This window comes from Lygodium microphyllum, unplaced genomic scaffold, assembly GCF_053477565.2.
Source record: "Lygodium microphyllum isolate KBCC unplaced genomic scaffold, Lygodium_microphyllum_v1.1.10 scaffold_74, whole genome shotgun sequence".
NCBI lineage: Eukaryota > Viridiplantae > Streptophyta > Polypodiopsida > Schizaeales > Lygodiaceae > Lygodium > Lygodium microphyllum.
In genome coordinates this window covers 168,104-240,192 of record NW_028229557.1, presented here as the reverse complement: position 1 = coordinate 240,192, position 72,089 = coordinate 168,104, and the positions used below count along the sequence as shown (strand labels likewise).

Here is a 72,089-nt window from a genome sequence, read left to right as displayed (position 1 = left end):
TGGTGCAAAATGTGCATAATCCAAACCCGTGGCATGGAAGTATTTCATAAGAATAGGAGATGACCCCTGAGTGCAGTCCATCAAACAAAGTGCATCGTGAGGTGCTCCTGAACCCATCATCCCCGTGATGTGCAAGAGTCTCAACAAGAAATCAAACCTTGTTCCACAATGTTTGGCAGCTACTTAGAAAACGCCAACTTCAACCTGTCCAAAAGAATACCAAACTAGACCAAGGCTATCAAGTTTCACACTCAACAGATAAAACAAAATGACAAAAACAAATCCTAAGCTAGACAAACACAAGAAATCCAATTACAAAGTGACAAAACAAACAAACATGCAAACAACTTAGGTAACAAAAAACAAACCTGATTACAATTTGACTAGGGGTTTTTAGTTTTTGCAAAAATGCACTACAAGATATAGACCTTATACCGGCGTTTAAAGCGACGAAAATAAAAACAACAAAATTTGCCCCCGTCGTCGCAAAAAGCGTCGTTATTGACGACGCCATAGAAACATCGCTATTGGCAACGCTATATGCGTCGACACAACCAATAAATTTGCGACGCACATAACGACGTCAATAGCGACGCGAGCAGTAAACTTGCGACGCAAATAGCGATGGTAACAGAGAAAAAAAAATTGTGACAAGACAGCAAGCTGCCCTGCTACATATAGCACTGTGTGCTGTATGAGAGGCATACAAAATAGTTTCTGCACTACTGCATACAAAGCGCTTGCAAACAAAAAGAATGTATACTGAAATTATAAAACTGATACATGAAATAAATACATGATCGCATAAAATGTGATTGGTACAATCATGAAAGAATATCACTAATACATAGAAAATATCTACATAGATCAGGCGACTAAAAACTAAAGGTGTGTGAGCTCCAAGGATCCAAGGGCGAGCTACAAATCCTCGTCCCCCGAAAGCTCGTCTCGCTGCAAAGGAGCATCGAACGGATTCTGCAGAAAAAAAAACAACACATCAATCCACCATACAATAATGCATTCAAATATCTCATGGTAACTACGGACAAGAAAGATGAGTGACTTACAGGGCCGCCGCGTCTATACAATCGGTCGATCAATGCATTGAGACCGTGCCTCTCTGCATATCGAGTCTCAAGGCCTTGTGGATCGCGATTTGTAATGGAGTGCTACAAAGAAAACAAAATGCTAAATGTTAGAAACATGATTGTCAGTACAAATAATATTTCAAAAAAACAAACAAGCAAAACAAAAGAGAAACTTACAAAGTCCTCCAAATATGTCCTGTGGCCGCCACTCCCAAGATGATGGACCACTCCGGCCTCGAGTCGTGCCCTCGCCGCCTCCCACTGTACTGACTCCAACGTCCTGGCGAATCTGTAGCCTCCTCCCTCAGTCGGCGCTAGTCGTCTGCATCTAACCACTCGGGCTTTGCAGCCCCACTCTTGATTGCCTTGCGTGCATGGGATCGTCTATGTGATATGTATGCACGCATGCAATCCATCATCCAGCCCGTAGAGAATCTATCTGCTGCGGCTGGCATCGGAAACTCCTCGTGCAAGGATGCTACTATGTAGTCCTTGCTCCCCTCCGGTATGTTCTTCCAATGATCCAAGACGTTGTGCCGAAAAACTTGTTGGCACAACTCTCTCATGCGAGCCATCACCCTCCTCCCCTCATCATTCATGATTATGGCTCCTGACCGACTATCCACCAGGTATCCATAACCCCTAGGAGTCTGCCTAAGATGGGTCCTCTCCCATCTCCGTCCACGCTCCTCAGCATATCAGGGAGACCCCTCTACATCTGGTGTACCGACGGGGGTAACCTCTCTCGGAGTGGCACTCAAAGGGGTGCCACCAAAAGGGGTGCCACCTACTGATGGCTGCGCAAAAGCCGGAGTAACTGAAGTAGACGTCCCCACAGGTGTGACAAATCCTAGAGGTGACGCAGCTCCAGCTGAACGACGAGACGGAGACACCACATCCATGTCTCCAAGCAGCATCCCCCTGATCCCAATGTAGTCCCTCCCTCTATCCCAAGTCGTGAGCATCGAGATCGTCTGCACGAAGCTGAAGCATCTGATCGCGCTGAAGCAGATCTAGCAAAGCGCCCTGATGAAGAACGAGACAGCTCCTGGTCTGCCATCTCTCTGAATCTCGCGAACTGGTCTGGAGACATGTGTGCCATCATGTCGTGAAACTCCTCATCGCTCATCCCTCGACTCATCCTGAAAATGTCACCTGCACAGATAAAAAATGGTGTTAGAATAATCAATTTAAACTATACAAAGGACAGTAATATAAATCATTTTTTAAAAATCCCTCTTAAAATGCATATCTTATGTACCTTTATGGAAGATCTAAACAACGAATCGAGTAATACAATTCTCCAAGAATGAAGTATCCTATGGTCCCATGTTAATCTCCTGACACAACTCTGCATACACTGGAAGTTTGATAGACATGTTACCACAAAAGAATGAGCCTCATTCTTAAAAAATTCTTGGACTCGTGTATTTCCATCATTATTAGCCGATGCGGGCTAAAAGCTTGCGGCGGCCTCCACCCCTTGTAATATCGACCCCTCTATTTGCATATTATCTTCATCTATGCCTGGAACATCACTTTGATCATATACTCTCGCACTTCGAGGAGTTGAAGGTATAACATACCACAATCGAGGTTGTCGGGGGTTTGGATAGAAGATTACATGTTCACAAATACATACAAAGCGAGTTCAAACCATTGTGACATAAACCATGTCGTATTACAATTAGCAAGCAAATGACTCTATGCACCTGTTCACAATGGGTCGGCAACACAAAGGTGTCGCGCAAATCCGTCCATTTTTTTTCGGAATCTATTTCGAGAAATCCAGATGGACCTCGTCAAACTGTTGCTCTAGCTCCTCCAAGTACCACTTTGAACCACTGCACATCGAATAATATCATGGAGAAGCTACGGTAATCCACCGTAATAATACTTTGCAAGTTCCCAAATACTCCATCTCATCCACAACTGTATTCGGATCCGTTGCTCGTCGCCGGCTCTCTTGCTCAAACCTTGCCATGACACCACAGTCCATTGTGGAGCGCATTTTGTCAATACTCTCCACGCGAAAATACCATCCATGCGACCACGCTGCACTATATATTTTGTATTGTACATTGAAACACTCAAATTAGATGTCGCATATAAAATTTAGATACGACATATTCTAAACCCCTCATCACCTTTGGACTACATCCCCTCGAGAACTCCCACTCCTCCATTGAGACCTCTGTCCCTTCGCTGGATGCTACGGTCAAGGCTCCATGCAACCATCGTATTGACATAAACCGTGACATCTCCTCCATGCCTTCAAGATATCGAATCGGTCGATGACACGTACTGCATCGCAATTCAGCTCGCGCTTCCTCTCGATCTTGCCTTGCAATCTGGTACTTGGCGAGCTACATCTCCATGGAGGCATGGTGCAACATATAAAAGCGATTCACCTTCTCTTCCATTGAGGCATCCATTCTTTTTTCTACCCCATTTCCAACCACCACATCTCCAGTCAGTCTATCATCATCCTTCAACGTCCATAGCATTTCATTGTCTGGTTCCACCATTGGTAGCCATTGTGAGATATGTACTAACGCCTCTAACACCAACCAACCTTCCACCATGCTACCTTCTGGCCGAGCTCGTTGTCGCACAAAGCCTTTCAGGGTTTTCATGAAGCGCTCCAGGAAGAACATCCATCGTGTATGGATAGGTCTAGCAATCTCCACTTCGTCCACAAGATGCACAAGAAGGTGGACTTGTATCGTGAGCATGCTAGTGGGCAAGTATTTCTCAAAAAGACAGACCGTCTCCACTGCTCCCCGCCTCGCGGATTCAATAGAGGATGTCTTAATCTCTTTATGTGAGATCCATTGCACCAAAGTCGACAACTTGTAAATGGCCCCAGGAATTTCTGGAGTAAGGCATCCTGCGATCGCTATCGGTAGGACAAACTGCCACAAATGAGAAAGCATTATGAATAATGGCCAGTTTTTAAATTGCAAAATACCCACGCTAATTACAATCCATTATGTTTACAAATCTGACATATCTTATGCCAATCATGGGATTTTAGCCCTGACAATTGGTCATCTTTAGAAAATGCGGACCTGAGAGAACGCATCATACCCATCGGAGTGCGGATAGACTTGATTACTTGCTTCACAATGCGCTCTTCTTTGGTGGACAAAAACCAAGGAGCACGAGGAAGTTGCGCTCCCCCTTCAGCACTCGACTACGGCCAAAGCGCCTCCATCTTACCTACCTCCTTCAAATCCATTCGTGACCCTATGGTGTCTCTCTTTCCTGTGATGTGGTCCCATAGCAAGCTACCCACATTCTTGAAAATATGCATGGGATCCAACAAGTGGTTGACCTGTAAGTGGGTCCAATATGGCAACTCGTAGAAAACTCAGAACTGTCACATTCCATTTGGATGTGATTCCGGGGTTACTATTTTCAGCTCGTACTAGCTTGCGGCGTTCATATGTGTTGGAGGTCATCCAAGAAAACCTTCCTTGAGTTCATGATCCTCCGGCAAGAAAGCGGCGTGTCCTTGATATACCATCTTCTTCATGGTTCGTGACCTTCGAGAGTCTAACTATGGCCCACACAATGGACATGCATGATAACCTGAGGTAACCAGACCTGTAAGGCGAGCCACGACCTAGTGAATACTTGATTGAATGAGATAAAATATAGATATTACCAGCGAGAACGGAGGTCTGCTCACCTGAGCACTCTCCCAATCCTGAAAAGTCATGCATCATCCACATGAGAATCGCTCGAATGTTGGCTGACTGCCGACCATCGTGCCTGCTCATATCTTGCACAGTGACCCCCTCCTCCCACAGAATCTTCATCGACTAATGGACGAAGATACACGTCCATATTTTTTACTTTGTAGCAGCCCGAGACGAGCAAGCTAAGGATGAGATGTCCTTTCTTCGTAGAAAGCCATGGAGGGATGTTGTAGTTGACAAGCACTATAGGCCACACACTGTAAGAAGTCGAGCGCAAACCGAATGGGTTCACACCATCCATGGCGAGACCAAGCCGAAGATTCCTTGGCTCTCGCGCAAAGCCTAGGAAGGTAGAGTCAATGTGGCTCCATGCGTGCGAATCCGCTGATATTTGTTGAACTCCATCTGTGGACCTATTCTGTACATGCCATGTTGTCAAGCTCGCCATGCCGGACGTGCGAAACATATATGATATTTCAATAACCTGAAAAAAATCATAAAACACCTTGAAAAAGCACAAATGTTTGCAATAATACTGTAAAAAAAAATAATCAATGAAGCCTATGTGCAAGGTACCTGAATAACTCGGTCACACTTGTATCGCTCCAACCGTATTTTGCTTGCACACTTAATAGTGAAAGCAATGTCTTCAACTGAGATACTTGGCACCCATCATAAAATGACATGGATGCTTCCTCTCTAAGCGGGTCAGATGTCTCAACATCCATGGGAATCAATGCATCGATCATTGCCTCCATCTCAGACTCCAAGATTGTAGGTAGGTCGGGAAGGTTGTCTGTCTCCTCTGGCATTGATGGTGTGGATTGGCTCCTGCAATCCATCCATCGCACGTCCACGAACTCTTTTAATTGGCCGCAAAGGGTGCACTCCCCCTTGGGTCGAGACATCACCCCCCTGGATAGAAAATTTGCCAACAAGACCCAATCTTATTGTGTATGGTTTTCAATTAGCTTGCGAGTACAATGCATGATTAATATTAACTTCAAATTACCGTTTCCTGAAAATCCGCAATCGCCTGATCAATGATCTCAGATTGAAACTCGCCAAATCGTCATACGTGTTCTATAGACAATCGACGTTTTCGTCTAATTGCCAACTTGCATGAGAGCAAGGACATGGGACACGCTGATTAAGATACGTCTCACGATCTTGAACAATAAGACCTTCTTCCTTTTCCATCTTATCTACATTACAGCAAACGAGGCTTAAATGGATAGCTTTATGGAGATGTACGTCAAGTTGCAAGTTGACCATAAATCTTGCATTGTATATAGTAGTTGAGAGATTTATTGATGTTATATCTCGGCCTTGTATCATGCTCAAGGATTTGTTTGTCCCGATAGATAATTATTCATTATTGTAAAAAACTTCACTAGAGGGCTTTGAGTATAAGTAATCCATTTATGAGCATCATTGAGGATCTCTTAGTCTAATAATAAATCAGTCTCAACAAAAAGCATCTTAGAAATGTGGTTTTTTTGTCCTAGGATCGCGTATTAAAATTAATGCCATCTATGAAATTTATCAACTATAGTAATAAAATTTATTTCAATCAATTCTACTCATAGTCATAAGACCTGAGAGAAAATATCCTATACTCAATTCAAGGGATTCTTCTTCTATAACAATACTTTTGGGTTCATTTTGATGAAGTACCGTAATGACCATTAGCTAGGGTATCATTTTCTTTTAGTCCTTCCGTTGACTAGTTGGCATGATTTCTAATTTGTTATGCCTATAAAGTTAATACAAAAACAATAAATTATGCATATCACAATTAGATCCCCTACTTGGACATTATGAAGGACATGACCAATTTTAAGCCATCTTAAAGAGTAACCAATGTACGTGGCCCATGGCAAAGCACATTGCATACCATTATTGATAAGTCTATTATCGTGCATCTTAAATCTCCTAATTAGACTTTATAAACGGTATGACTAATTTTTAGCCCCCTTAAGGAGTCGATGTAATGGTACCCATAAAAAAAGTAAAGTGGATACCATTACCATAATCATGGATATGCTATCATTCCAATATATGTTATCTTTCTCTTTCTCTCCCTCTCCCTCCCTCTCTTTCTCTTTCTCTCGTATTTCCTCTCCCTCTCACAATATATCTTAACACTCTCCAAAAGAAAAAGGGAGAGGGAGAGAGAGAATGCGCTCTCCCTCCCTCTCCCTCTCCATCTCGCTCTCTTTCTCTTTCTCTCCCTCTCTCATTTCCTTCCCCTCCCTCTCCCTCTCCCTCTCCCTCTCCCTCTCTTTCTCTCTAATTTTCTCTCCTAAACAAGCAAAAAATAAAGTGATTTAAACATTAAACAAGCAAAAGGGAGAGGGAGAGAGAGAATGCACTCTCCCTCCCTCTCCCTCTCCCTCTCCCTCTCTTTCTCTTTCTCTCACTCTCTCATTTCCTTCCCCTCCCTCTCCCTCTCCCTCTCTTTCTCTTCTTGTCTTTCTCTCTCATTTCCTCTCCTAAACAAGCAAAAAATAAAGTGATTTAAACACTAAACAAGCAAAAGGGAGAGGGAGAGAGAGAATGCATTCTCCCTCCCTCTCCCTCTCCCTCTCTTTCTCTTTCTCTCCCTCTCTCATTTCCTCCCCCTCCCTCTCCCTCTCCCTCTCCCTCTCCCTCTCTTTCTCTTTCTCTTTCTCTCCCTCTCCCTCTCCCTCTCTCTCCCTCTCCCTCTCCCTCTCTTTCTCTCTTAATCTCTCATTTCCTCTCCTAAACAAGCAAAAAAGAAAGTGATTTAAACATTAAACAAGCAAAAGGGAGAGGGAGAGAGAGAATGCACTCTCCCTCCCTCTCCCTCTCCCTCTCCCTCTCTTTCTCTTTCTCTCCCTCTCTCTCCCTCTCCCTCTCTTTCTCTCTCATTTCCTCTCCTAAACAAGCAAAAGAGAAAGTGATTTAAACCTTAAACAAGCAAAAGAAAGAGAGAGGGAGACTCACCGATGAGATATGGCGAGCATGGGGCGGCTCCTCTTTGCGATGAAGGCTCCTCCTCTCCTTCGCGAATAACGGCGGCGGCGGCGGCGGCGGCAAGTCTTCTTCCTCTCCTTCTCTCACGACGGTCACTCTCTCCCTCGCTCTCGCTCTCAAAACTCACAAGCCGCAAATGCGAAATGAAAACCACACTCGGTTTCGGCCGCTTTTTCCTTGTGGAGCGTTGCTAAATGCGATGCAAATAGTGACGCCAATAGCGACGCCGCTATCTGCCGTCGCTAATCGTCGTCGCTACTAGCTTAAATCCTTGTAGTGATGCTTGAAATATTTAGTCCTCCCCCTAGTCTACAAGCATTTATGTGCAGCATTGCTTTCATAGAGTGTTGCTAGATCTATTATCCATTTAGTTTCCTCATTTTTTTGTTGAAATTGTTGTTCTGACCACTCCTCTATTTTTATTGTCATTAACCTTGATATATACTTCTTTAATCTATATTCATTTATCCTTTGTTTATTTGCCTTCCCATCCAAATTTTCTAATGCATAAGTCCCATTTTTAAAAACTTCAGAAACGCTAAATGGTCCTTCTCACTTTGTTTGGAATTTCTTTTGGAAAGTATGATCCAATTTACTATTGTATCTCAAAACTAAATCCCATTTTTTTATATTTTTATTTTCTAACTAATCCCTTGTAGATTTTTTTCTTGACTTCTCTCATATTGACCACACACTTCTTGTATGTTTAATTGTGCTTCTTGTAATTGCATCAACCTTTCTGCAAATAATTTCTTTCCTCACCTTCAATCAGCTTTTCAGACATCCTTAAAGCTGGTATTTCTACCTCTAGGTAGTAAGGCTTCCCTTCCATAACCAAGTTTAAAAGGAGAAAAACCTGTACTTTTTTTCCTTGCTAATCTATAAGCCCACAAAGCACTTGGCAACTCAATATCCCATGTTTGAGGACAATCCTTTGTCATTTTAGAAGCATTCTTATTAACTCCCCATTGAATCGCTCGTTGAGACCATTACGTTGAGGATAGTATGGTGAGACAAATATTTTTGTTATTTTCATTTTTCCACAAAGATAATCAATTAATTCTCCCTTAAAACTTGGCTCGAGGGGTTCACTATATATATATTCTATATATAATGTGTGTTCATGGCCTATTTATAAATATCCTAATATGTGAATTTTTCTTGAATAAAACACAACCCTTTTCTATTCAATATGTAAGTAATCTCTTTATATGACACCCTTCTGTATGTAAAAAATGTATAAAAATTGTGTTTTAAAAACCCCTTATTTTTAACTCACTTTATATATACATATATTCAAAAGTGACCCCCCCCCCTCGAGAAACCTGGTCCTTTATCTGACACAATCTCTAGTGGTGTTCCAAATTTACAACACATATCTTCATAGATGAATTTTCCCACATCTGTGGTTCTGATTTTTTTTTACAGCTTTAGCTTCTGCTCATATTAAGAAAGATAATCGACTGCTGTCAAAATGTATATCTTTCCTCTTGAAGTATGTGGTAATGGACCAATTGTATCTATTCCCCATTTTTCAAAGATGTCATATGCAAGAATTGTTTTTCTTGTTTCTGGTTTTAATATTCTCTTACTCATTCTTTGAAATTCAGCACACGATTTACACCAGTGATTGACATCCTTCTGAACACTTGGCCACATATATCCTTCAATTAAAATATTTTATAAAGTTATTTTGTAAGAGTAATGTCCCCCACATGCCCCCTCATGATTTGTTTCAAGTATATGATATATTTCTTCTTTCCACGACACTCTTCCCTCAAGATTAAATCCACTCCTTTAGCATAAAGAACATCGCTCACCATTTTATATCTTCCATCTCTTCTAAAAAACCTATATTTTTTGTTTTTTCGAATACTCGAAGGTACTTTTCCTGTTAAGAGAAATTCTTCTTCCGAATCTAGAGCTTCTCTTCCTCTATAAAGAGGAAGATGTACTTTCATTACGAATACTTGACAGATTGCTAATTGGGCTGCATTGTGAGCTTCCTAATTTTTCTTCTATTACACATCCTTCTCAGTTTGGGATTCTTGGTTTTCCAAACTCCGAGTATCTGCTTTACTAATAGTAAAGCATCACCTCTAATTCTCAACCTTCGAATTCCCATTCTTTGACAAAGCATAATAGCTACTTGCAAGGTTGCATACTGAGCTTTGTTGTTACTTGTTGCCTCAAGTTTAACTATTTCTTTTTTTATCAACTTCCCTTGAGGATCATAAACTACTAATCGTCCTGATGATGCTTGGTGTGCCTTACAATATGATCCATCAAAATACATCAAAAATGAATTTTCTATTTCTAGTTTCACTTCTTCTTTATATCCAAATTTTCCTTTTAGTAAGAAAGAGCTTCCTCTATAGGTCAAAAGGTTTGCTATTGTAGCCCTAGTTGAGTCCTCAACCTGGAACTTATACTGAAATTCTTCAAGTTCAACAATCCATTTCACAACTTTTCTTGACAGATTTGAGTTTAACAATCCATTTCACAACTTTTCTTGTCAGAATAGTAAAGGATTTTGGTACTAAATACCTCCAAGCAAATATTACACTTAACATTACGAGTTCAATTTCTATATGTGATACTTCTATTTGCAACTTCAATCGACTTGCGAAATAGATAGGTCTCATATATCTAGAATTCCTTCCTCGTTGCATCAGAATTGCTCCAATAGCATCTTCTCCAACTGAAGGATTTACAAAAATTTCATTTTCCCAATCAGGTGCTTGAACTGATGATGCATGACCCACAGTTTCCTTGACATGTTGAAACACATCCTCAGCCTCTTTAGTCCACTCTAAAGTATCCTTCTTGGCTACCATCTGTAACAGATAGAGTAACTGAGATGCCAAAAGAATGAACCTTGATAGATATCTTACCTTATGAATGAATGTCATAAGTTCCTTAGTATCTGTAGGTAATGATACTAAGGTTACTAGGGATTCCACTTTTTTAGGATTGGGCTCTATTCCATTTTCCGAAACTACATGATCACCAAGAAGTTTCACTTTTGGTTGGGGTATCTTGCATTTTTTTGGATTTAACTGACAACCATAACTATCCAATCTTTCAAATAATTCATCAAGTTTTTCACAATGTTCTAATATTATACTATGAACACAAATATCATCAATGAAATCTCTAACAAACTTCCCTAAGTAATGAGCTAACACTCTATTTATCCTCCCTTGATACCAAGTCGGTCCATTACTGAGTCCAAAAGGTAAAACTCTATAGCAAAAACAACACCATGGTGTTATGAAAGTTGTACCTTTCAAAACCTACAACAACTCAATCTAAAATTTCCATCACAAGCATTGTACCTTTCAAAACCTGCAACAACTGAATCTAAAATTTTATCTATAAAAGGAAGCAGATAATGATCTCTTTTTGTGATGGCATTTAGAGGTTTATAATTTACAAAAATTCTCCAACCTCCAGTTTTCTTTGATGCTATAACTATTGTGCTTACCCATTCTGAATGTTCTACAGGATAAATAAATCATGCTTGCAATAATTCATCTATTTCTTCTTTCAAGATTGACATTTTTTCTAAAGTTAGGGACTTTAATTTTTGACATACTGCTTTGGCATCTTCTTTAAGTTCTATTTTTAGTCGTTCCCCTTTCATTCCTCTGATTTTTGTGTATGAAGTTGCAAAAAGATTTGGATATTTATTGATGAGTGTATGATATTGTTTTCTTTCTCATTTTGTCATATCTTAACTCAACATTTTTTCAAGAAACTCTCTTTTTCCTATGGAAACTTGAGGTCGTTCCATTAATTTTTCTAGTTCCTCTAGTTTCCCTTCTTCATCACTTTCAAGAAATCCATATTTTTTATTTCCTTTAACATTTATAATTTGGACTTTATTTGAAATTTCTTGTGAAAGTTCATCTTCCGAAGACGATTCTTCATCCTTTAATAGGAACAAAAGTCCTTTTTCTTTAGAAGAAAGATTTAAATTAAGATTTTCAATGTTTCTTGATACCCTTGAAATTATTGATGGTCCGATATGAGTTATTAACTTCACTCTATTTCCTAAGGATGTTTTCTTCTTTTTTTTTTCAATTATTATTGATGAAACTTCTAGATCTGAATCACTTTCTGAACCTTCATCCTCAGTTTCATCTTCATCTTTTGTACTATCACTTTCCTCTTCTTCTTCCTTGCTGGTATACCCATTTACTAATTCCTTCCTCGATGACATATCAAACTTCTTTGCTACTCCTCTACGGTCATAAATTGTTATGGTTTCTTTTTCCCAATCTTGTACTCCTCATGTCTTCCTAACCTAGTGTCTACCTAGGATAAGTGAAAATGCTTCTATTACAACTAGCATAACATGACAAGCGATTTTCATTACAACTGCATACACCTTGACTTCAAGATTTTGAATTATTCCTATACATTTCACTTTAGCATGATTTGCAAGCCTAATTCAAAATCTAGATCTTGCAACTATTTGAATTCCAAATTGATCTACACATACTTGGGTAATCACATTGACTTGTGCTCTCCATCTATGTAAGCATTTCTTATGTTCTTGTTTTTATACCAAGCATCAACTACAGGAAAGATATCTAGTAGCTCCTCTATACTCAAAACTCTTATAGTTCCTTTTTTTCTCTTTCCCTTTTGGATTTACTAATTTCTTCCATTGTCCTCTCATCCTAGGGCATAACTCCATCAACTGAGCAAAATATAAATAAGCTTTCCTACCCATCATATCCTTTTTAAGGTCGTAGTCACTCACTCCTTCCCCCAAAGGAATCTCAATAGCATGATAATGTTTTCTAGGTGCTCTCAATTTATTTTCTTCTCTCTTCTCTTTCTTCTCTCCTCTCTTTGTTTTTCTTCCTCTGACCTCACCAATCTTACTAGCTTCAGGTTCATCTCTCTCAACATCTCTTCTTCTTTTAATTACAAGCATTACATCAATAGTTTTACTTCTCTGTTTTTCATTTTCCAAAAGAATACAATTGATGGCACTTTTTCATTTCTCCTCTTCATTCAACCTAGGTTCTTGAGAAGTAGAATCATTTTTTATTTCTATCCCAAAATCATCTTGTTTGTTAGGCAAATTTTGAGGTAAGGGATACATATCCCCTCTTGCTCTAGGTGGATACAGACAGTTTGTACTTATATGACCTATCTCTCCACATGAATAACAAGTTACCATTGGTCTATGAAAATATCCTGTACCATTTTCTCCTCTTTTACCTCTCAATTTTTCTTGATTAGATTGTCCCATCAATCCTCCATTACCTCTTCCTAAGGGTTGACCTCTTAAAGCTCCTAACCTCATGTTTTGCATTTGACCTGATAATTGATCTTCAACTTCTTATGCTAGTTGAGCATTTTTTCTTGCTAAGATTTGATAATTCTATTCGTCCCTTTGCCAAGTTTGGTCTCTATTGTCAATAGATGTTCTAAATTACTCTCTTTTTTATTTTTCTCAAATTTTCTCTCTTTTTCTATGGCAATCATTACCACTTCATCAAAATGTGTTTGTTTTTTAATTTCCAGTTTTGTCCTCACCTCTCTCACCAAATTTTTCACAAAATGTTTAATTTTCAACATTTCTAGGGCTCTCTCTCCGAGGCCTAATGTTACATTCCAACGATCCCAAAGTCTGGTGTACTCCATAGCAAAAAATTCTATGGTGTGGTCTTCTTTTTTCTAGCAAGTTTCTATTTTTCTCCAAAGGTCTTAGGAAGTCTCAGTTTCCTTAAAATGGTTAAGAAACACCTGTTTAGTTGCTTCATATTCCATTGGAATACGAGGATTTGTCATTCTAAGGATCTTTTCATAATCTTCAAACCAATTACAACCTTCATCCAATAGTTGAAATTTAAAATTTGGCGTTTCAAGGATGAGTACTTATTCACTCGAGTGATAATACATCCAAGCTCTAATTTTTTGAGGAATCGTTGAGGATCCTCTCCCTTCTTTCCATAAAATTCAGGTAAAGAACTAGCCATTGGAAATCAATCACAAACAAGAAATCAATCCACAAATCATGCGCAAAGTCAAGTTTTTGGCACTCCTTAGTTGGGGCACGAAATAAAAGATGTTACACGAGCGGTGATCGAGAGCAAGTTTGAGAGCGGAGTTTTGAGCCCGGAATGTGCCTAAAATTTTCCAAAAATTTCAGAATTTAGGGAAAAAATATTTAACATCGAAGGCGACGGCTCCAGCTAGGACGATTTTAAGCACCAAGTGAAAGACGGCTTTTAAAAGGCGCCCGAGTGACACTTGTGGATTTTTGATAATTTTTCTAATTGCAGTGTAGGATGCTAGGAGCTACCAGTTAGTGCGGGATGTCGAGATGGACACACAAGATTTTTCAGAGGTTGAAATTGAGCCCGGACGTGGAAGAGGCCAAAAATGGGCCAAGTTTTAAAAGGGTGGACAAATTGACGACCAAAGGGGGGGTGCCCTTTGGGACTTTTGACCCCGCTCCCTCATTTTGATGAAAAAAAAGTGAAGAAAACATGGATATGGTGTGAGTAGCAGGCAGCCGAAAAATGCGCCATCCCCCTCCCCCCCCCAATCATGATTGGAGACTGAAAGTACCCCATGCAACCGATAATGGCCATCAACTTCTTCCTCTTTCCTGATTCTATCGCCTATCCTAACGTGAGATATGGCTGTCTGGATGAAGATATCAGAATCTAGTCTTTCTCTCTCCTCCCTCTCTCTTCCTTCTATGGGTTGTTCATGTGCACCATCTTGAAGGAGGAATCGGGAGGGAGATTGAAGGAAATGGTGATGGAGATTGATAGAGATGCTAAAGATTGATGTGCAGCATTGGATTGAGAGCAATGGAGATGCCGTACGCTGGTTATGCAGTCATTTAAGGCGTCTCGGGCTTCGTAAAAACACGGTATGGCCATTTTTATGAAAAAAAATGAAGTTTTTTTATAGTTTATGATGATAATGATATTCTTATTGGATTTTAATTCCTGATAACTCGAAATGCGGTTTTTTAGCGGTAAAATGGTAGTTTTTCCGTTTCGGGTGGATGAACTATGTTCCCATGGGGGGGAAATGGAAGATAAATTGAATGTTAGTATGCTGAAGTGATTGGAACAAGAAAAATCAGAAAATAGTATATTTTATTGCCAAATAAATCAAGAAAATAAAAAAAATAAGGGAAAAAATAAAAATACGTCTCACAAAAATTAAAAAAATATATAATGATTGTTTGTGGATGTATGGTAGTGGCAAAGCATGAGGTTTAGCCTCAGTTTGCCCTATCTCTTTGTCAAAGTTTGTGATTTATCGCTTTTCATATATCAAAACATGACAAAATGAACCTCTACATTATGCAACGAAAGCAATACTTAAACGTAGGGGGTTGGGATATTTGAATGGTGTGATTTCCATGATGATTGTTGCTGATTTTCTGATGCATATCATGACATAGAGTTCGTGATATTTTAATTAAGAAAATAGTAGCATGGGTGTTGTCTCAGTGCTATCCTTACATCGCCGCAACGAGTTAGTGAATGAGCATTGGAAAGCCTGGTTGTGCACCACATGTTTCTGATTTAAAATTATGTTTGAGCACTTTAGGATCATTCACTTTTGCATGTGTATGTCAACCATGGTATCAGAATAAAAAGGATTGGATGCATAGTACCTGTTTTCAATGACAATGACCCATACTTGAGTTTGGAAAGGCATCCTAAGCCGTAGGATAGACGTTCATTTCTTGGGGAATTATTTGGAAAGGACACATGGTATCTCCTGGAATACTTTCGAAATAAAAGAGTGGAGTTTGTTCGTTTGTTCTATATGTTGAGCAGCGTATGAAGGGGCTAATCCCTGCGATGTAGGAGAGCTACAATGGGGCCGCGGTGATTCCACCGAGAGGTTGCCTCCCATGTATGTGATTATCGTGGCATTTATGGCCAATGTGTATGGGTTCTCCCTCTATGGAGTTGATAAAAGGGAAACGTTGGACTACAAAACTATAAACGCATAGGTTAGGCTTTAGAGCACAGATAGTCCTTTAGCAGCAGATAGACGCTCCTGGCCCGCGAGGCCGTGTGGGCGTGTTTGCCTGTTAAGAGCATGATATCTAGCTAGTGCCATAGCCAGTGCTGGCCCATTTGAGGTCCCATCAGTGGTGCGTCTGCCGGGAGCTGCCAACAAGTGGTGGTTCTCGAATTTAGGTTTTTTAGGGACCAAAAAGTTGGTTTATGTCCTTTGACAAGGACTGTAAAGCCGAAATACAGAAAAGCAGAACGTGCTGAGAGGGCTAGACGGCGGTTGGAGATTGTAAGTTGCTATTCTCCTCAAAGGAGTAGCCCGATACGCATAAAAGATAGTGGTCTTAGTAATCCAACTGCTGCACATAGTCCTTTAGGTGTAGGAGGAAGCGCAAGTTCTTTCTCTCTTCCACCATGTCAACCCACTTCAAGTGGGGGTGTGATTCCATCAGTCCAAACTCCTATTGTCAATCTGATTGTCGTCATGGCACAACCCATTGCAATTCCTATAGGGACGCCGGATCTGCCAGCTTTAGGAGTACCTTTGCCCATTTTTAATGGGTTAGCCGAAGAAGATGCAGAGTTTCACATTTGTGAATTCCAAATATTAATGTTTAATTACCGCATCCAAGATGAGGGACATCTTATGATGTTCTTTAACATGATGATTTATGCAGCTTTCCAAGGAGAATATGCCCCTGAAAGAGGTGGCCAATACTGGTTGCATGTTATGAATGTAACATGCCAAGACCCCATGAGAATGTGAAAGCCTATGCCAAGAAGCTTAAGGAAGTGTTTCGTAAGTTACAAACTTACATTCCTATTCCACCAACTACCCAATTGCAATACTTCTTGCATGGATTGGATTTGAATATACAGGTACAATTGAGCAATGTGGCTTTGGCTGATATAGACACCGCCATCATGGGGCAGAAGGAGTAGAGTCACAATTACAAACAGCGTACTCCTCTCGAATAAATCTTAATGCGAGACTAGTACCTGGAGGCAATTTACCATTGATGAATGGAAGTCAAGGGATGCCTATGAATAACCCTAATGGGAGAGGAAGCATGGTTCAAAATATACCTTTGCTGCCAGCTCCTCCCAGTGTGACTATGCCTATGGCTAGTCAGTTGGCTCCACCAAATGTTGGAGGCCAAGCTTCAACCCTAATGTTTTTCCTGTGAGTCAACAACCAATGCCCAATCAAATAGTTAGGCCAATGGAACGACGGATAGACGATCAAGGCTATGAGTCGAGTGCCTCTAATGTCCTTGACGAAGTTAAGGATATGATGAAACACTACACCGACATGATTTCTAAACAATATCGGCAAATAGCTATTGAGGTCAATTTCCTGAAGAAGCAGCAGAATCTGATAGGGAGTTGACACCCTGAGAGGGTGGTCTCTCAAGATTCAGCTGTAAGTGGTGTGGCGGACAACATTTCCCTAGAAACTGTCCAAATGTTAAATGTGATATTTGTGGGAAGTCGGGCCACTTAGCCGCTACCTGTTGGAGTAAGATTAGTTTCCTCCAACAAGGGAGTAAACAGCCAGATCCAGTTAATCATAGAGCGCAAGGTAGTAACCTCCAGCAAAATGATGGACCAAGACAAATACTGCAATGGGGAAAGACCACTATAGAGCAGTTGCCACAAGGCAACGGAGTCAGCCTTATCGAGGCTGTACGCATCAATGGCACTGAAACCTCTAACCTGCGAGCCGTGATAAGAGGCCAAAAGACTGAAGAGGGTAATAAAGATAATGCGAAACCGGTCGAGGAAAACCCTAAGCAAGGGGATAAGGGTACCAAGTCCTGAATCTTGGCGTGAAAGGGGGACCTCTAAGGCCTGTTGACAAAAAAGTCGATCCTAAGAAGGATGAGAAAGTGCCAAGAAAGAAGGCAAGAGCTAAAAAAGAAGCACCAAAGCCGGTCCTGAGACTAAAAGAAAGGATGGTTTGGCAAGAAAAGAGAGCTTTGACTACCTATCATGATTTTGATTTAGCAAGTTCTCTTTGCGAAGTCAAACCAGATGTAAACCTCTTACAGTTGATTAAATTATCTCTAGGAGTACGCAAGGAATTCAAGAAGATCCTGCGTATTGGGTATATTGTAGAACCTTTGGGCATAGCACGAGTAGGGGAAGATTAGTTTGATCATGCTGAAAAGAATTGCCCTAGGGTTCCAGCATATGTGGATGGAATATTAGTGAAGCATGCTATTGTAGACACTGGGTTCTCCGTCAATATCATGAGTTCAGATTTGATGGAGAGGTTGGGTCTAGGCATCCAAAAAGATAGCTCCACCCTTCTTAGAATGGGTGATGATAGTCTAAGACAACCAGAAGGTTGCGTTACTAAAGTCCATGTTACAGTTGCAAGTGTGGAATGCTTCTTGGACTTTAGGGTAATAAGATTTGCAGGACGTCCTAGCTACCGAGTCTTGCTAGGCAGGCTTTGGATCTTACGAATAGATTGTCAAGTCGATATACCCGCTAGTCGAGTGGTTCTAGGTAGAGGTGCTAATCGAGTAATAGTCAATGCTTACCCTGAGTCTCCTCAGAGTGAGAGAGCTCCTTTATTCTCTACTGAATTAGAGACAGCAGATGATCCATCTGGTAGTGAGACATCATCCAACGATGAATCTAAAGAGGGGTCAACTACAGAGGATATTTATCAGATAACTCTAAATGAGCCAATAGAGCCGCAAGATAGGATAAGAGACGCGGATGTGATTGAGTTGGACCTTGGCACACCGAATGATTTGCGGCCAATTAAATTAGGTTTCATGCTTAGTTCAACAGAAAGGGAGGACTATGTATCCTTGATTCAAGAATTCCGCAACATCTTTGCTTGGAGTTATGACGAGCTGAGAGGCATTCCTCCCAGCCTAGCTGTTCATACTATCCCTGTAAAAGAAGGCAGTCATCCAGTGCGTCAAAAAGTAGGTGTATGCCTTTTGAATCGAGGGACGGGCTGTTTGAGGAGTTACAAAAGTTACGGAAAGCTGGTTTAATTTTCCCTGTACAGTATAGAGAATGATGTTCACCAATTGTCATCAGGAAGAAGGAAAACAACCAGATGACTATGTGTAGATTTTAGAGAGATGAATAAGCATGCAATTAAGGATTACTACCTGTTGCCATTTATTGACCAGATTTTGGATCAATTAGCGGGTAGGGAAATATACTCGTTTATGGATTGCTTTGTAGGACACAACCAGATGGCAATTGCAGAAGAGGACAAGTTGAAAACGACTTTCATTACTGTCTTTGGTACTTTTGCATACCATGTGATGGCCTTTGGTTTGTGCAATGCACCTAGATCATGGCAACGAACAGCAGATATGACATCTCCCCAGACGAGTTGAAAGTATTTATCGATGACCTGGGGGAAGCCACTGTGAGGGAAAGGATGTTGATTATCTTAAGAAAGTGCTTTGAGTGCTGTAGACAATTTTGTATTGCTCTTAATCCACGAAAGTGTGTCTTTGGAGTGTCTTATGGGCTATTGCTAGGCCATGTGGTCAGTTCAGTAGGGATCGCAACTGACCGTGAAAAGATCAAGGTTATAGTCGCTATGAGTCCACCACGCACTCCGAAAGAGGTACATAGCTTTCTGTCATCGATAGGAAACTATCGGAGGTTTATAAATGCCTTGACAAAAAGGACGTTGCCATGAACGAACTTATTATCCTTTAGGTGTCTATTTGTATGGAGCGACCCTTGTAAGGTAGCTTTCGAGGATGTGAAACATGAGCTAGTAAAAGCACTAGTTTTAAAAGCACCTAAAAGAGGCGAGGTATTTTACATATTTTTAGCAGCCACCATGCATAGTATCAGCTGTTGTTTAGCCCAAATCTAGGAGGAAAAGTGGTATCATCTGATAGCTTTTGCTAGTCGAAAATTGGGCATATCAGAAATTAATTACACCTACATGGAGAAGTTGTGCCTTGCGATGATTTTTGCGATTAAAAAATTCAGGCACTACATACTCTATGAGAAGGTAGTTTTCTACACGAAGATGGAAGGGATTAGATTGCTTATGAACAAGCTACAACCATCTAATCGTTTGGCAAAGTGGTTAATCACTTTGCAGGAGTTTGATCATGAGATTAAGAGTAAGCCACCGAGGTTACAGGGGATTGTGGAATGCCTTGTGGATTTCGGAGAGCCGAAAGAGACTTTGGCTAAAGGAAGTGATATCGAAGAAATAATTAAAATTGATACAGCTTCTATTCCATCTTCGTATGTTGCTATCACACATTATCTATCAATGGGAGAGACTGGAGCTAGTTTATCAAAATCTGAAAAGAGAAAAATCAGACAACAGGCTTTGAAGTTTTCCTTGATCGCAGGAACACTATATCGACAGGGTGTTGATGATATCTATCACTGATGTGTGATGCCTGACGAGGTTCCTTTCATCTTGGAAGAGTGCCATGACTCTACATGTGGAGGGCACTTCGCTGGACGGTTGACGGCACAGAAAGCTTTAAGAGCTGAGTATTGGTGGTCGTCCATCTTCCAAGATTCCTTTGAGTACGTCAAGAGATGTGATACCTGTCAAAGACATGACAACAGAGAGAATAGGAAATGCCCACTTACGCCTATCATGGCTATCCTTCCATTTGAGAAGTGTGGCATTGACTTTGTGGGTTCAATCACCCCGTTGTCTACTACTCAGAAGACATACATTATAGTAGCAACTGATTATTTTACAAAATAGTCAGAAGCGCAGGCGATGAGGCAAAACAATGCAAAAGAGACTACAAGTTTTTTTTTAGAGCAGATTATCTGTCGTTTCGGTCCATGGAAGGAACTAGTGTCGGACCGTGGAACCCACTTTTTAAATAAAGTGCTCAAAAGCCTGGCTGAAGCTTTGCAAATCAAGCATAACAAAACAACCCCCTATAATCCACAAGCAAACGGACAAGTGGAAAGTACTAATAAGCAGCTTGTGGGTATCTTGTCTAAAACAGTCTTTGAGAAGAAACGAGACTGGGACAGGAAGTTGTATTTTGTAGTATGGGTATATAATACAACGTTCAAGAGAGCTACTGGACATACTCCATTTAAATTAGTTTATGGAGAAAGTGTGTGTTACCCCTCGAAATTGAGTTGCCAACCATACGGTTTGCAATTAACCACTCTTTGGGAGATGAGGATGCACTCTTTGAACGTTTCATGACCATAGCCCACTTGGATGAGCTAAAATTGCAGAGCTTATTACACCAGGAGGTAGCTAAACGTCGGATGAAGCAGTTGCACGATCTTAAAGCAAAGAAGCATACCTTTAAAAATGGGCAATTAGTGCTGTACTATGATGCATGCAGGGAGCTGTTTCCAGGGAAGCTGGAACCTAGATGGGATGGCCCCTACAAGATTGTTAGGATAGGGAAAAATAGGTCTATGGCTCTACCAGCTGATCTGCAGGGAGTAGAATTTAAAAATAAGGCTAATCTTAATAAGATTAAACCTTATTATTTCAAAGTATGCTAATACGGAAAAATGCATTGAAGGTCCATGCTGGGGCTCATAAGAGATCTACAAAAGAGCTGAAAGCTGGTTGATGGGGCGGTTAATTCCTTATCTGGAGCACCCATATCTGGAGCAGAGATACCATCATGGGAAACTTATCTGGTGGAGCAAAGGATACAAAGTGATTGAGCAAGAAGACGGAACCTTTGTGTGGGAGATCAAAGTCTTCTACCATCACTGCTTACGAATGTTGACAAGTATCCCTGTTGAGTTTAATGAAGTAGGTGGGATGGAGTCGTCAATTCATCCTCTAAATATGTGAGTGGAGTTTTGAGCCCGGGATGTGCCTAAAATTTTCCGAAAAATCTGGAATTTAGGGAAAAAATATTTAACATCGAAGGCGGCGGCTGCAGCTAGGATGATTTTAAGCATCAAGTGAAAGACAGCTTTTAAAAGGCGCCCGAGCGATACTTGTGGATTTTTGATAATTTTTCTGAATGTAGTGTGGGATGTTGGGAGCTGCCAATTAGTGTGGGATGTCGAGACGGACGCACAAGATTTTTCAGAGGCTGAAACGGAGCCCGAATGCGGAAGAGGCAAAAAATGGGCCAAGATTTGAAAGGGTGGACAAATTGAAGACCAAAGGGGGGTGCCCTTTGGGACTTTTAACCCCCCTCCCTCATTTTGAAGAAAAAAAACATGAAGAAAATGTGGATATGGCGTGAGCAGTAGGCGGCCGAAAAATGCGCCATCCCCCCTCCCCCCCCCAATCATGATTGGAGGCTGAAAGTACCCCATGCAACCGACAATAGCCATCAACTTCTTCCTCTTTCCTGATTCTATCGCCTGTCCTTACTCGAGATATGGCTGTCTGGATGAAGAGATCAGAATCTAGTCTTTCTCTCTCCTCCCTCTCTCTTCCTCTATGGGCTGTTCATGTGCACCATCTTGAAGGAGGAATTGGGAGGCAGATTGAAGGAAATGGTGATGGAGATTAATGGAGATGCTAAAGATTGATATACAACATTGGATTGAGAGCAATGGAGGGCTACTGGTTATGCAGTCATTTAAGGCATCTCGAGTTTTGTAAAAACACGATATGATCATTTTTATGAAGAAAAATGAAGTTTTTTTATAGTTTATGATGATAATGATGGTCTTATTGGATGAAAATTTGTTTGTGTGCTGGTTGCATCATGATTAATTTCTGTTTATCAGAAAATCTTGATTTTGCAATGATTTACGTGTGCTATTTAATTTCTGAAAACCCAAAATGCGGTTTTTTAGCCGTAAAATGATAGTTTTTCCGTTTCCGGTGGGTGAAATGTGTTCCCATGGGGGGAAAGTGGAAGATAAATTGAATGTTAGTATACTGAAGTGATTGGAACAAGAAAAATCAGAAAATAGTATATTTTATTGTCAAATAAATTAAGAAAACGAGAAAATAAGGAAAAAAATAGAAATACGTCTCACAAACATAAGGAAAAAAATAATGATTGTTTGTGGATGTATGGTAGTGGAAAAGCATGAGGTTTAGCCTTAGTTTTCCCTATCTCTTTGTCAAAGTTTGTGATTTATCACTTTTCATACATCAAAACATGACAAAATGAACCTCTACACCTATGCAATGAAAGCAATACCTAAACGTAGGGGGTTGGGATGTTTGAATGGTGTGATTTGCATGCTGATTGTTGTTGATTTTCTTATGCATATCATGGCATAGAGTTTGTGGTATTTTAATTAAGAGGATAGTAGCACGGGTGTTGTCTCGGTACTATCCTTACATCGCCGCAACAAGTTAGTGAATGAGCATTGGAAAGCTTGGTTGTGCACCACATGTTTCTGATTTAAATATTATGTTTGAGCACTTTAAAATCGTTCACTTTGCATGTGCATGTCAACCATGGTATTAGAATAAAAAGACTGGATGCATAGCACATATTTTCAATGACAATGACCCATGCTTGAGTGTGGAAAGACATATTAAGCCGTAGGATAGACGTTCGTTTCTTAGGGAATTATTTGGAAAGGACACATGGTATCTCGTGGAATACTTTCGAAATGAAAGAATAGAGTTTGTTCGTTTGTTCTATATGTTGAGCAGCGCATCAAGGGGCTAATCCCTGCGATGTAGGAGAGCTGCAGTGGGGCTGCGGTTATTCAACTGAGAGGTTGCCTCCCATATTGAGCAGCGCATCAAGGGGCTAATCCCTATGATGTAGGAGAGCTGCAGTGGGGCCACGATGATTCAACCGAGAGGTTGCCTCCCATGTATGTGACTATCGTGGCATTTATGGCCAATGTGTATGGGTACTCCCTCTATGGAGTTGATAGAAATGGAAACATTGGACTACAAAACTATAAACACATAGGTTAAGCTTTAGGACAGATAGTCCTTTAGCAACAGATAAATGCTCCTGGCCCGCGAGGCCGTGTGGGTGTGTTTGTTTGTTATGAGCATGAGGTCCGGCTAGTGCCATAGCAAGTGCCGGTCCATTTGAGGTCCCATCAAAGTCTCACTCACAACCCGATAATGAGACGCAAAGGAGTGCTAGTTGGGGATATTGACTTTGTCGGATGCACAACTCAACACAATAAGTTTTAATGTTTCAATAAACATTACACGAACCATACACAGAACCACACATCAAACAAAAAATGCCTCTCGTAGCTCAAAGCAACTTAAAACCCGAATGTGGGTAAAGCATCATTTAAACTCCAATTTCAAAAACGCCACTAATTCGAAGACAAAACCAAGTGAATTGTATTCTCATAACTTGAAATCCATGAGCCGAGACTTGGCACCTTTACATCCAAATTTTCCAACTTCACAAGTTAGCACAATAAGAGTTTGCTCTCTCGTATACGACCCTCCTCTCACCTGTCTCACAAGATACAAGATCAAAACATAGGGAAAAGGCCCCTTGCTCGTCCATCACGTGTGTCTATATAGTTTTTTTCTACTTGCACACATGTTAGACTTTTTTATATGTTTTGCTTCACAGGTTAAGACTAAACTTAAAAGCTTATGATTTTATGGATAGCTTTTAAAAGTTAACATGCTTGATATGTCGCCCTTTTGCTTTCAATTTATTACAGGCATCCTAAATCAACGGCCTGCCCAGCTTGCCTTCTTCTTTGGCCATTTGCCATTATTGCTTGCTTCTCAAATAATTATTGAAGAAAAAAATAATTGTTGCTTTCTTCATATTAGCCGCCATCTTTTGTGTGTGTTAATAGCCAAAATTGCCTCTGATCTGCATATGCCATCATGTTCCGTTAATTCTGCACGTTGTTTCTCCACTTCTCTGGCATTAAACACAAGGTTTTTCTCCATTGCACCTCTCTGCTCTAGCAATTCTGTGTTGGCACTCTTCTCAAAATCAAATGCAGTTCTTGCACGTTGAACCTCCTGCCTAAGGCTTTCCATTTCAGCTTTCATGGTTGGAGCCTGCTAAGCATCGGTGCAAACCCTCACTAGCTTTTGTGTTAGTTGCTGCACCTGTGCATTTAACTCTTGATGAGATACATGAAGATTTCGAGCATCAGCCTGTGCTCTTTGTAGTTCAGCCTCCAAGGGCTCAATATTCCCCGGTTCAAGCCTTCAAGGGCTCAATATTCCGCGGTTCAGCTTCCATCTTGGCCTCGGGGCTGCTTCACGTTCTGCCATCCATCCACCTTTAAATAGCTCGTTCAATCTTCCTCCTCTCAAAGAACTTAACTTTTCGATATCAAAGTGCCATCTTCCTTCAAGTTCAACACAGCCATGGAGTTCAGCTTGCTTCTTCAAGTCTTCTAATCTCTTTTGTTGAGCATTCTTTACCTCCACTAGTAAAGCCTTTTTGAGATGGACATGATCTTGCCCTTCTTCTCGCTGTCTCTGTGGCACATCCCGGGGCCTTTGTTGCCAGCAATAGCTCCTTTTGCAAAAGAGGAGGATGAGAGCGGGGCCTCCCCGCCACCTTGCGCTTCACATAGCCTCCATGAGTCATACGCTCTTTTGTTCTCCTTGTTGCGAGTCCAATAAATTGAAAAGCCCCAAAATAGCAAGTTCTGTGAACTTCACGCTAACTTCACACGACACTCTGTAACTGTCCAGCAACCACCTTCGAACTGCCCTCGAAGGCTATTTAAGCCTGTTCCTACATACGTATCAATTAATCAATTCTTGCCCTCATATACATTGTCTTACATTGTCTGCGTGTGCCTGTTTGCTTTTAACATGGTATCACTGTAAGCACACGCTTACCCACCACCCTTCCATCCCTCTCTGTTGCTCTTGCTAGCGCCTGCTTGTTGATCCGGACAACAGTATGGTAGCCCCGCAAGCACTAGTTTCTCTCATCCCAGCCACTGTCAGGAGTTATCATCTTGACAAACTGACAGGCATGAATTATCTCACGTGGGCCACCCGTGTCACCCTCTTGCTCAAGCGAGCATCCCTGTGGGAGATTGTTGATGGCACCCGTCCCCAGCCTGCTGCTGGAAGCGCCGACCTAGATACTTGGACTACCCAAGACCTGCAAGCCCGAGCAGAGCTCATGCTCCATTTAGGCGACCGCCAAGTCGAGCTGGTACGGCGTTGCCAAACCTCTGCAGAGATTTGGAGTTTTCTGTGCTCCACTTACCATCATGAAGACCTCATCACCCGTGTCACAGCACTCAAAAAGCTATTGACCTCGAGTCTCTCTGAGCAGCAGAATGCACCTAAATTTGTTGATGAGTGGCGTACACTCCTCGACAATGCCCTCTTGTCTGGCCTGCAACTAGATGACAGCCTCCAATCCATGCTGCTCCTGGCCGCACTCCCAACATCTTGGAGACCCTTCATCACCACCCAAGCCTCAGTGGTCGGCCTCACTGTGGAGACCCTCATAGCCAGAATCCTTCAAGAGGACACTATGAGGAATGGATCCTCTCCACCAGCACCTGCTGTTGCTCAATTCCTTCAACGGAATCCTGGAGGCTTCAGACGCAGGCCCTTTCAGCGGCCCAATGCGACCCCAAGAAATCAGCCAAGAAGCAATACCCCCCTGACTCCTACAGTTTGCGGATATTGCAGACGCCATGGCCATGTCGAGCGCGATTGCCGCACCAAAAGACGTGATCAGCAACAACGAACTGGTCGTCATCCTCGCGCTCACCTACAACAAATGGAGGACCCTGCTCTTGGTCAATATGGTATCGAATCATTGCAATTATTTAATTCTGTGATTCAAACCATTAACACACCAATGCTTGATCAAGATCATGCTTCAGAATGGTTGCTTGATACCGGTGCAACCCACCATATGACTCCCCATCGCCATTTCCTTCATGGCTACAGAAAGCTTTCACCAAGTGTGCAGGTATATCTTGGTGACGACAGGAGTCTTAATGCAACGGGAATTGGCAATATGCTTGTATCATTACCAAGTGGGACGACCATCAAAGTGCATGATGTCTATCACATCCCTGGTCTCAGCCGCAACATACTCTCAGTCACTTCTGTCACCTCAACAGGTTCAACCATTAAGTTCTCTCATGATCATTGTGTCATTCTGTTCAAACTTCCCACAGGCGAGTTTGAGCTAATCAAGCTTCAACAGAAGAATAGGTTATATCCCATCCTCATTTCACAACTAGGCAACCATCCAATCATTGCCTCGACTTCAAATTTGTCCCTACATTTAACCAAAGCCACCTCAACCTTGTTGTGGCACTACCGGCTTGGACACATCAACTCTTCCACCCTCAACCATATGGGAAAGAACCGCCTTTGCCAAGGGTTACCTGATAACCTCTCACCAATTGATCTTTGCGAAGGCTGCCTCCTTGGCAAATCCAGCCACCATCCCTTTCCAAGGTCCCTGACTCGTTCAACACAGCTGAATCAGCTGGTCCACAGTGATTTGTGCGGCCCGATGGAAACAAAATCCCTCACCGGCTCTCTTTATTTCCTAACTTTTGTTGATGATTTTTGCAGATATACCACAGTATATTTTCTCAAGCTCAAGTCTCAGGTCTTGACATGCTTTCAGGATTATTGCAAGAAGGTCATGCAAACTCATGACCTCCCAATTCAAGTTCTCCGTTCTGACAATGGTGGAGAATACAAGTCTAATGCTTTTCAGATTTTTTGCCACAGTGAGGGCATCCAACAACAGTTCACAATTCCTTATACCCCACAGCAAAATGGTGTCTCCGAAAGGAAGAACCGTACCCTCGTCCAATCTGCTCGTGCTATGCTCCTCACTGCAGGCCTCTCCAAATCATATTGGGAAGAAGCAGTAGCCACTGCGTGTTATCTTCAAAACCGCATACCCCACTCCACTCAACCAACATACACCCCGCATTTCCATTGGTTTGGACAAAAACCAAATCTGAAGCATCTTCGAACCTTTGGCTGCACTGCGTACCCTGTCAAAGCGATCTCCTCACGTCAAAAACTTGATGCCACAGGTGAGCGAATGATCTTTGTCGGATATGGGGACCGCTTCGGTATGAAAGCCTACCGGCTATATGATCCTCATCATCAAAAATTTCATTTTGCCCACTCCGTTTACTTTGATGAGTCTTCTTTGCTCAGCCCCCAGCCTGCTGAGAAGTCCAAACCTCCCCTTGAAACTTCTCCAACGACATTTCCTGATTTCAACTCTGAATCTCAGCTTTCTTCCCCACCCCAAGTTGAATGGGAAGAACCGGATCTCGCTCTACACCCACCTCCACAAGTGCCCCAACAAGCCCCTCCATCACCAGCAGCTCCTAATTCTCCAAACCCCATTAGAACACCTCTTCTCTCTCAACCTCCTCCTTGGTCTCTTGGAGAAAGGACTGGCTCTTTCCTCTTCCCCCAACCTCCTACACCCATCCAAAATCAGCTGGAGCAAGCTGTGAATACTTTTCAACCAACCTCTTCTCCCGTACCACATCAACCTTTACAATCATCTCCTGCACAGCAGCATGACATTTCCCTTGCTCCTTCACCTTCATCCACCTCCACCGAATGGGCTGGACATTCCCTGCAACCACACGTCCCTGCGGAACCCATACATCAACCCTCCTTGATGGCTCCTACTCGGAGAACTCGCTCAACTTTGTCTCCCAAAATGCGCTCACTCCGGGAGATATACGAACATAGCAACCTCTCCCTCTTGCTCGATTCTTCCATTGAACCAACCCATGTTGCTGCTGATGTGGAAAGCATAGCCCACCCTTTGGTTTCCACCATTTTCAACCTCCAAGTTCTCTATGCAACTACCCACGCCCCAGCCAATGATCCTGGCTCACTGCCTCTAACTTCAGAACCAATCGATGCAATCACTTTAGAAGAAGCCCTCGCTGGAGATGAAGCCCCCAAGTGGAAAGATGCAATGGATTCTGAATATCAATCACTCATTGATAATCACACCTGGAAATTGGTGCCTTCCCCACCCCACAGGAAGCTGATCACTTGCAAATGGCTCTTGCGAAAGAAACTTAATGCTGATGGAAGTGTCTCACGCCACAAAGCCCGCCTCGTAGCTTGAGGATTCTCTCAGGTACCTGGCCTTGACTACAGTGAGACTTTCTCTCCTGTCCTTCACATCACCACCTTCAGGGTGCTGATCGCCATTGTTGCACAATTTGGCTTCTTACTTCATCAGATGGATGTACGCACTGCCTTCTTGAATGGCGATTTGGAAGAACTCATCTACATGCAGCAGCCTCCTGGTTACATCTCGGCTGAGCACCCTGATTATGTCTGCCAACTTCTCAAAGCCCTTTACGGCCTGAAACAGTCATCCCTTCAATGGTACAAGCGATTTCATGGCTGCATGGAGAAACTTGGGTATCTATGCTTTCAATCGGATCCCAATGTTTACAGCCGTCACACAAAAGACACCTTTCTTTTGCTTGCCATTTATGTGGATGACATCTTGCTTCTCTGCAATTCTCAGATATCTCTTGATGCTGCTAAGGCAGAGTTACATGCTTCCTTTTCAATGATGGACATGGGTCCCATCCACTACTGCCTTGGCATCCAGGTTCATCAAGCTGGTGGCACCATTACCCTCTCGCAAGAAGCATACATCCTCTCCCTATTGAGAAAGTACAACATGGCAGAATGTAAAGGCATGGAAACCCCCTTGCCATCACATCTCAAGCTTCAGCAATCTGATCACTCCAATCAGATCACCCAGGTCTTCCCTTACTCCAATGTTCTTGGAGGTGTGCGCTACCTTGTCACTTGCACCCGTCCTGACATCTGTTTTGCTGCCAACCTTCTCTCTCGCTTCATGCAGCACCCCGGAGCACCTCACATTCAATGTCTCAAGCGCCTCTTGCGCTACCTTCAGCACACCAAATCTTTTGGTCTTTCTTACTATGCAGTTACTCCTAAACCATCACCTTCCCTAGTGGGCTACTCTGATGCAGATTGGGGGGGTGATCAAGTAACCTTACAATCTACCTCAGGATATGTTTTTTCTCTCTCCGGAGGTGCAATCGCATGGCAAAGTAAGAAGCAGGACAGAGTGACTCTATCATCAACGGAAGCTGAATATGTCTCCATGACACTTGCACTAAAGGAAGGCATTTGGCTGAAGCATTTGCTGATTGAGACAACCCTTTTTGAAGATCAGCCACTTCTCCTTAACTGTGACAACATGTCTGCAATCATCATCGCAAAGAACCTAAAGCACTCAGAGAAGACAAAGCATATCGCTATGAAGTTGCAATTTATCAGGGAGCTGATTCAAGAAGGAAGCATTCAACTGGCTCATGTTCGCACAGAACATCAATGGGCTGACTTTCTCACCAAACCACTTGCGAAAGCAAAGCATTTGGAATGCTGCAGACAGCTTGGCCTTATCCCTGTATAATTTGGCCTTGTCAATTTAGGGGGGTGTGTTGCGAGTCCAATAAATTGAAAAGCCCCAAAATAGCAAGTTCTGTGAACTTCACGCTAACTTCACACGACACTCTGTAACTGTCCAGCAACCACCTTCGAACTGCCCTCGAAGGCTATTTAAGCCTGTTCCTACATACGTATCAATTAATCAATTCTTGCCCTCATATACATTGTCTTACATTGTCTGCGTGTGCCTGTTTGCTTTTAACACTCCTCCTCTCAACTAGCCCAAACTGGCCTTCTTAGGGGCTGCTCCAGGCATCTGACTTATGCCATATCTATCTTCATACAATCCGTACGCTAACTTGGACCCATACACCCCACCATATGCTGCACCTTGTCCTCTTGTATGTCATACCAAACAGGATCCTTGATGCCAGGAGATCCAATAGGAATTTCAAGTTGATGTTCAGTACCTTTGTTTCGTACTATAGAAGGAGGATCCTCCTCATCTTCATATCCCACTTGAAGGATTCTAGGTCAATTCACTGCCCAAAAAGCCTTGCACCCTGCCTCCTCTCAAGGCTTCAAGGAGTCCCACAAGCTTCCGCACGAATAGACCTTCTAATTTTCCTGACTCTTAGACCTGTAGCAAACGTCTAGCTCGAGCTTCTAACTATGTCAGATTGGCAAGCAACATGACCTACAGCATGTGTATTGATTTTCCTGGTCTTGGTTTGTTGATCCTAGCTTTGTCTTTTTCTTTTGGCACTAGGTTTGGCTTCATATTTTGATCATCATGCCTTCTTCCTTGGTGGACTTCATGGTGGTCTTCTTTGCCCACTTCCTCTCTCTAGTCTTCTTGATCTCGATGTTCTTCATCTTCACTTGGGCTTAACCTTGAATTTATATCTTCAAAAAAGACAAGGGTCCACTTTCTCTATATTCCTTGTATCTCCAGTGAAATCGCATTTTGTCAAAGTTTTCTTTGCCAAATAAGCTGATAGCTTTCTTTGCATCCCATAGCAGGACACGAGTCTGAACACCCTTACCCATCATTGCTGCTACTGCAAGCTGCCTTGATTATTGTATAAGAAATGCTAGAAGCCAAATAGTCCATGATCCATGTATTTACCATAGAAGACATCAAGAAAAGGGCCCTTCTGTGGTGATTGCTTGCAAAGAACACACATCACCATAAAAAGCCACATTGACATGCTCCTCAAGTCTTCAATAGTTGATAATTTGTTTTATATGTTCTTGGCTTTTGTTTGTGCAATGTGCCCTAAGAAGTATATGCTTTGGAATAGAACTTCCTACCCATATACCATGATTTAAGAAGATATGCAAATTGGAATTTATGCTATGCAAACACTCAAGCGATGCTTATAGGAAGAAATATGGACGCACTTGAAGATATTGTGCCTACCCTATCTACATGTTCTCGTGCCTCACGCAAAGTGCAAATAGAGTTCCTTGATTATTTAAATCCTTAACCTCACCTCTCAACTCTCAGCAAGAAAATATGTCATACTCCGCTCCATTTGTCCACCCTACACACTTTTCCAGAGATTCCTAACTTGGTGATGAATATCCCAAATATTGAGCGTGCAAGAAATATGCGCGTCCAATGACATGTGCTCTCTGAAGTGCATGTGAAACTAAGATTTACTACATATAGCTGCAATGGGCCTCATGCCGTGTTAGTGCTCAAGGATGGTGGGAAATGTGCATAATCCCAACCCCTAGCATGGAAGTATTTGGTAAGAACAAGAGATGATCCCCGAGTACAGTCCATTAAACAAAGTGCATCGTGAAGTATCGTGAACCCATCATCCCCGTAATGTACAAGAGTCTCAACATGAAATCAAACCTTGTTCCACAATGTTTGGTAGCTACTTAGCAAACTCCAGCTTCAGCCTATCCAAAAGAATACCAAACTCGACCAAGGCTATCAAGTTTCACACTCAACAAATAAAAAAAAAAGACAAAAACAAATCCTAAGCTAGACAAACACAAGAACTCCAATTACAAAATGACAAAACAAAGAAACACACAAACAGCTTAGGTAACAAAAAAAAAATCGAACTTCCATTTGACTAGGGGTTTTCAATTTTTGCAAAAACGCTTGACAACGTATTGTAACAAATATATCTCCCTTTACTTGTAAAGAGTTCTCTCTCTTCATCTATGTGTATATGTTTATGTATGTATATATGTATGTGTTTTTGTATACCATTTACATAATGTAAACACTCTAGATTGATAGAATTTTTATTGCAATGGATTGATAGAACTTGCCTTACGTTAGATTATGATATGTGTTGCAATAAGTACTTCTCTCTTTTCTCATGGTGAATAGTTTTGTCTCTCTCTCTCCCAAAATTTTAAATATAAAATAATTCATGCAAACAATCCAAATCTACATTTACATTACACTGCTTTTTGGGAAGTGTGCTACTACTCCACAATTGAAAGAGACAAATTTACTAAAAGATTGTCAAAATTCTCACCACAGCTAACCAATCGAGCTGTGATATATTTTTTCAACAACATAAAATGCATTTATGCTAAGAGCTAGCATAGTTTTTGCTTCGTTGATGACACCATGGGCAACCCTAGAAAACTTCTTATGCTTGTTGGGAAAAATAGTATGATGAAGAACATGGTATTACAAATAAACAATCGTGTTTATATCTAGAGATTATTCTCCTTGTGACTATTGCAAAAAGAGTGAGTATCCAACCCATCTATGTTTCAAGGTGTGTTTTGATTCAAATCATAATAGAGCATATGCTGCTACACATGACAACACTACTGAAGAAGCAAATTATGTGAGTTATTCTCTCTCTGGAAAGGATACTTCATGTTCATGACGAATCTCTTTTTATTATTGATTCTCGTACTATGGGAAACATGACATATCAATCCTAATGCTTACATAATTTATTGATCATTCTATTCCAATCAAGAAATTTGTTTATCTTGCTAATGACACAACCTGTCAAGTCAAAGGTATAGGTGATTTATATCTCGATACTCTTTCTTCAACAAGAATTTTGCATGGAGTTTTACATGTCCCAGATCTACAAAGGAATCTTCTTTCAATTGCAAGACTTGTGGATCTTGGTCTCTTTGTTGGTTTTGACCATACCAAGTGTTGTATTGAGAAAGATGGCCAACCATAGTTGTTGCTCCTCGAAATGGTAACCTTTTTGAGTTATCTTTAAATGAAGATGTTGCAAATGTTTTTACATCTCATGGCAATCTTAACAGCAAAATATGGCATCATCACTTTGTTCACTCTGATTTTTCAAAGCTTTTCGATCTTTATCGGCATGACCTTATTCAAGGTATGGAATTCAAAGCTCATCTTCATATGGGTATTTGTGAATATTATGCACTTGGAAAGCATTTTTGCAAACCCTTTTCCATTTCCACCACAACTCATTCTAGAGATTTGCTTGATCTTATTCACATTGATATTTGTGGACCTTTTTCTCCATCAAAATCTCAATATCGGTATTTCATGACTTTTATTGATGACTTCTCAAGATACACCACTATTTTTCTCTTGTGATACTAATCAAAAGCTTTATTATCATTTAGGCAATATAAAAAAACTGCAGAACTTCATACATGTTGTTGCATCAAGAAAATTCACAATGATAATAGTGGAGAATACATTTCAAATAACTTTGATGATTATTGTAATAATTAGAGTATTTATCATGAATATATGGTTCCCTACTCTCCTCAATAGAATGGTATTAATGAACATAAAAATAGGACTATTCTTAATGTCATGCAATGTATGCTCATTCATTCAGGCTTATCTCGATGTTTCTGGGCTGAAGCAATCTTAACAATAATATTTGTGCAAAATCATCTTCCTACGACTGCAAAATACCGATTACTACTTGGACAGGTAAAACTCCTTCTGTTTCATATTTTCAAACTTTTGGATATATTGCTTATATTCATGTACCCAAAGAGACTTGCAAAAAACTTTCCAGTTTGAAAGTTATTTTCATGCCATGGAAGTTGAGTATGAATCTCTTCTCTCTAAAGGTACATGGGTTCTAACTGAGCTACCACCTGGATGCACTACTATTAAAACAAAGTGGATCTGTAAGAGTAAAACAAAAGCATATGGAACATTTGACAAATTCAAAGCAAGGCTAGTTGCCAAACATTTCTCGCAAATTGTAGAAGTTGATTAACAGGAAGCTTTCTCGCCTATTGTTCATATTACCAGTATTCGAGTCTTGTTAGTTTTTGCTGTTGAGTTTGATTTGGAGGTTCACCAAATGGATGTGAGAACTCCTTTTCTTAATGGTGATTTAAAGGAAGAGATATACATGGAGCAACCATAGGGATTTATAGTCAAACATAATGAAAATCTTGCTTGTAGACTTCATTAGGCACTCTATGGTCTCCAACAATCTTGACGAGCTTGGTATCAAAAGATTGATCTCTTCCTTACAAAACAAGGTTTTATCTGTTGTTGTTCATATCCTAACTTATACGTCAAGTGCTGCAATGATAGTTTTGTTATTCTTACTCTATATGTGGATGATACCACACTTGTTTCTAACAATCTCAACTTCCTTCAACGAGTAGAGAAGGTTTTATATTATGTGTTTAACATGGTCAATCTTGGAGATATACACTCATGTCTTGGTATTCAAATTCAATGCTATCAAGAAAATGGTGTTTTATTATTGCGTCAAAGAAAGTTCATTGAAGATATTATTCAAAAGTTTGGTTTGGTCTCTACACATCTTACTAGTACTCCTTGTCTTGTGAGCTTTACCAAAAACTCTCACTTTCTGCAAAATTAAGATTGCTCACATATCACATACAATCTTGAAGGAAATGGGAAGAGTGAAAGAGGACACCCATTGATTGTCAAGGACCTAGCAAAAGCATGTAGGAAGAAGATACAAGAATGGTCAAGGCCACTTTCCTACACTTTGTGGGTTGATGGCACTACTCATAGTCCGAGAGGGTCCACCTTATAAAACATGTAAGATACCACATGAGTTCAAAAGAAAGGGTATCATATTTCGTAAAATTTACAAGATTATATTTACAAAAGGGATTTTTAAATTACAATTTGAAAGAAATCAGTAAGTTCAATAAAGTAAAAGGGGTCATTTTAAGGTTTGATAGCATGTAAAGAACTGGTATTTCTTAATATCCTTTGAATGCATGTTATATAGATGATTTCTTATAGGTAGACTCCACGGGTTGTCCATTTCATCAAATATTTATTAAATATCTATTGTTTATCTAGTGTTGATACACTAGTTGATCGACGATAAAGCTGGAGAAGGAGTAGTGGTGCACCATAGGTTTTAGTTGGGAGGAAATGGTTGCTTCTTGTTCTTTAACTACACCACAAGTTAACAACTTCAAAGCCTTTGATCATCTCTCTCACTCTCTCACTCACACACACACACACACACACACTCTCTCTCTCTCTCTCTCTCTCTCTCTCTCTCTCTCTCTCTCTCTCTCTCTCTCAATATATGTCTATGTGTATGTATGTGTGTGTTTCTATATGTTTGCTTTCCTTTGTTTGTTTATCCTAAGTTTTCTCTCATTCTAATAGAATGAAAATGCAAGAAAAGTACACCCATAGGTTCTTAAACATTGTCACAGATAAAAGCATGTCTATGTGAATGTAAAAAATGCCATTTCATTTTGCATAAGTTTGATTTTTTGTAAACATTTAATAGTAGCCATATGTTGTGTCGTTTTACAAAAATATCCATGTAATTTTCAATGGCCTACAAATCTACATTGAGCAATCACATCTATGGTCATTTTTGTTGTAAATCACATTTGTGGTCATTTCTCTTGTATGTTTGTTGTTTAGGAGAGAACTTGTCTATACTCTAATCTTCCTTACCAATTTGAAAAGTTTTGTCATTGGGTTATTTCTATGCTTAAGGTGAAAGCCAATGAGCTTTGAGGGAAATTGGTTATCTTTAAAGCCACAAAGCCTGATTAGAGCTTTAGTATATTCTTGTAAGTTTGTAAATGTACTACTTTATATAAGTACTATCAAAGAGCGTGGTTGGAAATTGGTTGGTTATCATTAAGCTACAAAACTTGATCATAACTTGAGTATCTTCTTATTTGTAAGCTTGTAAATTTTACTACTTAATATAAGTGGTTTGCATTCCAAAACAAAAAGGATTTCAATTTAGATCTATTTTAACTGTAACCCCCACTAAATAAAAAATATATTATTTTCAAAAGTTTAGGAGTTTAGAAATTTTCAATAGAAAGATAACATGTCATTGCTATAGCTTTTATCCATGTGATCTCTTGCTTATTCAAAGGAAGCCAAATTCATGTTTCCTCAACTTGTTGTTTAGAAGTGGGACTTGTGGTTGAATCTCACTACATAGAGCACACATTCTAGCAGGTAAGTACAAGTTGGGAAAAGATTCTCATAATATCGTTACAAAGAAGGCAAATGATACGAGAAGGAAGCTTTGCATGGATCAGCTTCTTGCTTGCTTATTAATTCTTGCTTATTATTGAATTTAGAGGGCGATGACAATGCTGACACCGAGCTGAAGGACGGCGCCGAGGAGGGAAGCGACGTGGATGTCGACGGTGCCCTGGACGGCGCCGTCAACGATGACGACGATGCCGCTGGGGAGTTTGACGGGGCCGACCTGGTGGCCGGTGGAGGGGTTCTTGAGGTAGCATCTCTGCTGGCTGGACGGCACGTCCACCGTAGCCCCAATCTCCACGTCGATGCTCACCGCCACCCCCACCTCCACCACCGGCAACAGCACCACCGGCTGCCCCGACTTGTTCTCCACCCGGCAGTTCGCTTCCACAGGACACGTCATCCAGCTGCATATACTCGCAGCAACTGCTACCACTACAAGCAACTGCCTCAGAGAGGGCAGTACACTAGTACTACGGCCAAAAGTAGTATTGGCTGCCATCTTCGCCGGTGCGCAGAGAGAGAGAGAGAGAGAGAGAGAGAGAGAGAGAGAGAGAGCACTGACTCTGAGTATATCGTCGCAGGCTCCCTCTTTATAGCTGTCTCCCATCATTAGCTCACTAATCAACTTCGTTATCGACCACTTAATTACCGGGCCCGGCACGTTTCTGCAGCCAAACCTTTCGTTTTCAACAGCTGTAAGCATTCTATCGACATAGAAACACAGTATCCAAGTGTTGTAATTTATAAGTAAACTTAACAATTACGGTATTTGATAAGTGAAAGGGGAATGTTATCCATTCTACTTCCGAAGGCAGAAACAACTACAAGAGGTCTATTCAAAGTACCGACATCTAAGAAATAAGACTACGTGAAATCAAGTTTCCCTTGGCTTACCTAAGTGAGAACTTTCACATGATAGTGTGGGCTGCCATCTTAGCTGTAACACATCACCATTAGGAAATACAAAACATATGATTCAATCATGGCTTCTATAACTAACTAGGGTGTCTAGACGTGTTAAAATCACACATGATATGGTTGTGGGATTTCATCACAACAATAAGACTACAAGTCCTTTTATGAACCCCACTTTGTGGAATTGAAATGCCTGCAAGGGATTACCCCATCACTAGCATAGGATTTGAGAAGTGTAAACTTGACATTACCATTTTGTGATTGATCAGATTTTATTCTTGCCACTTGGATGGAAATAAGAAAACCACGAAAAGAACTTCAAAACACAAAGTTGTAGGTACATCAAAGTGTTGTGTCTATAAAGCTGTTGCATATTGTTGTAGCTGTCAAGGACCATTTGTCATTATATCAATATTGGCAAATTTGGTCTCAATATGAGGGACCCTAAGGATGACTTTTTGAGTTCATATCTAGAATTAGATCCAAGTGGGAGTATGCCAACAAAATAGTCTAGGAGTGATCTAAAAGCACCTAAAGTTCAAAATTTTCCCATGAAATAAAGAATCTTTGTGGAGCTAGTTAAATATTTGTACTTACTAAGATAGTGGTTGACCAAAAGGTTGTATGAAGAGTTGATCACGTTTGGGGATCTACTACTTTTAAACCAAGTATTCTCACATAATGAAAGGTTTTCATAACAAGCTATTCTGTTACTACTCAATGATTTGGAGTTTGGAATCTCGTAAACCATTATCACTCATTATGTAATATCTTTAAATTAGATTAATTAATTTCTAATGCGGGTTTTTACATTATGTAAGCATTCTAGATCACCTACATTGAAGGCCTATTTAAGAAGACCTTATTTGTGAGTTTTCTTCAATAAATTTCACACTTTTCTATTCAAATGTAAATAACCCCTATAAATAGTGACTTTTTGTATGTATAAACGGTTTATTGCACCCAAACAAGAGAAAATACAGCCCATACCATTTTCAAATATCTACATATAGTTAACACCCGAGGCTACAAATTGTGGAATCTTCATACGTTGAGTAAGATGTTAGTAATAAAAATATTGTGACTATTAGAAAGCTTGCATGACAAGGTATTTCTCAAAATTTTGACTTGTGCTATGAAAAAGTGATCACATGCATTCATCAAACAACATGGAAAAGACTATTTTCTTTCGTTTATACTTGGATTCTCAATATTTTCTTTATTCTTGAGGACTTATATGCATGTGTATATGAAAACTATTCCTTCTTACACATCATTGTACTAGATCTAGAAGAATTATGTCCTTTAAAGTGTATATCTTAGTTACACAATTGCCTTGAAACCTTTGAGATAAGTTAGAAGTCCTTTTCAATCTTACCTTTTATAGAACATGCTATTTTCTTTTTTTTAACTTAGATTGTCATTATTTTCTTTAATCCTGAGGACTTATATGCATGTGTCTATAAAAAATTTTCCTTCTTACACAACATTGTATTGGATCTAGAAGAATTATGTCCTTTAAAGTGTATGTCTTAGATAAATGTATCCAAATGTTTTCCTAATTTTTCATCTCCATGTAAACATAAGCTACTATTTTTTCCTTTAATCATATAGATCTCAAGCATACGCTCTCAAAATAATGTCACACACCGTCAAATACATTCAGATGCATGTCCACATATACACACATATGTCCCCCCTCCCTCCCCCCTAGCCATGTGCACACACACACACACACATAGTCTCTCTCTCACTCCCATAAAATACATGCATACGTAGATATGTACATGCATACATACACACCTATGCATATGCATGTGTGTTTGTGTGTCTATATGTATGTACATATGTGAGGGAGTGTGTGTGTGTGTGTGGTGGGTATCATATATAAATGTAAGTAAATGTGTGTATATATTCATATGCATGCACAATAGATCTACTAAATTCATTAACAATGTGGAAAGACCTTAACAATGTAAATGGATAAATCCATAAAAACTCAAAAAGACTATTAGCAATCCTCCATTAATAAGCTACTAAATAAAAGTGGGTGCGAAAATATCCTTTTGAGAATTTATAACCATGAATCTCACAAAAAAAGATCCAAAAAGCCAAAATAATTGTTGATTTCATTGATATGATTATTAAATGTATGTACTATTTGTTGAATTTTGGTGTTCAATGTGTTTTTGGAGATTAAAATATATGTTGAATTATACATATAAAGTCGTTATATATGTACTTGGTTATGGGGATATATTAGAGTTCTGAATGCTTTATAATATTTATATTTTTCTCCTTGAGCTCATCTTTCCCTTATAGTGGGTTGGAATTGCTTTTACAAGTGTTCTAACTAGTCTTGTATGGGCTTTGATAGCATTTAACATGCTCTAAGAGGTTTTGATGAGAAGTTATTTCTAGTGAATGAACGCCTTAGATTCTTTGTTTATACTTTTCTATCTCATATGTGTTGGTGTGCTTCTATGGGCTTCTATAATCTTCACTACAATGGATGGATGATATACATATGGCAATTTCCAACATATTAGGAAAAACATTCGTAATGTTGATATTTATGCTAAAGATATTAGAGTAAATTACTAACTCCTAGGTGGAGAAAATTTACAATTTAAATTTTGGTATTCTTTCTAATGCAACTCAAATATTTATGGTCACTTATTCTAATGTAATTCAAAAAATATATACTAGTGTGCATTCCAATGCTATGGGGACTTAGACTTCACCATCTATACTCACTTTGCGTGCATGTTTTCTCTAGATAAGGTAAGCCCCAATGGCTACCTTTTTATCATTTTCTTCCTTTTCTTATTTGTTCTTTCTTAGCTTAATATGGGTTTTCTACATTCAAGGGCTCATCATGCCTTATCATCCTTAAACCGAGAGGTAACCTTACAACTCTTACAGGTATATTTTTTCTTCTCTTTTTGATTTAAAATTTATTTTTTGTATAGGGTTGTTTTTTTTTTTAGTTTAGGGTCCAACTATTATTGGGAGAGAAACAAAATGAGTGTAGATGTCCTAATATCTCATATTTATATTTTTGTTTCAATTTTTAAATAATTATTTTAATTAATATGAGAGGGAGGAAAGGTAGTGGGAGAGCTAGAAAAAAAGGGGGATATGTGTGTGTGTGTGTGTGTGTGTGTAGAGAGAGAGAGAGAGAGTTGAGATAGAGAGAGATAGAAGGAGAGGGAGAGCTAGTAAAAGAGAAAGAGAAGAGGGAGAACTAGCAAGACAAATAAAGAGCTAAAGATGGAGAGCTTGAAGAAAGGGGAGAGATAAAGGAGAGAGGATTGAGAGAAGGAGGGGAGATGTAGTAGTTAGAGAGAGAGAGAGAGAGAGAGAATGTGTGTGTGTGTGCTATGAACATCCTTGTACAACCACCACAGAAATGACAATGGTCACACGGAGTATCAACAAAGAGAAACTCTAATATTACTTTTGACGATCTAAACTTAAGTTGAAGAGCATGACATAATCACATCACAAGAATTAAACACAAGAATGAACTAAAAACTAAATCAACAATTGTATTGGTGGAATTAGGGACAAGTCACTAAAGAGGAATCAATTGAATAGAGTGTAGTTCTTTGGAAGAACAAAGATTGAACAACTAATAGATATAAATAACCAAGATAGTACTACTACTAAACCTAATGACTAAAGACAGTATCAATAGAAGCTCTACATTGAGAGCACTGACAATGCCACTCAAGAAGATTGGATAATAGACCAAGGATATGGCATACAACAAGAGGACTTCCTGTTGCTTTGATGCCATGACTATAAAGAAGCTCACGTACCAACCAGTACCATGCTTTGCTTCCTTCGATTATGTAGATTGTTGCTTCTGGTGACACCTTCTCCCTACCCATGTGCCTTGTTAGTAGGCAGTGGGACTTTCTCCGCCCATGTACCATGCTAGGTTTCCATTACTATTGTGCTCCCCTCAGCCCTTCAATGCAAGGTTGGTGGATCCTATGATTAATGTTGTCACTACCTCTTTAACACTGTCATGCACAATGCACTCAAATCGATAGTGTTACTCACTAATGCCGCCTTCATCCTCCATGTCAAGTGCATTGCCCCACTGAATCTCATCCTAGTTCGAAAGCAAAGCAAGGGGAATCGAACCCTGGGGGATGGGTGGAAGTAGGGGGTAAGATAGGTTGGGGTTTAGCATGGGCCAATGGTGGAGTGGGAGGTTTTGGCCTCAAGGGAGGGGGAGGGTTGTACTGAAGCTGGTGCTGCTTGGAGCCAAAAGTCCATGTGGATCCACAAGGGTGGTTGCTAGTATTGTGGAAGACGAGCTTGGTTGTGAGCTTCTCCATGTACATGGCATCAAGTTAGATCTACTATTGAAGGTGATCTTGCTTGAAGTACACTCGAGCAAGGTGGGCCTACACTTTGTCCATCTCCTACTTGTGCATGGTCTCAACACTAACAAAGGCATAAATGTGATGTCATTACTTGAGGGAGAAGGCTTTGGATTTCATCACTTGAGGGAGAAGCTGAGCATTAGTCGCAAACTTCATTATGTCATGGGTGGGAGCACAAGGTTTTTCATAGAGTGGATCATCAGGGTTAGGATCTCCACCACCTTGTTGGATCATCAGGTTTTTGGGATCCGTCCCCCTCATCGCAACACAACTCCTACTTTATGTAGAGCTTGGGATGGAGGCGAGCACTATGACAGTGCTTAAGATGGAACCAAGCACTCTAATGTTACTTTAGTGGAGGACAAGATTTAGCTCAAGCTTAGGGATACTGATCTTCTTCATAAACTAGACTACTCTCATCCACAGTTTCTCTGGGATGTGTGGATCCGCCTTCCAATTCCATTTCAAGTCCAAGATAGGCTACTGCATGACTCGCAGTGCTTGGCAATGTTTTCCTGCTCCAGTGCTTGGCAATGTTTGCATCTATCACTTTAGATCCACAGAGCTTGTGCCACTCAAGAAGTCAAAAAAGTGCAAGAGATTGGGACCTTGGGTGAATCATCCTCATCACTCACGATGTTGGGTTTCTTTGTGATAACGTACTGTCCTTTTCTAGTAGACACTAGGCATCGAGCTTCATGTGTAAATTTCCTATCGGACTGATCAATAATGATTGAGAGGGTGGCCGCTCCAAGGGCGATGAGTTTGAATTTGGCCACCCAAGCCAAAGACAAACTGGGTTGGGTGGAGCTGATGGAAGCACTAAGAGCAAGATTTGATGACCTAAAGAAAGCCAAACATGTGCAAAATTCTATCAAGTTGAAGTAGACATTAAAGCTCAATGAAAGCGGTGGATGAGGACTCAACAATTTTAAGCAACCCTAAAAGGTAGGATTTAAACTCAATTTTGAAGATGGATCTCGCTATTGTCTTGGATTTTTAATAATTTCTTTAGGTGCTAGACTAAGGTGAAACAAGCTCTAGGTAGTGTCAACTCTGACACGAGAACATGGAAAAATTTTCAGTTTGTAATTCGGTCGTTGAACGCATGCGATAGCCAAAGCTCCGACAAAAGGGGTTTTAAAAATAAATGTAAAGGGACCTTAATGGAAATGGTTGTAGCAATTGGGACCAAAAGCCCAAAATTTTTTTGAATAGGAAGGGGAAAATTTTTGTTAAGTGGATATGTGCATATGTGCATATGTGCTTTATGCACATATGCACATATTGAAACAAGGCATCGTGGGCTAATCCCTAGGGGGTGTAGGAGATCCCTAGTGGAGTCATAGTGATAAGCTAGGGGGTGCTTCCTTGATTTTTGTTATGAGGTGCTAGGAACCAATATGTTTTGATACTCCTTTTTCTTGGATTGAGGAAGAAGCATACCACATTGGACTACAATCTAGAGATTAAATTTTACAAATCCATTCTTTGGATAAATCAGTTCACAATGTCTATACGCTCCTAGTCGTGAGGTGGTTGGGTTGTTTGGGTAAGTTTAAAAGGTCCAATCAGAGCCCTAAAGCCAATGTCGGGCACATTTTTGGTCCCCACAAGAACTCTCACCTTGTTGCTAAGGAGGGGATGGGGCAAAATCAATTGGTGGTTGGGTGGAAGGAATGGCCTTAGCCTCAATCATCTGGCTTGTCGAGTAGGGGTGGGAGTTTGGAGTAGGAGTCCTTGATGGCAGCTTCGATCTTACGTTTTAGCTTCTCCCAGTGGTAGATCCACTCCCACTTGTAATTGTACTAGAGTTTCTCAATGATCTCTAGGCCAAGCCATGTCCTAAAATATCTCTTGCATGCATCAGGTGAAGAGATGATACTTTCGGCCTTGGATGTGGATGGCATGGATGTTGTTGAGCTATTCTACGATTGACAAATGTCAGAGTGGACTAGGATGGTGGCCCACAGTGTCGTGCCATTATGCGAACATAGTGTGAAAAAATCTTGAGTGCATCATCACCCAACTTTCTTATTGATCTAGAGAGTCAATGTCCTCTAAGTCATTAGTGTTAGAGTTCGTGGCATGGATGGTTCAAAAATACCAGATTTTTGAAAAAGTTTAGCGGAATTTTGATATTAGTTATTGTAAATATCCTAAAAAACTAGAAAAAAAAATTCTAGAATAGGGTGGCATGCAAAAAGCAAGTTACTTTTTTAACCGATTTTGGATTTTTCATGAAAAAAGAAGATTGGTGAGATCGCGCACGGCCATTATCGCAGCGAATAGGCAATGAACTACTTTGAATAACTCAGAGAAGTAGGAGTAACCTGGGAGAATTTTGATCACATGTCTTGGAGTTTGGCCCCCCTTTTGGAGCCAACACAACCATCAAATTTGGGTTCAAAGTAGGAGAGAGAAAGTTGTTTAGATGAATGTTTTTGGTCTACGAGGGAGCTCCAAGAGATCTGATGCATTGAGATTGCTTCTGAGTAGTGCCAGACAAGGAATTTTAGGTTCTATCAATACACAGTGGCTTGATTCATTTTTCTTTATCTTTATTATGTTTACCTCTTGTCTATTTTTTTCTTCTCTTACATCTCCTATTCTCTACTTCATTCTATCTCTAATCCTCAGAGGATATGACCTTTCAACTAAAATCCCTCCAACATTGGTGCACCTGACGTGAAAGGTCGTCAAAAGGAAAGACAAGATGGGAGAACCTTCGAGCACAATTTCCACTAATTTTTTACAGTAATTAGTGAAGAATATGAACATGCTTATGTAGGTACAACAACAACAATAGGTGATGCATGCTTTTGCTCAAACAGAAAGTGTTGTGATAAATGCTTTGCAAAAGCAGTTGAGCATGAGATGAAGTTGTTCAATGGCAGGAATGTATCTGCATATGTGCATATCTATACTCAAAAGATGGAATTATTTGGGGTGGCTCAACTTGCATGGAGCCGGTATTTTGTAGGGGTTATTGTACATGAATTAAAAGTGCAAATTCCTAAATTGTACATGCAGGATGTTGACTGGGTAGCTTTCAAGAAGACACTTAGGGAAGAATTTTGCATTGAAGACACGAGTTTGATTAAGCACAAGACTTTTCAGGAATGGATTTTACAACCGAATAAGGGTCTTGTGGCTCTGCAGAATTATTATAAGAATTTGAAAGTTGACTTGAGTAGCTAGATCTTGCGGAACAACAAGCTCTTGCAAGTCAAAAAATTGAATTGTTTCTACAAGTAACAAGTCCTAAGCTTCAAGAGAAGCTTGATGATTTGCTCGAGAATCAAACTACATAGACAAGTCATAAAAGAGAGTGGAGGCCTAACAAGGAATCTGTTAGTGCACTTGTGAAAAAGCATAGAGCAGAAAGATTGCATGTCTCTAGTAGCTTGCCCACTGTTACGGGAAAAATAGTTGATGTATCCAATAAGCCAACAAATTCTGTGGCTAAATCTATGGTTGTAACTATTGTTCCCACTGTTAGGGAAGATGTATTAGATGAATTGGTTAAAGGCATGTGGGATCTTCAATTGAAGATCAAAAAATTGGATGAAAAAGGACAAGAGAAAAGGGGATGGACAATAGCCCCTAAACCAGGAATAAGATGTTTGTGGTGTGATAGTTTGCAGCATGAGAGAAAGGATTGTGCTGCTTATTAGGAGGCTTTGGCACGATAGCTCATCTTTTGGAAATATGGCAAGATCCATGCAGAAGAAACGGGATTACCTCTTCCTTGGAATTTTGGAAAGGGAGGTATGCAAAAGTTATTATTGGAAGACTTGGCTATTCGAAATGCTTATGCGACTGTACATGCTTCTACTTTTAGTCTACAGTTGGATAGAATACATGGCACTTGGTCCAAAGGCTGCAATATGGACACATGCTTTGCATGCAGTCAAAAAGAGAAAAGTTATTGATAGTGAAATTTCTCATGCAACAGGACAAGACGTTCGTGACATAACTGGTTGGGAACCACTGGTAGATGCATATTCAAAGTATGCATATTTAGCAAAGATGCAAAAAACGGATATACTTCTTGAAGAGAAATGAAAGAGAGATGAAGATAATGCAGGGACATCTAAAAGATTGATAAGAAAAAGTGTGGATTGGCCTAAAGCTACAAATCAGCCACGTCCTAAACATGTTATGGAAGAGGTTCTCACGAGCAAAAATAAGATAGCAAACAATAGGGCAAAAAGAAGGGCAAGTAGCCATGATATAAGTTGGAGTCTAATATTGAGATGGCCACAGATCTTAAGAAGGTTCTTGAAGAACATATCTTAAACAGTTAGGTGGAATTAAACAGTTAGGGGAAGAAGGCGGTGGAGGGGGAGGAGGAGGAGAAGGAGGAGGAGGAGGAGGAGGAGGAGGGGGAGAAGGGGAAGAAGGTGGTGGAGGGGGAGGAGGTGGTTGATAGTGGCAGCACCGACGGCTGGTGTGGCGGCGGAAGGGGTAGCCCGTTGCTGAGGGGGGTGGAGGTGGGGCTAGCAGATGGTGGCGGCGTCGAGCAGGAGGGCGGTCGAGGGACAGCAACGGCGGGCGTAGCGTCTGGAGGGCGTTCGAAGCGGCATCGATTGGAGGCGCTGGGGCTGCACATGACGTGGGTGGTGGCACAGGCGCTGACAGGGGCAGCACAGCCGCTGGCGGGGCTAGCACAGGGCGTGGCGGCCGAGGGTTGCAGATGTTGGGGCGGTTGGAGCAGCGAATGGCGAGGGGGCAGGGCGACAGAGGAGGGAAGAGAAGAAGGAGGAGAAGGAAGAAGAGGAGGGGGAGGAGGAAAGAAGAGGAAGGAGAAGAAGAGGAAGAAGAGGTGGTAGGGAGAAGGGGAGGAGGAATAACAAGGGAGGAAGGGGGGGACGCGGGCTCTCAACGACCAACAGGTATGTTTTTTTGTTTTTCCTTTTCTTTTCTTTTTCTTTTTCTTTGTTTCGTTCTTTTTTTCTTTCTTTTTTTTCTTCTTACTTTGTTTTCTTTCTATGTTGTCTTCTTTTTTTTACTCTTTTTTTTTCTTTTTTTCTTTTTTTAAAATAAGTGTTGCTTAGTTGTTTCTTTTTTTAATTTTTAATTTTTTGATTTATGTATTATTATGATTATGTAGTCCGTTGTTTTTTTTCTTTTTTTTCTTTCTTCTTCGTTTTGTGGCCATGTTTTTTTTTCTTTTCGAGGTGGGTATTTTTTCTTTTTTTTCTTTTGTTGTGTTTGCTTTTTTAAATGAAAAATAAATAAATAAATGGAAAATGGAGGGGCAAGAAACACACCCCCGTCCCGTGCACATGCGCGGACAGGGGGTAAAAAAATTTGCAGTGACGAGGTCAAATGAGCAGGGACGGTGATGCGCAAGCCATGGACACCACGGAGGCGTCCCGAGGTGCGTAAAATAAAAAACAGATGTGTTGGTGACACGAGAAACGCGGTCACATGAGAAAAATGAAGAAAAAATAATAAAATCCAAACCGTTCGTCGTATCAAAAATCCGTAAAAAGGAAAAATGTGTCCGGAGACAAGGGGAAAACGATGGAAACATGCAACACCGGGTCTGGGGCAAAATCAGGGTGTTCACATGGGAAAAACGCACAAAACAAACTTGAAGACACGTACGGGTATTAATATCGGAAAATTCGCGCATCGGAATGAAGGGCGTAAAGAAGGAAAAGTGTACAAAACAAAGTCGCCAACAACCCTATCACAATAAAACACAGTTGCAATCGAGATAGGATGTGCTCACCTGGGAAAAAACCCCAAAAAGGGGCTCGAAAATGGACTCGAAAATTAATACAGGAAGAACCATGTGTCGGAATAGCGGACAGTAAAAAGAAAAAATGTCCAGAAGAAAGGGATTCATAGGACTGGTGCATCAAAACTCAGTTTGGAGGAAATTAAGAGGGGTTCACGTGGAAAAACACAAAAATCACACTCGAAAACACTCGGAAAAATTATTAACTAAAAATCCGGTAGTCAGAAGAGAGGGGAGAAAAAATGAAAAAGTGGGGGAAAGGCTGGCAGGACATGGCTGTCAAGTCAAAATGGAATTCTGGTGAAAATAGGGCAGGTTCACATGAAAAAATGTGAAAAATAAGCACGAAAAAGGGCCCGAAAACCCGCAAAAATTCATAACTGATGAGCTGTGCATCGAAATGACATGGAGAAAAAAGAAAAAATGTCAGGAGGAAGGGGTAGAATAGGTCTGACACATCAGATTAGGGTTCTGAAGCAATAAAGATGCGTTCACATGGAAAACTATTCAATTTACGGGAATCGCTTAAAAATTTGATAACTTTAGAACCATCTGTCGGAACACGGGTTGGGGAAAAGAAAAAATAGGCACTTCGAAGGGATGAACAAGACTGTAAGGTTTGATTGGGATTCCGGTGAACGTAGGGTACGTTCGTATGAAAAAGTCACAAAACAAAGGATAAAGAGAAACAATCAAAGAACAACCCCAGGGATAGGGTGAAATAGAACGGTAGAGGGGGGAAGGGACCCATGGCATGGATGCATGATCAGACAAGGTATATGCATGGGGGTATAGAACATAGACGCGCAAGGACACATCCCCACACTTAAGACCTTAGCAGGAAGGGAAAACCAAACATCAAGGACCTGATACCTCACATTAGACCAACAACGATGTCCCTACACTTAAGACATGACCGGTACTGAGAAACAGAAGGTGTAGGGTTAGAAAAACTTGGTCCATATTGCCGAGGAGGAATGTCGACTATGGAGATTGCGTCTAGTGTCGTCGTCGGCTGCACGAGGTAACAAGGTAGCTTCACATCACTCATCCAACGTACTTTATGGCACGGACCACGTGGCAGCATCCAGGGAGGTAGCTAGTTGAAGGAATCATAGGAAATTTGTCGATGGCGAGGGATATGGCACTCAACTCACGATCACTCAAATGGACTGAAAGAGCAGTCACTCGCCCCATTACTAATATCACTTGAGAAAATAATGATGAAAACCAAGAGCTCACATCCAGTTTAGAAATCGACAAAGGAATGGTATAGAGAGAGTATGCCAGGGTGCACAATTGATGGTGCATTAGTGCGTCCAACCCCGTCTGGCATGGGTGCAAGAAGAAAGGCCAGGGAGCCTTGTAGTGCAGTGTATAGAACAGAGTGACGTGTCCTGTGCTGTTGGCAGAGACCCAGCCCATGGGTGCATAGGGAAACGGGGACGTACCTGATTCTAATGGTCGTAACGTCCCTCAATCCTCACCTCTCGATAATTGATTGAAAAAACACCTGTCACACTCAGTCTACCCTCTGTCTCGCGCTCTGTTGAAAGATACAGAGGGAAACCCATTCCTGAAACCCATTGAGGTAATCCTTATCGTCACTTGTGCAGAGGTTGTATGCCTTGTGCGCAATTGATGGTGCAACTGTGTATCCCACTCTATGCCGGTATATAGTGCAAGAAGGAAGGCCAGGGAGTCTTATGGTGCAGTGCACAAGAACAAATCATGCATTATGCATTGCGAGGCCCATCCTGTGCATGCAACACTCCATTCACACATCTCACCTCTCATTTGATTTGAAGGGAAAGACTGGTCACTCAACCCACCCTTTGTCTCACTCTCTGATAGATAGAGAGGGCAGCCCATACCCATGTCCCCATCCTGTTTTAGGATGAAAGCTCACATCACTCAAGGGGTTGGTGATGAAGATCATGATGGTTGTTGTTGTCATCAGAATCTTGAGGATAAGGCGTATCCAAGGAGGCAGCCTACAAATCTCATACTGCAATGACTTGTAAGAAGAGTCGTCTGTTAAGAACGGTAGACGCACTGATATTGCAAAGACAGCGCACTAAGGGAGGTGGCTTCAAATTACTTGCTGAAGAGGTTCTGCTGGTGAGTCAGCTATCCTGAACTGTGGGGTGTCACCACGTTTTCCACAGTCAGCTTTCCGCCCAAGGGTGTTTCCACCTTTTCTTGGAACGAGGCCTGCTATGACAGGGAAATTCTTCCTTTTCTCCCATAACAGTTTGTTTGTTTTGTTTTGTTTTGCTTTTCTTTTCTTTTTCTTTTCGTTTTTTTTCTCATTAAGAAGAGAATGGTAGAAATACCATATGTCAGGACCAACCTCGCCATCGTTGTTTGATCAGACGAGAAGAGAACAATGTCGGTTTGAGATATTTCTGTGAGGGGGTAGCAGAACAAGACCGCCTCATGAGGAGAATCATAAGGGCTATCAGAAGCACGACGAGAAGGATAGTGTGACACCTAAAAGGGGAAGGATAGGTCGACTGTGATTGTCAAGATCCCTAGGGAGGGAAGTACATCTTCAGGTGATAGCTATCGATCAAGAAAGGATCATTAGAGGCATCAACGGTCTGTATCTGAACAAAGCCATTAGGATTGACAGCAAGTACCTTGTACGAGCCCATCCACCGTTGTTGAAGCTTGCCAGGGAACTTGCCAAATCTGGAATCATAGGCTAGGACAAGATCACCTTCTTTGAACTCCTTATGCTTGATGAAACTGTCATGATAGGCCTTGCATCGTGCTTGAGTGGTTTCCATGCACTATAGGGCCATCTGTCGTATCTCATCCAAGCATTCCAAGTGCAGGAGATGGCATTGCAGTGACTCACTATCTCCCAAGCATTCTTTAACTGCCACTCGCAAAGAGGGCAATTCCAATTCAATAGGGAAGACGACTTCTGTACCATACACTAGCTGGAAAGGGGTATGTCCTGTAGCTGCCTTATGAGAGGTTGTGTATGCCCGAAGAGCCTCTATAAGTCAATCGTCCCAGTCGCGATGATGTGTGGCAATCGTTCTTGTCAATATCGACCAAAGGATGCGATTGGTGACTTCAACTTGGCCATTGGCTCTCGGATAATAAGGAGTGGACTTGCGATGGCGGATCTTATACAGCTCAGTCAGCTCCTCCATGATTTTGTTAAGGAAATAACTACCTCTCTCACTTACCAGCTCAAGGGGACTGCCAAAACGGGTGATAATATTCTCGTGCATGAACAGGGCTATGCTGTTATCATCATCCCATTTCATAGCTTTAGCTTCACACCACTTTGTGACATAATCCATATATACTAAGATATATCTATTCTGCTTCAGTCTGGTAGGTGGATCTTCTCAAACAGCTTTAGGGGAAGAATGGGTTGTAGTAGCATGGCACTTGTTTTGGTGGGTTTCCCCATTCGCTGGCAAGGATCACATCTCTTATAGTAATCATATGCATCCTTGTGGAGGGTCGACCACCAATATCCCACCAATAGAGCCTCCCTGGCTGTCACTTCTCCTGCGAAGTGTCCACCACATGGTTCGTCATGGCATGCTTTCAATACTATGCCGATTTCATCCCCTGCAACACATATTTGCAGCACTTCATCTTTGCCTCTCTTGTACAGTGCACCGCCTAGCAAGGTGTAGAGGGTTGATTCTAATAGAAGCTTTTTCTTCTCACAGATTGAGATGCCAGGAGGATACTGTTGAGTTGCCAGGAGATTGGCTATGTCTGCATATCAGGGAGTAATTGTTTCAACTAGAAACAAGGAAGCATCAGGAAGGTCTGGATCATCCTATTCCTCTTCTTATGTTTGAGGGATCTGTGATAGATGATCGGATAGGACATGGGAACGGCTAGGCTTAGCGACCACTTCAAAATCGAACTCTTGGAATAGTAGCAACCATCTCATCAGTTGTCCTTTAACATCTGCTTTGTTCATCAGGAAGGACATGGCTTCATGATCCACGTAGAACTTGAAATGCATTGACAATAAATAGTGTTGAAACTTCTCTAGTGCAAATACCATTGCCAAGCACTCAAGCTCTGTCACTATGTAGTTCTGTTCCCTATTAGTGACCTTTCGGCTTGCATAATAAATTGGTTAATCTAATTTAGAGGGGCCCTTTTGACATAGAACAACACCTAGTCCTTCAACTGATAAATCTGTATGCACATGGAACTCCTTCATCCAGTCAGGAGGCCGTAAAATAGGTGCTTGGATAAGGCACTATTTTAGGGTATTGATAAAGGCTTCTGCATAGTCATCAGTCCACCACCTCTTTCCTTAGGAGCTTGTGCAGAGGGGATGCCTTGGTTGCAAAATGTGCAATAAATCTTATGTAGTAGCCCACATGGCCCAGAAATCCTCTCAATTGCTTGAGGTTTATCAGTGTTGTTAAAGCAGCAACCTTTTCAATCTTTGTAGGGTCTATTGCAATCCCTAGTGCAGAGACAATATGGCCCAGGAAAACTCCTGATGAGACACCAAAGATAGATTTGTCGGGGTTGAGAGAAATCCCATACTCTCAACATTTGTCAAAACATTGCTCTAGGTGTCCCTAGTGCTCGCGGATTAAGCTATAGACACAGAAGTCATCAAGATATACCTCAATGAAATCATGAAGATGATTCTGAAAGGAAACCATCATTACTTGTTGGAAGGTGGCAGGAGCATTACAGAGCCCAAATGACATCACTCTATAGGCATAGGTCCCCCATTCTGTGGTGAAGGTTGTTTTGGATTGGTCCTCTTCTGCAATATGAACTTGGTTATATCCGCTAAATCCATCCAAGAGGGAATACAGCTCATGGTCTGCCACTGTGTCTAACAATTGGTTTGTAAAAGGGATAGGGAAATGATCCTTCTTCATCTTTGAATTGAGCTTTTGAAAGTCGACACATATTCGAAGTTTCCCGTTATTCTTGGATACTACCACAATGCGCGAAACCCATTCACTGTTAGCCACGGGATAAATAAACTCTGCTTCAAGAAGTTTCAATAATTCAGCCTTCACTAGAGCAGAGTAATTAGGATTCATACGCCTTTGTCTTTGCCTTACAGGTTTGGCATCAGGCTCTAGGTCAATATGATGTTGGCACACTGTGGGATCAATCCCCTTTAGATCTTTATATGACCAAGCAAATATATCTAAGTTCTCCTTTAGTAGATCTCGTAGGACCACTAATTCTTCTTGCGGAATATTGAGACCCACTTTCAGGTGACATTTGATACCTTCAGTATCTAAGAACATTACTTGCCTTTCACCTTTCACTTCGCAGATAAATGTCCCATGGGTTGCTTCTGGATAGAGGTATGACTCTTTCAAGAGAGTAGTATCCTCGTCTGATGTTTCGCTAGAACCAGTGTCCTCCTTTTGAATAGATGACTTTTTGTCTGTTTAGGTTACTGGAAGGGTATCAAAGCTTTGTTTACTTCTGTGTGAGTGGTAATTTCTTCTGAACCTATGGATTCATCTTCAAAGGATGCGTCCAGGAATGTCACATAGCATAGACCTTCTAGAGGCCGTGGCTCTAAGAGCTTTGGCTTTTATTGACACGAGGCATCATCATCATATTTTCTCAAGAATGAATGGTCACGGCGATAGGAGCCACTGGTGAACTTAATTTTTATGCTTCTAATCCATTTCTTATACAGATTCTGTATACTTTGTGGTCCATTGGTCAACCAAATGGAACCATGGTCATTCCATACAACACCCTAAGATCTTCGGCCTGCGAGGTCTCTGTAGGGACATCAACAAGATCATCCTCTATCAGAGGAAATTCTTTATCTGTACTTTCATAACCTGATTTATTTTTTTCCTCATCATTTTGATTCTCTTCCTTTGGAGGCTCTATCTCGGCTTCTGTAGAGGCTATGTAGGAGAAGAACAGATCTTCTGCCTCTACATCTGCTTCTACTTCTGTCATTTCCTCTGACTCTGCTTCTGCCTCTGTCTCTGGCTCTGTCTCTCTGTCTGTTACTGTCTTTGTATCTACTCTGTATCTGTTCTGCCTCTGCTCTGTAACTGTATTGTCTCTAATTTGTATCTGCTCTATAACTGTATTGTCTCTGCTCTATTTCTCTGCGACTGTCATGTAACAGGGAGAACAATACATCCATACTTCTATTTCACTGTCAGAGGTGATTTCAGAAGTTAATTCTAGTTAAGGCAAGAGGTATTCTTCCATGGACAAGGATTTTACTTCCCTTGACAGTTGGCTTACAATGCCCATTATTAGGGACTGTGCCTCTGTTTTCTTAGGAAAGATTTGCTTAGCAGTCTCTTCATCTCCTGATGTACCATCAGTTACCTCGTTGGAGGAGTCAGTTATAACTTCAATATATATGGAGCCATTTCCTTTTTGCGATCCATACAGCTTTAACACCACTTTGTTGGGTCCTCTACCTAGAGTTAGGGTTCCTTTGAACCAGTCCGTCCTAGCTCTTGCTTCAAAAAGCCAAGGTCTTCCCAACAGCAAAGGGTATGAGGTCCCATAAGAATTTGGCTTGACCACCAGGTATGTCAATCAATAGTCTCTTCCTGCAAGGGTTGTTTTTACATATGGGAGGATGCCCAATGGTTTAATTTTGCTTTGGTCTGCCAATCTGATAAGCCACTGTGTAGGTTGAATTCCTTGCAACCCTAAGTCCTTCATTGTCACATCTATCATTATATTTACTGATGAGCCTCCATCAATCAATGCATCTGAAATAAAACATCCTTCTATCCATACACTAATCTCTGGGGTTCCAAGATCTAGGAAGGCATTAGCCACATTGACTTCCTTTACAGGCTTCGGGGCCTTATTGGTCTTGGTCGCTGTTGAAGGAGCGATTCTTAGTCCACGTCTTCTTGTCGAGATGCTTTTGAATTTCTTTCAACAGCTAGGAGATAGCATTAGCAACTGCCGGAATGTTAAGTTTGGTTTAAAAGTGTCTAGGTCTTTAACCAAGTCATAATCTTTGATAGGATCCATAGGCTTCTCCAGCCTGCTGGGGAAGGGGGCTACACCCATTTTCATATTCCTTTTTCTTCTAATAATTGTAGCATCAACACTTCCTTTGTTTCTGGAAGTGCTTTTGTATCATCTATCTCCTGGGCCTCTGGTCTTGTCTCTGTAACTCTTTGTGGCACTACAGTGCTCTATACTATATTGTTCTGCTCTGTCTCTCTGTTGGTAGGTTGAACTTCACAGTCTTGGTAGGATAGTTATTTTTGTTTTGAACAACTGGTTCCTTCTTCTTGGTACATGTAACAGCGGCAACTTCCAACTCTACCAAATTGGAGGCAGGCTCTTGTACCTTCTGTTGGCTATCAGTGGCATTGGCCTTTACAGGGGCTGGACTTGGACAGTCCTTTGCAGTGCGGCCTTCTCCTTTGCATCGGCTGCATAAGGGCTTGTAAACCACAGATCGTCTAGTGTTTGGACAATTCGGGGAGATATGACCCTTTTCTCCACATCTATAACATTCCATCTCTGATCTCTAACCACTGCTAGACTATCGGCCTCTGTAACTTTGAGAGGGAAACCTCATTCGACCAAAATTAGGACCAAATTTCCTAGGCTCGGGTTGGATATCATGTGTTGTCATTTTGGATTCTAGCAAGTTGAATCTTGCGTTTTAATCCTTCTGTCTTCGTTCATGCATCTCTTTTAGAGAGCAAATATCCTCTGTATGGTTCTTTCACAAATAGTAGGAACAAAAGGCCCCAGGAATGGTTGGTTTTCTGGTACATTCAGTGGCTAAATGTCCCGCTTGATGATACTTTCCGCACCATGTATTAGAGTGCATCACATCTCTTCCTGCTCCCACTGGACTGGATATATTTGTGGTATTCACCTTCAGCGTCTGTAGCTGCTTTGTAATCACATCTAGAAGCTCTTTCTTGATACTTGCAACTGAGTTGGATAAGTAGTCCTTCAGATTTTCACCTCGTGAAGTACTTTTAGTGGGATTTTGTGAAGCCTCTGTAATTACTGCATACATTGGTTGGGTCGATCCAGAAGGTCCTCTATTCTAGTTCTGATTCAGAGCTCTTGTTGAGACTTGGGATTGTTGATTCCAGTTGGTAGGATTCCACTGTTGTTGAGTCGCCATTGGAGGAACTGTTTGAGGCCACTGTTGTTGTGGTTGAACCATCATTTGAGGCATTGTCATCTGCGGCGACCACAATGGATTAGGTGCATTATACTGCGGCACTGTTTGCATCTGGGGATATGGATAGGGAACTGTCCCTAGGACTGCATTTGGTGGGTATACCATTCCTGGCATGGGAGGAGGTAAGACTCCTCTTCCTGGAGTCATTGACAGCCTTGCTTCAACTTTGTCATATAATCTTGCACCTTCCACTGTAGCTTGCAGATTGACTGGTCTTCTCAATTCTATGAACTTGCGAACTTCTGGTTGTAGGCCTCAAGGAACACTCCTTTCTGGATTCCTTCATCCAAATGATGGTTACTCCATCTCTTCAGGATGGATTCCATTCATGAGACATAAGCTTCTACTCTTTCTCCAGAGGACTGACTTAAGTTCATGAACTTCTCTCGCATCCACTCTTCAAAACCTTCATGCTTGAATTTAGTGAGGAAGGCCAACTTCAGGTCGTCCCATGTGCCAAAAGTTCCTACTGCTTGTCTCTCATACCACTGAAATACCACGCTCTTGAATGTGGCGAGGAATATTGCTAGCTAATGCTTAGGGGTTCTGGCATTGTTAGCCACATATGCTACCATAAGTTTTGCTACATGAAGATCACGGTCTTCATTGTACTCTCCCTTAAAAACTGGCAATGGGACTACATTTGCTGGCCTGTTCATCAATATTTCCAAGATGAATCTGACTAGGAAGGGGACCTTGAGTCGCCATGGGGACTTCTGTAAAGAGTTCTTTTAGGGTGTCAAAGGAGGCTTTTGCTGCTAGCTCGTTCTCAGCTTTGATTTTTGCCTTCTCCCTTCTCATGTACCTCTGGACTTGTTCTAACACTTGCCTCTTTATTGTGTCATTCATCAGGGGGTTGGATCCAACCAATTGGTTTGTACTCAACAAGATAGTATCAAAGGGGACTTCAATCTCTGGAGGATTCTCTGGCCAATATCTCCTCTACTTCTTTTCAACATCTTTGAATTCAGCTTTCAAACGAGTACAGAGGGGAAGATATTCCATTCTGAAAGTATCAAAACTCATTCTTCTTAGGATTGTTGTTATATCATTATAATAATGCCAGCTTCTGAGGGTTTCAATAGTGTATGTTGTGAAAAACACTCTCTCTACCAACTCCCAGTGGGTTGCTAATTGGACAAATAGTAGATTGTCAGTACACCAAGCATCCCATGTATCTTGCTGTTGAGCATCCACGAACAAATTCCAACTCTTTTCCTTCTTGTATTCGTGAACCTCCACAGACTACGAATCATGAAGCTTCTTCACAATCTCCCACTTGATGATGTTTGGAAACTTCTCAATGAATGCCAAATCTTCCATGGATGGTCATTCTCTCTGTTTCTGCTCTTCAGTTTGTTCCCAAACAAATTGCCACCAAGATGCAAGTTTCTACTGCTTTAATAAGAAGAGGAAACAGTCCACCACATAGAGCATGCATCATGATGGTGATATGTTTCCGCCATTCTGGGATAAAATTCTTGCGGAAAGTGGCTTTCGTGATAAGAATCTCCAACTCTTTAGTAGAAGAAGGAACTTTGCAAACATCCATTGAATTCTCCTCTTCTTGGCAATGCCATTTCCTTCATTTTCTGCCTCTTTTGATGCTTGTTGATGGCAAGTTTCCCCAGCTGTGCACCAAAAACATTGAGCCCCGAGAGGAACACCAAGGAAAAGGGAATTCTCTTGCAAGAAAATCTATCTTGTAACATGAACAAGCTTTTATTTCATTCTTTTGATAACCAAAACAAAGAAAATAACAAATCTTCACGTAGCATCATAGTAGATATCTCCCACGATGTGATAGAATCAACCATAATCTTCAACATTTTCATAGAATCCATAAATAGAACAAAGAACACAAAAGAATACACCATATTTGAATGAAAATCAATCACATATTTTCATTTTCAATGTCTTCATTGTTCTCTCTCTCAATCTCTCATATACAGTTACACTGTTTTGATAGAATTGACTATCTCTGGCCTCTCTCTCTCTCTCTATCAATAGTACATCATATCCTCACTACAATACTCTCATAATAACTATCAATAATCCTTCTTAGGTCATGGATGAACCTCCCAAGAGGTATGTCTGATATGAAGAGTTACCAGAGCCACTACAGTGTCTTTTCACAGCTCACTACTATCACTGTCACTGAGTCTTCTCTTCAATTTTCAGTAGCTGCTTCTTCCACTTGTTTTAGCTCTTTTGAATTTAGATTCATCCTTTTCAAAAGTTAGAAAACTTTCCCAAAGTCACACATACATTCTACAAAACACTTACAAAAGATCTACAAAATAGTTACAGTACAATACTAGAGCAGCTACAGTACAGTTAGAGTACATAGACAGAGTAGAGACAGAGGCTCTACAGAAGGTCTACAGAGGGTTACAGAAGGTCATTAGAACCTCATAACTCATACTCAAACCATTCCATACTATCAAAAAATATTCAATAGGCTTCCAAAAGATCTCAATCTTCATCAATCATCAATCCATGCTTCATATAGAAGACAATCAGAACAAAATATAAGCTATACAGAAGGTATACAGAACCAATTAGAACCTATAAAAAAATCATAGAGCTTCATATCTCCACTAAGAATCATCATGAACTTCCAAAACATAATCAATATCATCCAAAACACTCTCAAACACTTCCATTATCAACCATACATCACTCTAAATCCATAAAAAATCAATCATTCAGACCTAAACAACAACAAAAATCAGTCAAAAATTTAGTCTTTTCCACTCTCAACATTGCACATGTAGGTGGTGCTCTATATCATCTCTTAAGGAAAGGTCAGAGATTTTAATAGGAAATGAAGCATCAGAAAGCAATGAAGAAATTGAAGTAGGTTTTGAAATATGCTCCTACATTGAGAAAGGCTCATTATGCATATGGAAAGACTATCATTGTTACTGTTGATACGAGCCCAATCGCGATTGGATAGCCAATTAGAAAAGATGATGAGGAAGGAAAAAGATATGAAATTATATTTGGTGTTAAAGTATTAATTGAAGGATAGAGAAGGTACCCACCTCTCGAAAAGAAGGCCATCTACAGCACATGCATGAGGAGGAAGAGGCTCGGTAATCCCATAGCATTGGGCAATAGCAACAACAGAGACAGTCGTCAAAATTGGAGAAAAAGAAACACCATGTATTGCACTCTAAGAGCATGGCTCGAAGTTAAACGTCATGGCAAGGAGTCTCTATGAAAGTGGCAGATGGCCCATAGATGTTGATCCAAGATGGCGAATGAGAGCTGCAAACAACTCTTCTGGAGAGTTATATGCTGCATGTTCTAATGTGCAGGTAACTATTGGAGACATAAAATATAATTTTCACTTTTTTGTTCAAGACTCTTGTAGTTACCCTATCATTCTTGGGCAACCTTACATTTCTAAAGACTGCTTGGAAACAAAAGCTATTGATGATGATTCTTCCTATGCTCGAATCTGAAGCAAGGATAATGAATGAACTCTCCAATTTCTTACTGTGTGTGTTAACCATCATCGAAATAGAGATCGACTGCATGATTATCCTGTGCTTTCTAATACCCGAGAATTCAAGGGTTTTCGGGCTGCAGTGCTATAAAAGGAGGCTATGGTAGTGTGTCATATAAAAAGATTGAACCTCCTTATGATACAGAAACTGTGTCACTAGCAAATCTATATGTATGTGCATCCAATAGTATGGGTTGTTATAAGTCTCTTCTAGCCATGACTAAAGCTGAAAGAAAATACTTATGTCATGTAAAGAGGGAGCTAAAAACTTATGACATGATGGCTGAAAATGAAGATATTTTTGGCTTTTTTTTTGGACTGATTAGTACTGACACATTGGCTGATATATATGCAGTTGCTCATACAGAAAATTAGGTTGAAAATCGGTCCATAGAAGTAGTACATTGGATTTTTATCAAACAATTTAAGAATTTGTTTAGTAGGAAGACATTGGTTTACTCAACAAGGTTGAAGCACAAGTGGAGACAAAATACAAGACGATGGATAACAAAGTCAAGCATGTGGCAGTCCCACTGCCTCCTAAAAGTGAAGGGTTGGCTGATAGGGTAGCAAATCATCGAAGTCTTTGTGATCCTTCCAACATTGGTCACAAGTTCACATCTGAAAGTATAAAAGGGCTCAAAATAGGTAAAAATTCTTTCCTTTTGCCAGTTGAAAAACACTCTTTTATACAAATGCTAATGAAACATGAAAAAGCTTTTGCATTTTAGCCAAGTGAGATAGGCTGTGTGGATCCAAATATTGTGGCTCCTATGGTCATTTTTACAGTCCCACATGTACCTTGGAACCTCAAACCTATTCTTGTTCCAAGGGCGCATTTGCCCAAATTACTAGAACTTCTAAATGAAAAGATCAGAATGAAGATTTTGGAACCTTCTTCAGTACCTTACTCAAACCGATGGTTTACTGTGCCTAAGAAAAATGGATCTTTATGATTCATTCAAGATCTATAGTCTATCAGTCGTGTCACAATCCGAAATGTTGGTTCGGGTCCAATTGTTGATGATTTTGTTGAAGCTTTTTCAGGTAGAGAAATTTATTCTATGGGTGACCTATATTCAGGATATGACCAATTTCATCTTTCATTAGAAATTCGAGATATTACCACAATGAAGACACCTCTTGGATTGGTCCGCATGTGCGCTCTACCACAAGGTGCAACAAACTCCATAGCCGATAAGATGAATCCCATGTACAAAGTCTTAAGGGACTTTATTTCACAACTTACTCTTACATTTCTTGAAAACAATAGGGTGCTCAACTAGAAGCCAGTATGCTCATTGCATTGCTCAAGTTCTAGTTCATTTCCCTAAAGAAGATTATGAAGAAGATAGGCTGAAGATAGGCCAATATTTGAGCACAATGAAAAAAAAGGAGACTTGGACTGATGAGGAGTTCAAGCATATCAAGAGAAAAGCTTATGATTTTTTTCTTAAAGAAGGACATCTATTGAAGAATGCAAAGAAGAAGAAAGGAGCACCTATCCGAGTTGTAGGTAACAAAAGGTTGCAACAACAGATAATGAAGGAATTTCATGAAAGCTTATGGGTAGGACATAGAGGCATATGGGGAACCTTTATTAAAGTCAAAGAAAAATATTGGTGGAAAAACATGTATCAGGACATAGCACATTTTGTTGAAACATGTTATGTGTGTCAGATGTATTCTATGGTCAAGCATCAAGATGGGTTAGAACCAACTTATCCCTTGTCTATACATTATAGATGGGTTATTGATCTTGTGACCATGCCTATAAGAATATGGAATATGCGATATTTAGTACTTGCAAGAGAGGATCTAATCAATCAAGTTGAGGGCAAAGCCTTAACAACCAAATCCACTCAATATGCTTGTCAGCTTTTGCTTGAAGAAGTGTTTTGTAGATATGGTTGTGTGGGTAAAGTAACTGCAAATAGAGGAGAGTTGGATGCTGATGAGGAACGCAACTTCTTTGCTCAATTGGGTATTAAGTTGGCTTTAACATCAGGCTACAACCCTGAAGGCAATGGGAAAAGTGAGAGGGCACCAGCCTATTCTCAAAGCTCTAGCAAAGTCTTGTAGATAAAAGATCAAAGAATGGCCTAAAATGCTACATTTTGCATTATGGGCTGATTGGACTACTCACAATACAGTGATTGGCTATATGCCAACTAAACTTATGCATGGACAACAACCAATTATGCCAATTGAAGAATCTATTCTCACATGGAGTCTTTTACCTTGGGGGTAAGGCATCAGTAGGGAAGAGTTACTAACTTTGCACATATGGCAGCTAGAAAGAAGGCATGAAGATGTTCAAGTAGCTATTGAGAAGCTAAAGACAGCAAGACTAAAGAACAAAAGAAGATTCGATAAGCGACATCGACTTCGGCCAAGAGAAATTTAAGAAAATGATAGGGTGCTTATCTATGACAGCAATCTAGAGAATCAATACGGTGCTTCTAGGAAGATGGTAAAGCATTGGTTTGGCCCATATGTGGTAAAGGTCATTCATGACAATGCCACATATTCATTGGCTGAATTCGATGGAACAAACATGAAGATACACATAGCTGGAAAAACAATCAGCTCTTCAAATAAAGAGAAAGTTCAACATATGAGCTAGAAGACTTAAATATAATTCAAGAGCATGAAGACATAGAGACAGAAGATGAAGACAATGACATGGCAGAAGATACTTCTTTTGACATTGCAAATCCGTATGACTTTGACACATGCCAGAGGATGTGCAGGTTAGGAGGGGGTGGATGTCATACCGCTACGTGCACACCGTGTAAAAAAATCTAGAGTGTGGCTTCCTTTTAGATTTAGAGAGCCAATGCCACTTTAGGCATTAGTGTTAGACTAAGTGTTCATGGTTTAAAATATTAGATTTTTTTGGACAAGTTTTTAGTCAATTTTTGATATTCTAGATATTATCTCTTGTAAAAATCCATAAAACTATAGACAACTTCTAGATTGGGATGACATGTAAGAGAAAGCATGTAGCTTTCAACCAATTTGAGAGGATTTTATGTAAAAAGAGAGATTGACGAAATCGTGTGATGCGTGATCGTTGTTTTCAGGCAGTGAACAACACTTCAAAGTGGGAGATGAAGGAGTGATCTAGCTGAATTTTGGCTAGGTATCTTGATATTTAACTGCCCTTTCGGAGCTAATGGAGGCATCAAATTGGCGATCTGAGCATCATAGAGGAAGGTATTATTTTGTACATGTTTTTGTCTATTAGAGTTAAAATTTTTCATAATATTGAAAGAAACCGATAGGCTTCATCTTTGTCAATATTCTTCTATATTTTCTAATTCTTTTTTAGAGTATTCTTCTACATATTTAATCTTTTCGAACCCCTTCTCTTCCGTCTACTCCTCTCCCTAAATCTACATTCACACTACTATCTCTTATTTTCAAGAACTTGGCTTAAAACCTTCAACTCTTCTCTTTTCTCTACCATCTCTGGAGTCTAAGCTCTTGAATCCCCATACGTTCTTCTCTTGCCAAACCCCTGAGGTGACCTTCAACCCTATGCGATACAACAACGTTGTGCCGAAAAACTTGTTAGCACAACTCTCTCATATGAGCCATCACCCTTCTCCCCTCATCATTTATGATGATGGCTCCTTTCCTATCATCTACAAGGTATCCATACCCCTCTTGGGTATGCCTAAGATGTGCCCTCTCCCAACTACGACCACGCTCCTGGGCATATCCAAGAGACCCCTGTACATCTAGTGTACCTATGGGGGTAGTATTTCTTGGAGTAGCTCCCATAGGGGTGCCACTTGCGGAGGACTGAGCAAAAGATGGAGTGACTAGAGTAGATGTCCCCACATGTGTGACAAATCCCATAGGTGACGCAACTCAAGCAGAACTACGAGACAGAGACTTTGCATTGGTACCTTCATAACAACCATCCAAGCCATGCTCTCTCAAACCGCCACGAGATCGAGGAGTAGCACTTGTATCCTGAGCCGACCGCGGGCTCATTGCATCCATGTCTCTACAACATCCCCCAGAACCACTCCCTCCGTCTGGCCCAAGTCTGGAATATCGACCTCATGTACTCAAAACTGAAGCATCAAAGCACACCAAAGTATATCTAATAGAACGGCCTAATAGTGTCCGAGATAGCTCCTAGTTCTCCATATCTCTGAATTGAGCCATCTGATCTGGAGAGATATGCATGAAGATCTCATGTAGCTCCTCATCGCTCATCCCTTGACTCATCGTTCTCATCTAAATATCCGCAATGGCCACCTACACATACAAAAATTGATGTTAGCATAATCAATATAAATCTTTTTTAAAATGCATATCTTGTGTACCCTTATATGCGATTCATCAACGAATTGAGTAGGTGGATGCTCCAAGTATGAAGTTGTAAAATATTACACGGCGCAGCGAACAGAATCTGAGAAAGAGATAGAGAGTACACAACAGATAAGAGGAGAATCAGTAAAATTCTTTAACTCCAAACAACTGATACAAAGATGGCTCTGTCCACCCGTGCGCTTCCACTGTGTGAAGCTTAGATGGCGATCTAGACAGAAGATAGGTGAAGAGCTTAAGGCTAGCTGGAACAACAACTCTGACTGGGTGAAAGATAAGTGTAAGATGGCTGCGAAGGGGTTTAGCTTTTATAGCCCGTGAAGGTCGTTAGGTCGGCCTGCTGACCGACCTACCATATGAGCCTCCACTAGTCGGCCAGGGAATATTCCAGGGAATATTCCCTTTACCATCGGGCCGGGGGCGCTGCCCCCGGACCCCCGCCAGGGGGGCCGCTGGCCCCCCTGGGACCCCCCAGCCAGGGGCCGCTTCCGCGGCCCCCGGACCCCACAATAGGGGCCCCTTTTAACTCCCTTACCACGCAACTCAATGCAATGTGCCTCGAGTTGCTACCAGCTTAACCACTCCGTCTAACCCAAAGATTAGACCCACAACAGTCACCTTTTTGCCATCCGGTCACATAGACCTCATCTGATATACAAGTCAGGACTCAACCAATGTCCGGGCTCACATTTGGCTTCTCCTCATAATGGGGGCCTTACAACTTTGAGCACCATGGATCATTGGTAGTACCTAATGAGGGTGGGGCATTGATCATATCTAACAGAAGTACCCTCAATGTCCACCCATAGGTGAACTATCTCCTCGGCCCAATGCCGAGTCTCTGAAGATGAACTTGAAGCAGATCCTTCGTAAGTGCTTTGGTGAAGATATCTGCTCCATTCTCCTCTGTTGGACAGTAGACCAATTCCACTATCCCATCCTCCATCAAATCACGCACATAGTGATACTGGATCTCTATATGTTTGGTGCGTGCATGAAACACTGGATTTTTGGCAATGGCGATGCAACTCTGATTGTCACATCTCAGCACAGTTGGTTCTTCATCCTGCACTCCCATATGCCATAGAATCCTTCTCAACCATACGGCCTCACATGCAGCAAAACAAGCTGCCTTGTACTCTGCTTCGGTAGAAGACAATGCCACTGTTGGTTGCTTCTTACTAATCCAAGAGAAAATTCCTGAACCCAAAGAGAAACAATAACCAGAAACTGACTTCCTGGAATCAATGTCTCCTGCCCAATCTGAGTCACAGTTCCCCACAAGAGAAGTTCCGAAACTGTATGTGATACCATAGTCAAGAGTTTTCTTCAAGTATCTGAGCACCCGCATCCCAGCCTTCCAATGACTCTCATGAGGTTTGTTTGAGAACCTGCTCAAAACACCAACAGCAAAACTGATATCTGGTCTGGTGTTACACAAGTAGATTAGACTGCCGACCAACCTCCTATACCTCCCAATGTCTGCTAGTGCTGATGTATCCTCAACGGATAACTTTACATTCACCTCCATAGGTGTAGCTATCTCCTTGCACTCGGTCATGCCAAATGCCTTCAAGATCTCCCATGCATACTTCTTCTGAGAGATGAAGATCTTTCCTGGCTCTTGCCAGACTTCAATCCCCAAACAATAGTGCAGCAAGCCCAAGTCTGTCATTTCAAACTCAAAACTCAAAGCCTTTCGAGTTTGGTTGATCATATCTTCATAGTCACCTGTAATAAGAAGGTCGTCCACATATAGGACAATCACTACAGACTTTTTACCATCCCTGTAAACATACAAGTTAGCATCTGAGGCACATCTTTTGAAGTTTAGGTTTAAAAAGAACCTATCTATCCGCTGGTACCATGCTCTGGGGGCTTGTTTCAGCCCATACAATGCCTTCTTCAGTTTACACACTTTGTTCTCAGAATGGGGGGCCTCAAACCCTGGTGGCTGAGCCACGTACACCTCCTCCTTGAGGTCACCATTTAAGAACGCTGACTTAACATCCATTTGGTACACTGGCCACTTCTTGTGGGCAGCCACTGCAAGTACCGTGCGAATAGTGGTCATTCTGGCAGTTGGGGCAAATGACTCTTGAAAATCAAACCCTTCAACTTGTGAAAATCCTTGGGCAACCAGTCTAGCTTTGTACTTTTCTAAGGTACCATCAGCCTTGTACTTTACCTTCCAGATCCACTTGGTGCCAATAATCTTCCGCTTTGCTGGCCGATCCACTAGCTCCCAAGTGTCATTCTTCATTATGCTGTCATACTCCGCCTGCATAGCAGCCTTCCATGATGGATCTGCAAGTGCTTCTTCTAAGTCAGTTGGCTCCTTTACTTCTCTCATAATCTCAACCATCAAGGCCATGTTGACTATGTGAGCAGAAGCCCTCCTTTGCTCCTCTATTCTCTGAGACCTCCTTGGTCCGTCTGCCTTCTCCTCAACAGATGCAGGCATAGGATTATTGTGGTCATAGAGCTGCTTCACCCAGCGCGGCAATGGCTTTTCCGGTGGGGTGATGTCAGGTTGGTGAACTTTTTCCTCATCATCTGAAGATGATGCTTCCTCCTCCTTAAGGATAGGGATAGCTCTCGGGACAGGTTCATAGTGGACTACTTCTTCGCTTGATGATAAAGTGGAAGACCTTGCCTTCTCCTCCTCCACTGTATGCGGCTCCTCCTTGAACACCACATCATGGCTCGCGATGATCTTCTTTGCCTCTTGGTCATATAACTTGTAAGCCTTCTGCTCATCACTATAACCCAAGAAGATACATTTTCTGCTTTTTGGTTGTAACTTGTTTCTCTTCTCATCTGGAACATGTGCATAACATTCACATCCAAAAATTCTGAAATGTGAAACAGATGGTTTCTTACCAGTGTAAGCCTCATGAGGTGTTTTTCCCTTGAGAGCCTTTGTGTAGCTCCGATTTAGAATGTAGACTGCAGTATTAACAGCTTCAGCCCAAAAATGGTTAGGCAATCCCTTGCCCTTTAGCATGCATCTTGCCATCTCCACAATGGTACGATTCCTGCGTTCCACAACACCATTCTGCTGAGGTGTGTGAGGCGTCGTCAACTGACGCTTGATCCCTTTGCTCTTGCAAAAGCCTTCAAACTCCTTTGAGTTGAACTCACCACCACCATCTGTTCTAAATTTCTTCACACTTTTCCCTGTTTCATTCTCAACAAGTATTAGCCATTCTTTAAACTTACCAAAAGCTTGAGCCTTATCACGAAGGAAGTACACCCACATCTTCCTACTGTAGTCATCGACAATCAACATAAAATAAGAAGATCCCCCCAAGGCCTGTGTAGGCATCTTACCACACAAGTCAGCATGCACCAACTCTAGAGGAGCATGTGCTCTATTCTTGCTTTCTTGTGGAAATGCCTTTCTCTGTTGCTTGCCCATCATACAAGCTTCACATGGTTCCTTCAATTCAGTTATTGTAGGTAGGTGAGCAACCATACCTTGCTTTTGCATCTCCTTCAATACTGCAAATCCGATGTGTCCAAACCTTTCATGCCAAAGCTTACTTGTGCCCACTCCAGCGGTGGCTGTAAGAGCACTTAGCTCATACAGGTTGTTCCTTCTTTCTCCTTTTCCAACAATTGTGCCAGCACTATCAATAATTTCTGCACCTGTCTTCTTGAACCTCACTTCATGACCAAGATCAGTTATGGCAGCAACTGATAAGAGATTTCTCCTGATTTCGGGAACATACAACACATTTGAAAGCTTTTTGACTTCACCATTTACAGCAACAAAAGAAATAGTACCTGTGCCCGCAGGAGGGCATTTAGCATCATTTCCAACCGTCACAGTGATGGATTCTTGTAGAGGCTGCATAGAACTGTATAGACCTTTCTTGTTGGTCATGTGACGGGAGGCCCCACTATCCAACACCCAAGAGTCAGTGGTAGATTCTTCTTGCGCCGAGGAGCACACTTCCTCAATGGTCGCCATGAATAATTCCAACTCTGCTTCAGCCGTATTGGCTGTCTCTTTCCCTTTAGTTTTAAGGGTACCATTCTTTTCATCTGCCTTCTTGACACGACAATCTGCAATCGCATGTCCTTTCTTCTTACAGTAGAAGCACTCTCCTTGAAACTTCTTCTTGCCGCCCTTTTTCTTTTTGTCACCATCATTTTTGGTGGAGGAAACACCTTTGCCTTTTGCATTGGCAGAGAATGCAGCATCTCCATTGTTGCTTCCTTCTCGGGCTTTCAGCCTCAACTCCTCCTCCATTAATAATGCACAAAACTCCTCAAAAGTCAAAGCTTGAGGTCTCACCTGAGTATTAAGGGCAGTTACTAGTCCATCAAACTTTTGTGGACAAATCCGAAGACACCTCCGAGCTAGCTCTTCGCTAGTCTTTTGTATCCCAGCGCCAGCCATCTGGTCGCGCAGATTCTTAATCCGAGTGATGAATGCTTCAACCGTCTCTCCTTCAGCAAACTTCTCCGCTGCTAGTTGATTCTCCAAGTTTTGAATCCTTGTTTGGTTTCGTGTTTCATATTGACTCCTTAGTACATTCCAAGCCTCTGACGCTTTGGTTGTATGCTGAATCAGAGTCAAAACACTGTCAGAACAGCTTGTAACTAAGGCACACAATGCATCTGCATTCCTTCGTTTCCAAGCTCGTAGAAGATCTGCATTCGGAGGAATCATCACACTAGGATTTGATGGGTCGGGGGTAGGCTGTGGTTCTGCGTCAGTCCCCAGCACAGTCTCCAGAAGCTCATAAGAATCAAGGATAGTAGTAATTTTGAACTTCCACAAGGTGTAGTTTGTACCATCTAACTTGCCTTCGCTGAAGGTTGGTGGACGAATCCTCAGTGTTTGAATAGCCGGTACAGCAGCACCACCTCCTGCACCGCTTCCTGATGCGCCAGAACTGCTTCCCGGAGTCGACATCGTTTCTCTTTGCTGTTGAAGCCTTTGCCTCTTGCACTCTCTCCGATCTCTAGAGCCCCCTGGGCTCTGATACCATGTAAAATATTACACGGCGCAGCGAACAGAATCTGAGAAAGAGATAGAGAGTACACAACAGATAAGAGGAGAATCAGTAAAATTCTTTAACTCCAAACAACTGATACAAAGATGGCTCTGTCCACCCGTGCGCTTCCACTGTGTGAAGCTTAGATGGCGATCTAGACAGAAGATAGGTGAAGAGCTTAAGGCTAGCTGGAACAACAACTCTGACTGGGTGAAAGATAAGTGTAAGATGGCTGCGAAGGGGTTTAGCTTTTATAGCCCGTGAAGGTCGTTAGGTCGGCCTGCTGACCGACCTACCATATGAGCCTCCACTAGTCGGCCAGGGAATATTCCAGGGAATATTCCCTTTACCATCGGGCCGGGGGCGCTGCCCCCGGACCCCCGCCAGGGGGGCCGCTGGCCCCCCTGGGACCCCCCAGCCAGGGGCGCTTCGCGGCCCCCGGACCCCACAATAGGGGCCCCTTTTAACTCCCTTACCACGCAACTCAATGCAATGTGCCTCGAGTTGCTACCAGCTTAACCACTCCGTCTAACCCAAAGATTAGACCCACAACAGTCACCTTTTTGCCATCCGGTCACATAGACCTCATCTGATATACAAGTCAGGACTCAACCAATGTCCGGGCTCACATTTGGCTTCTCCTCATAATGGGGGCCTTACAACTTTGAGCACCATGGATCATTGGTAGTACCTAATGAGGGTGGGGCATTGATCATATCTAACAGAAGTACCCTATGGTCCCATGTCAATCTCCTGACACGACTCCACATACACTGGAAGGTCAATAGACATGTCACCACAAAAGAATGAGTCCACCTCGTTCTCAAAGAATTCTTGGACTCCTATATTTCCATCATTGTTACCCAATTTAGGCTCCTCTACATGCTCTAAGCTTTCGATGGCCTCCACCCTTTGCTGTATTGATCCTTCTATTTTCATACTGTCCTCATCTACGCTCGAAACATCGCTTTGATCATGTACTCTCCACTTCAGGGAGTTGAAGGTATAACATACCACCATCGAGGTTTTCGGGCATTTTGGATAGAAAATTACGTATTCAAAATCACGTACAAGAGATATTTAACTTTTATGACATGTATCATGTCGTAATAAAATTTAAAAAAACATGAGTTCATGCACCTGTTCACAATGGGATGGCAACTGAAATGTGTCACTAAATCCGTCCATCTTTTTTTTAAATCTATTTCGAGAAATATAGATGTACATCGTCGAACTGTTGCTCCAACTCCTTCAAGTACCATTTTGAACCACTACACATCGAATAGGATCATGGAGAAGCTACAGTAATCCACTGCAATAATACTTTGCAAGTTCCCAAAATACTCCATCTCATCTATAACCGTGTTTGGATCCGTTGCTCATCGTCAACTCTTTTGCTCGAACTTTGCCATGATACCAAAATCTGTTGTGAAGCGCATTTTTTCGATACACTACACACGAAAATGCCGTCCGTGCGACCACGCCACACTACATATTTTATATTGTACATTGAAACACTCAATTAGTTATCGCATATAAAATATAGATACGACAAACTCTAAACATGCTGTCACCTTTGGACTACATCCCCTCGAGAGTTTTCACTCCTCGGTTGAGACCTCTACCCCTTCACAAGATGCTATGGTCAAAGCTTCATGCAATCATCGCATTGACATAAACCATGACATCTTCTCCATGCTCTTGGGATATCAAATCGGTCAATGACACATACTACATCGAAATTGAGATCGTGCTTCTTCCCAATCTTTCCTAGCTTGCTCAAACCTAGTGAGCCATGTCTCCAGGGAGGCATGGTGCAACATACAAAAGCAGTTCATTTTTTCCTCCATTGCAGTATCCATTATTTTTTCTACCCCATTTCCAACCACCACATCTCCAGTCAGTCTATCATCATCCTTCAGTGACCATAATATACTATTGTCTGAATCCACCATTGGTAGCCACTGTGAAATATGCACTAACACCTCAGATACCAACCAACCTTCAGCCATGCTACCTTCTAACTGAGCTCGTTGTCGCACAAGCCTTTCAGGGTTTTCATAAAGCACTCCAAAAAGAACATCCATCATGTATGGACAGGTCCAGCAATCTCCACTTCCTCTACAAGATGCACAAGAAGGTGGATTTGTATCGTGAGTATGCTAGTGGGTAGGTATTTCTCAAAGAGATAGACCATCTCCAGTGCTCCTCGCCTTGTAGATTCAATAGAGGACATCTTCATCTCCTTCTAGGAGATCCATTACATTAAAGTTGACAACTTGTAAATCGCCCTGCATATTTCTGGAGTAAGGCATCCTGCGATCGCGATCAATACTACAAACTGCCACAACAACTACACTCCAAATAGCAAAATATGCATGTCACTTATAATCCATTCGTAGTACAAACCTGACATATCTTATGCCAATCATGGGATTTTAGCCCTCATAATTGGTCATCTTTAGAAAATGCGGACCTAAGAGAATGCATCATATCTCTCAAAGTGTGGATACACTTAATAACTTACTTCACCATGCGCTCTTCTTTAGTGGACAAAATCCAAGGAGGGTGAGGCAGCTGCAAGCGACCATCAGCACTCTACTGCGGCCAAAGCGCCTTGATCTTGCTTACCTCCTTCAAATCCATTCGAGCTTCTACAAAGTCTCTCTTTCCTATGATGTGGTCCCATAGTAAGTTGCCCACGCTCTTGAAAATATACATGGGATCCAACAAGTGGTTGATATGTAAGTGGGTCCAATACTGCAACTTATAGAAAACTGAGAATCTTCGAATTCCATTTGGATGTGACTCCGTGTGGACCATTTTCAGCTCGTACCAGCTTTGGGCGTTCATATGTACTGGAGGTCGTCCAAGAAAACCTTCCTTGAGATCATGACCCTCTGGCAAGAAAGTGGCGTGTCCTTGATATACCATCTTATTCATGGTTCGTGACCTTCGGGAGTCTAAATGTGGCCCACACAATGGACATGCATGATAACCTAAGGTATCAAACCTGTCCCAACACCTCTATCCAATGAATACAAACTTGAACGAGCTATGATAGATATTACCAATGAGAACGGAAGCCTACTTACCTAAGAACTCTCCAAATCCCGAAAAGTCATGCGTGGTCCACATGAGAATGGCTCGAATATTAGCAGACCCTCGATCATTACGCTTGCTCATATTTTCCACGGTGACCCCCTCCTCCCATAAAATCTTAAGCTCATTGACTAATGGAGGAAGATATACATCCATATTTTAGACTTTGTAGTGGCTGGGAATGAGCAAGCTAAGGATGAGATGTCCTTTCTTACTAGAAAGACATGGAGGGATGTTCTAGTTGACAAGGACTATATGCCACACATTGTAAGAAGTTAAGCACAGATCGA

The 72,089-nt window shown here is 41.3% G+C and overlaps 1 protein-coding gene across 1 annotated transcript; it reads right to left on the bottom strand.

Annotated features, from left to right (window-relative positions):
- Window positions 1-36,443: 36,443 nt before the first annotated feature.
- LOC148008709 (uncharacterized) lies at window positions 36,444-37,148 on the bottom strand. The gene has a single exon (XM_087674043.1). The coding sequence runs from the start codon at window positions 37,072-37,074 to the stop codon at window positions 36,661-36,663; it is 414 nt and encodes a 137-aa protein (XP_087530169.1). The 5' UTR covers window positions 37,075-37,148; the 3' UTR covers window positions 36,444-36,660.
- Window positions 37,149-72,089: the final 34,941 nt, after the last annotated feature.

Bases quoted from the DNA above. Each gene is read 5' to 3' on its own strand.
- LOC148008709 (XM_087674043.1), bottom strand. From the start codon at position 37,074: ATGGCAGCCAATACTACTTTTGGCCGTAGTACTAGTGTACTGCCCTCT.